Source organism: Pantherophis guttatus, chromosome 9 (genome assembly GCF_059756535.1).
Source record: "Pantherophis guttatus breed Tessera chromosome 9, ASM5975653v1, whole genome shotgun sequence".
NCBI lineage: Eukaryota > Metazoa > Chordata > Lepidosauria > Squamata > Colubridae > Pantherophis > Pantherophis guttatus.
In genome coordinates, this window is record NC_142071.1 from 18,600,865 (window position 1) to 18,663,205 (window position 62,341).

At 41.7% G+C, this 62,341-nt stretch overlaps 2 long non-coding RNA genes across 2 annotated transcripts; one reads left to right on the forward strand and one right to left on the reverse strand.

Moving 5' to 3' along the window:
• Positions 1-9,689: 9,689 nt before the first annotated feature.
• LOC148112496 (uncharacterized) lies at positions 9,690-13,679 on the reverse strand. The gene is made up of 2 exons (XR_015729399.1): positions 12,518-13,679; positions 9,690-10,829 (listed from the first exon to the last, which is right to left on the reverse strand). It is a non-coding gene; the product is annotated as an uncharacterized LOC148112496 (long non-coding RNA).
• A 26,965-nt stretch (positions 13,680-40,644) lies between these two features.
• Positions 40,645-41,498, forward strand: LOC117668245 (uncharacterized). Its single transcript, XR_004592222.3, has 2 exons — positions 40,645-40,876; positions 41,398-41,498. It is a non-coding gene; the product is annotated as an uncharacterized LOC117668245 (long non-coding RNA).
• Positions 41,499-62,341: the final 20,843 nt, after the last annotated feature.

Here is a 62,341-nt window from a genome sequence, read left to right on the forward strand (position 1 = left end):
ATGGCAAAGAACATTCATAGGAGACTTAAAGACTCAAAACATCACATGGAAAGACACTGAAGTCCTCACCCAAGACTGAAAATGCTGGAGATCCCTTGCTACCTGATAAGCTAGATAGCATGGGAGGATCTAATGCTAAATTATTTCTACTTCTGAGTAGACTCAACCCAAGAATATCTTGGTTTACATTGCGTAGCCTATTCATAGTCATTTTCTAGAACTTATAAAATACTTTCTGTAGGAACATTGCTTGACTTGAGAGAGTGCTACAATGGAATGGCAGACATTGCTTTTTTATAGAGACGTGGTGGCACAGTGGTTAGAATGCAGTATTGCAAGATAACTCTGTCCACTGCCAGAAGTTTAATCCTGACCAGTTCAAGGTTGACTCAGCCTTCCATCCTTCCAAGGTTGGTAAAATGAGGAGCCAGATTGTTGGGGGCAAGAGGCTGACTCTGTAAACTGCTTAGAGAGGGCTGTAAAGCACTACGAAGTGGTATATAAATCTAAAAGTGCTATTGTTATTGCTAACAAGGTGTAATCCTTCTAAGACATGATCCATGGAGAGGATTCTCCAGACCCTACATGTGGGTTCAAATTGAATATACAGAACCACACGCCTCCTCTCTCTTCTTAGCCAGAAACAAAATTCATCCCAGGTGAAATTGATCCAGAGATGCACAACCCACAAGAGAACTTGACAGAAGGAAAATCAAAGAGTTTGTGTTGCATGTCCATGCAGGGGGAGTGCTCTGGGAAATGAGAGGGAGAAGTGGAGGGCAAAAGGAGCACAGGCAAAATTCAAACTAATTATCCTCAAGGCTACCATCTATACGCTTTGGAAACAATGAAAGATCCTTAATCCAGCATGAAAAGCAAACACGACCTCGGCCATTGTCTCCCTGCTTCCCCTAATCAAGGCTAGAGGTCCTGCTCCTGTTTATAATACAAATATTCAATTAAAAAAAAAACACCAAAGACTCCAGTAATTGGTTCTCAAGAAAGGGGAAGGGAGGTGATGCCTCCTAGCCCTTTCCTCTCTCTTCCCACCCCTACGAGGAAGGATGAAAAGAGCTTTGTTGTTTTACTCTTGGCACTCCTGCCATTGCAAAAGTAACCTCCTGTTTCAATGCTGGGAAATCAGCCCGGCCAGAAGGAGCATTGAGATGCTCCATAAGGCATCATCTCTAGGCAGTTGCAACCTGCTTGTGGATCTGAAAAAGCTCACTAAGACTTGCAAAGCAAGAAGAATTCCATCCCTCAAAAATTTCGCAGGCTGAGCTCAACTCCATTTTCCTTTCAATTGAGATGAAACAAGGAAAGGAATAGAAACTCAGATGACACCTGTGTAAATGGAAAAGGGTGGTGGTGGGGGAAAAAGGAAAAAAATGTTACTACATAAATGTACAACCATGATGATATGTGTGTAGTTGATAAAATGGAAAAGAAATTGAAAAGAAAGTGTATATTAATAGAAAATTATTATTATATTAATAGAAAATTATATTGAGCCTGAGTGGCGCAGCAGACTAATGCTACTGTTAAAAGTAGTATTTAGCTTCCAGTTGCCTGCAATTACTGCGAGTTCAATTCTCACCAGGCTCAAGGTTGACTCAGCCTTCCATCCTTTCTAAGGTAGGTAAAATGAGGACCCAGTTTGTGGGGGCAATAAGCTGACTTTGTATAAAATATACAAAAGTATGAAGGCTATTGCTTAATGCATTGTAAGCCGCCCTGAGTCTCCGGAGAAGGGCGGCATATAAATAATAATAATAATAATAATAATAATAATAATAATAATAATAAAAAAAAAATTGGGGCTGCTCAGATACCAATAGGGAAAATATTGGATTGAAAATAAATACAACAATGGAGAGAGAATGGAAAGAGGAGTAGAGGGTAAGATAGGAGGGGAGAAGGAGAGAGAGGAACAGAAGAAAGGGAAAAGGAGAGGAAGAAAGGGAAGGAAAAAAGAGTAGGAGAGAAGATTAGAAAGGAGGGGAAGAAGGGAGGAGTGGGGGAAAGGAAGGGGAAGGAGAGAAGAGGAAGGAGAGGAGGAAAGAAGAAAGTAGAAAAGGATAGAAGAAGAGAGGGAAGGGAAAGAGAGAAGGAGGAGAAGAAGGATTGTTGTAAAATAAGGGAGAAGAAAGGGTAGAAGAGCAATCCCGAATGTAATTAAAAATATTTTTTTCTTTAGAAAATATATGTATTTGTATGATCAACTATGGATAAGAGAATGTACATTTACTATGTTTATAAGAAATAAAATAAAAAACTTTTTTCAAAAAAAAAAGAGATGAAACGAGGAAGAAATATATAGAGTTATGGCAGATGACCCAAAGCTGTTAAAACCTGGGGAGGGGGAACAGACATACTGCTCCCCCCCCTCCCCAGGCTAATGGTATCTTCTGAAACGTGGGAGCTCATCAACAAAGTAATCCATCCCCCCACAGTTATTTCTCAAGGGGAATTCATCATTACATTGTGAATCTAGCCCCCTGTCCGTCAATTAATCCCATATGAACTTGCCAATTAGGATTCAGAACTGTTGGTAGATCCCAATCTTTTTAGAAACATCCTGCCTGCCATCTTGGGGTCTGTCACTTTTCCACAAAGATGAAAAAGTAAGACAATCAAATGAATCAGGAACAGGCAGGTTTTTTAAACTGGAAATCCTGAGCTTTCTTAATAAATCAGTTAGTTGACCAAGGCTCTCTCGGTCTGTTGCTGATGTTTCTTGGCAGTTACTTGTTCATTAAACTCAGAAACGACAATTAAAAATCAGTCTGAGTGGACTCCCCTATCCCACTCCATAAACTTATTAATGTAGGCACTGACCTGGTTCAAAAAGAGTGACCTCAATATGAGAACTCAGGGCTAGACTTAGAAATGTGGTGAATGCCCGATTTGATAACTCAAAATATTAGTCATGCTAGAAAGACTAAACCAATTAGGCTCCACGTTAGACCTGAAGTCAAAGCCAGGAACTTTGGAAGGCTGAAATGGTTGCAGTGCTCAGTCAGTTGGTTATGTTTTGATGAATTGTTTTTAATCATCAACTCTGGCCACAACTGCCAATTGCAGTGGCTCCTCCTCCTCCTCCTCCTCCCTCCCAGATCTAGTTGTCTAGTTATAAAATATCATGGCATGGATTCAGTGTAAATGAATGGACTACCATTTCTGCTTCTTCAGCTCCCTTACTGTTCTGTCGACACTTCAAGTTAGTTTGTGTGCAGCTCGACATGCAGCTAAACCCATCTATCCTATCTAAACAGACCATGTGAGTAGATCTGGATGCTTTATTCAAAGAACAGGATATGGTGAAACTGGGGAAAATAGGGATACATACAATGAGAACCCAATACAAGATAGGCAGTATTGAGTTGCTGCTGAACATAACAATTAATAAATACAAATAAACTAAATCTCACCAGCGATGTTCTGTGTGTGGGATGTGGGTTTGTCGTTGGATGAACATGTGTCACAGATTAAGATGGATTCTTCTTTGTGCTTCTGTCTCCTCCAAATGCTAAAGGAAAATGGAGACTGGCTTCCCAGTGTGCACTTCCTTTGAGAGTGCAGACTGATGGGTAAAGGGGTTGGGTCAGCTTCAAAACAATATAATTGGTATTTGTCCCTCCGACCACTAGATGGGGCTAGAGAGCAACAACATTATATATAAAAAGTTATATGCTGGAGCATGACACTTACCATTTTGATTCCTGGACATATGGAAAATCCTATACAAAATTGGATCATATAGAGATCAATGGGATTACCATAATGCTATTGAAGGCAAGAGAGAGCATCTGAGAGGAAGAGCATTTATGCAAATAAGGATACATGTTCAGAAGAACCACTAAACAGCAATCAAAAACCCAGATTCTCCTTCAATTTCATTCAGACTTGGATATTTTTATGCCCAAAGAATGTTGACAAAAGCTTTATGTGTTAGGATTTTTCCCCCAGCCCTCCCATTCTCTCTGTTTCACAACCACCTCCACAAGCTTGTTCCCCGCTTCTCTTTTCATTCAGATAACTGAATTAGAAAGGTTTAGGAATTAACCTAAGGTGACCAGACGTCCCGCTTTTGGCGGGACAGTCCCGCTTTTGAGCAATTTGTCCCGCGTCCCGCGGCGTTTCAAAAAAGTCCCAATTTTTCATTCTGCCTCCTCAGTCCCGCTGCCTCTTGAGCCCCAGCTGATGGCTAGAAGAAAAAAAAACTGTTTAAACTCTTGCCCGGGGCTTCAAAGGGCCGCCCTACAGGCAATCAGTGTAAGCAGTTTTTTTTCCCCCTAGCTAAGCTGCAGAAACGAAACCGAAACCAGGATCTTTGGTGCAACGTGACAAAATGAGGCAGAGAGAGATTTATTTTTATTTTTATTTTTCCTCCCCAAAAAAGGTAGGTGAAAAACTGCAAACAATGGGAAATTTAGGAGGAGAGTTCAAGATTTTAAAACACAAAAGAAAAAAAAGCTGTATTTAACTAGGGAATTGTAATAATTGAATTGAGATACTATTAATTGTATATTGTGTTGAAAGCAGAAATGTTTAAGTTGTGGTTCAGAGGAATATATGGGGGAAATTATTTGGTTTATTATTATTGGTAAATATAATTAATTGATTTGTAAGAAATTGGATTGCATGGAAATAATTGGAATATTCATGTTCATATTGATTAATATACAAAAAAGATAGTTTTATAACTAATTGATTTATATTAAAATGTTGAATTTGTATTAAACAACTGTATTACATAATTACATAATTAAACAATGTGAGGATGGATATAAAAATAGATGACAATGGAAAGGGGTATAATATAGAATAGAAGGGAAAAATTGAATTTGATTAAGATTAGAGATGAGGATGAAGGGTAATATTGGTTTTTTTTAAAAAATAGATGAGGAATAAATATGGCAAAAAGGAAATATAGAAATTGTAAATTTAATTGAAGTGACTAAACACTGTTTAAATTTGTGAACCGGCCAAATACTCTGTTCAAAGAAAATAAATTGTATGTTTGTATGTGTGTTTCTAATTACTGCTATTTATTCATATTTGTTCTCTTTTATTCTTTAAAGTTTAACCATTCATTCTTTATCTTAATATCTTTATATTTGTTTGGGGTTGGCTTTCTTCCCTTTCATCTTTTTTATTGTACAGCAATCTTTCTCCTCAAACCTACCACCTCTCTCTTTTCTTTCCTTCTTACTTTCTCTTCCCCCCTATTCTTCTCCTCCCTACTTCCTCTTCCTTTCTCCTTCTCCTCTCTTCCTCCCCCTCTTACCCTCACTCCTACTCTAATTTCCCTTCCCTTCCTTCATCCCTCTCTGAAAAAGTTATTTTTGACTGGTCCTCGCACTTTTGACCAGTCATCGAACTTACGACTGTCTTCACATTTTATGTTTTTTGCCCTATCTTATCACCATGGTGAAGAGAAGCAGTTGTGAAATGAGTGACATGGTTGTTAAGGATGCTGCATGGGCATAAATGTGAGGATGGTCATAAGTGTGAGGACCAGTCAAAAGTGCGAGGACCTGTCAGAAATGATTTTTTCAGCCCTCTGGTTAGTCCTTTTGTGCATATGGATTACTCAGAGGGCTGAAAAAGTTATTTTTGACTGGTCCTCACACTTTTGACCAGTCCTCGAACTTACGACTGTCCTCACATTTTACGTTTTTGCCCTATCTTGTCACCATGGTGAAGAGAAGCAGTTGTGAAATGAGTGACATGGTTGTTAAGAATACTGCACGGGCATAAATGTGAGGATGGTCATAAGTGTGAGGACCAGTCAAAAGTGCGAGGACCTGTCAGAAATGACTTTTTTCAGCCCTCTGGTTAGTCCTTTTGTGCATATGGACTACTCAGAGGGCTGAAAAAGTTATTTTTGATTGATCCTCGCACTTTTGTCCAGTCCTCAAACTTACGACTGTCCTCACATTTTACATTTTTGCCCTATCTTGTCATCATGGTGAAGAGAAGCAGTTGTGAAATGAGTGACATGGTTGTTAAGAATGCTGCACGGGCATAAATGTGAGGATGGTCATAAGTGTGAGGACCAGTCAAAAGTGCGAGGACCTGTCAGAAATGATTTTTTCAGCCCTCTGGTTAGTCCTTTTGTGCATATGGACTACTCAGAGGGCTGAAAAAGTTATTTTTGACTGGTCCTCACACTTTTGACCAGTTCTCGAACTTACGACTGTCCTCACATTTTACGTTTTTGCCCTATCTTGTCACCATGGTGAAGAGAAGCAGTTGTGAAATGAGTGACATGGTTGTTAAGAATACTGCACGGGCATAAATGTGAGGATGATCATAAGTGTGAGGACCAGTCAAAAGTGTGAGGACCTGTCAGAAATGACTTTTCAGCCCTCTGAGTAGTCCCTATACACATAGCCATGGCCACCCGGTCACATGACCAGCTAGCCACGCCCACCCAGTCACATGGCCTCCAAGCCACGCCCACACAATAAGTCACGCCCACAATGGTGTCCTTCTTACCAATGTTAAAATCTGTTCACCTTACCCTATACACATAGCCATGGCCACCCGGTCACATGACCAGCTAGCCACGCCCACCCAGTCACATGACCAGCTAGCCACGCCCACAAAATAAGCCACGCCCACAATGTCCCTCTTTACCAATGTTAAAATCTGGTCACCTTAAATTAACCATGAAAGATGATAATGAAATTTTTTAAAAATAGTGTGTTGGACCTGAGACTGGAGAAACAAGTTCAGTTCCATTATACAATAGTGGCCTAAATTGTGGAAACCTTTTGGGAAAAGTGTATTTTCTAAAACTAGCTAATAACACCACCTTTTCTTTTTCTTTTTTTTGGGAGTAGTACCATAAAACTATATATCAATGGAAAGATAATTTAATCAAGAATATAATGCAATAACTTTTATGAAGGATTTTCTATTAGAATAGCAGTTACAGTATAAAGAAGAAAAGTAAAATACGTTGAAAAAAATGAGATATACAAAAATTATCACATCAGTTAATATAATATAATAGAATTCTTTATTGGCCAAGTGTGATTGGACACACAAGGAATTTGTCTTGGTGCATATGCTCTCAGTGGACATAAAAGAAAAGATATATACATAATACTTAGTTGGGTAAACTTTAGCATGAATTATGGCCTTACAATGTCTTCCCATAGAGTGAACCAGGTCTTTTAGTTCTGCAGCTGTTATAATGTGAAGCCAAGATTGAATTATTGCTTCTATTAACTAGGTTTTATTGCTAGGTCAATTGGGTTAAGGTCCGGGCCATTCCAGTAGTGGAATAGGATTATCTTGAAACTCAAAAAAAAAGTGGTATTATTAGCCATCAAACCTCAAAAATACACTTTTCCCAAAAGGTTTCCACAATTGTGGCCGCTATGGTAAACCATGAAAAGTCTCTGGATGATATTGGGAGACTCTCTCTCTCTCTCTCTCTCTCTCTCTCTCTCTCTCTCTCTCTCTCTCTCTCTCTCTCTCTCTCCCTATCCCTATCCCTATCCCTATCCCTATCCCTATCCCTATCCAGCTAACCAATCTCAAATTATTGTCACTATGACAATGAACAGAGGAGAGACCTGCATGTATGCTGTCTTGAACTCTCAGAGGAAAAGGGGAAAATACACATTGTAATAACATGCTAATGTACACAATGATTAAACCAAAACCAGCAATAATATAGTGACAATAGACACTTTTCATCCTATTCTTTTCTCACACATTCAGGTCTAGAATTTGTGGAAAACTCTACAACAGAAATATGAAGATGGAAACCAGAAAAGGAATTGCACAGGACTGGGAGAGGCTAGAGCGAAATTTCAAACTTTTCTGCTGCATCTTCTGAACCAAATCTCAGATGGGAACAATCAGATTTTAGTTAAACTTAGCCCTTCTGAATTGTAGGAACTGCAGCAGGCCTTGGGAAAGTGCAAATGACAGGGTACATAAATGGGATTCTGACTAGGGGTATGTGTATGTGTTTGAGAAAGAGACTATTTTCCCATTACATACACACAGCTGAAGCAACATCTGCATTTTGGTGTCTGTGGATTCCTTAAAGCAATGTTTCTCAACCTCAACAACTTTAAGATGCATGGACTCCAGCTCTCACAATTTCCCTTGTGGCTGGGGAATGCTGGGAATTGAAGTCCACACTTCTTTAAAGCTCCTGAGATTGAAAACCGCTGCCTTATACTCAGTGGTGGGCTGCAACCGGTTTAAGAACCGGTTTCTGTGAGTGTGCACTTTTCACAGGGGCTTCGCACGTGCATGCATGCTTTGCACATGTGAGCTTTGCACACGCGTGCAGCAATTTGAAGCTCAACTGCTTACCTTCTAAGGCAGCCCCGGTAAGTAGAACAGCGGGGGCACGGAAATCAGCTGTGCCGCTCGAATCAGAAAGAAGGAAATATAGAACACGGTAGGGCAGGGGCAGGTGGGCGGGCCCAACCACTGGCCGTAACTACTGGTTTGCCCAAACTGTTCCGAACCGGCTGAATCCCGCCCCTGCTTATACTAGTGCTCTTATCATACTGACCTCTATAAGTGTAAGAAAAATAAAATAAATAATAAACAATATTGTCATTGTTAAGGATATTAATGTTAATGTGACTTTTAAAGCAGAAGCAATTAGTTTCAGGTTTGCAAGGAGTGTTGACAAAGTTGGGCTGCTTCCTTGTATAGCAGAGAGATGTTATGTTCACAAGAGGTCTGGAGAACCTCTTCCCAATCATTTTTGAAGTCTTTGCAGCCTACATGTATGCATGAATAAAGTATTTGTATGCGCATGAGTGAATGTGGTGGCTGCATTGGTATGGCCGCCTCTGAAATATCATCGCAGAAGGACTGTGGGTATATTAAATACAGTTTTGTGGTATTGATGTATTCACTTTCCCTCATTTTAGCTGAGACAGGAAACAGAATGTAGTTGTTTGGTTAATGTACTAGTAAGCATCTGGAGCCAAATTTCTGATTTGGGTTAAACCAGTTGTATATCTGCTGAGATCGTCTTCTGGATGCAACACATATCTAAATTCGTAGGCAAGGTTTGAAACTGAGAAGCCAAACAAGACCTCCAGCCTTCCTTGTAAGAACTTCCAAAGATGCTTCCAAATTCAGACAGGGGAAACTTTGCCGCTTTATCTTTGCTTTTGCAGCAGCTGTCAGATTTAAAAAAAAAAAAAAACACATTTGGTCTGGAAGAAATGCCATCTTACCTTGATACTCCATTCCATAAGGATGTAAAATATTGCTTGACTACACAAAGCATTCAAAACATTCTTTGCACCACCTAGAAGTCAAAACGAAACACTTTTCAAATTGCTAAAGCAATTATATGTTTTGCAAGATTCACACAGCTGTTTTAGAAGCAGTTTCCATTTCTCTCAAACAGATTTTTGGTCTTCAATGTCAATTCAGTGGGTTGTTGTTGTTTTCCATCTGTCATCTCAATCTGCTTGAGAACTTCACCCATCATGAAAAAAATCTGGATATCCTGAAAGCTTGCGTACTTTGTGGCCTTTGAATTGTCCTGATACAAGAAATATTGCTTTAAGATAAATTTAAGGAACAAACCTATCTATTCTATCTATTCCTTTCTCACAACGTATTATTAGTTTAAGAGAACCCAAGGGCTTTAGTTTGAACTGAGTATCATCACTGGGTAGTCTTAAATCATCCTATTCCAAAATCATTTTATTTATTTATTTATTTATTTGTCAAGCATAAATAAGATAACAGGTAAAAATATAAACATAATTTGAATACATGAAAAGAGTAAGAGTAAAAAGGAATATTAGGACAGGGACAGTAGGCATGCTGGTGCACTTATGCAAGCCCCTTACAGACCTCTTAGGAAATGGGGTGAGGTCAACAGTAGACAGTTTAAAGTTAAAGTTTTGGGGGTTTGGGGAAGAAACTACAGAGTCAGGTAGTGCGTTCCAGGCATTGACCACTCTGTTGCTGAAGTCATATTTTCTGCAGTCGAGTTTGGAGTGGTTTACCTTGAGCTTGTATCTATTATTTGCTCATATATTGTTGTGGTTGAAGCTGAAGAAGTCATTGACAGGTAGGACATTGTGGCAGATAATTTTATGTACTACACTTAGGTCAGACCGGTCGGTGTAGTTCTAAGTTGTCTAAGCCCAAAATTTGAAGTCTGGTGGCATAAGGTATTTTATTGTGGGTAGAGGAATGGAGGACTCTTCTCGTAAAATATCTCTGGACTTTCTCAGTTGTATTAATGCCAGATATGTAGTGCGGATTACAGACAGATGAACTGTATTCGAGAATTGGTCTAGCAAATGTTTTGTATGCTCTAGTTAGTAGTACAATATTACCAGAGAAGAAGCTATGCAAGATTAGGTTAACAACTCTTAATGCCTTTTTGGCAATGTTGTTACAGTGGGCTTTGGCACTTAGATCTTTAGAAATGATCATTTACTGATCACCAGAAGTAATATATTACCCCAAACATCAGTATTTATAATGAGAAGGGCACCAGGCAGAAATGATGAAATGCATGTCATGCAAAACTCTACTCTATTCATACTTGCATCACACCATCATAGTTATGGCTAATTTCTTCACATCGACTTACAGGTACACACATTTCCCACAGAAGTCCATTGTGGCTTTTTGTTAACATCTCTAGCTCTGTCCCAGAATATCTCCAGCTTTGCTGCATTGGTTAGGAAAATAATTAGTCTTCCAGCATTAGGGAGAATATTATCCTGGACGCCGTTGCAGTAGTCATGCCAAGTTAGGCCTGGCAGGAAGCTCATGTATATTTACTGGGCCTCCTTCATAGTTGGAATCTGAAAACAAGCCAGAGTGTCTTTGGTTAGAGCTTCTTATTGCTGTCATGGTGCTACACATGAAGAGGAAAGGAACTTCCACTCAAGACTTTCTTGTTAATTGGAATGAATAAAGATATTCAGCCACGATGGCTGTATTTTAACAGGTTTCTCCTGTGATTAATTTCAACAGGAGTAAGAGGAAAGGCAGCATAAATGTTGGGTTTATGCATTGTTTCTGTCCTGTTTTTCCAGCATATTGGCTAGCTAGAATTAGTACCACCTTGTATTTGTCTGTCGATTAATAAATGACACAAACAAGGGGTCCTCAGTGCTCTCTGAGCTTGGTTGTTTTCCTGCAGACGTTTCCTCACCCAAACTAGGTAACATCAGGATGATTTTACCAAGTTTGGGTAAATTGGGTAATGAAACATCTGCAAGAAAGCAACCAAGCTCAGAGAGCACTGAGGACCCCTTATTTCAACCCTGAGCTATAAATATTCTCCTTTATTGGTAATGACCCAAGGCCCACACCCAATCTTATTCTTCAGTTTTCAAGGTTGTCACTTGCTGGTGTTAAACAGGTCTCTTTGCCATCTGGTTAAAAGAGATTGAGGAATAGTTTAAGCATTAATGAAAAGAACACAGCAGAAGACACAAATCTGCATGACTGTTTTAGAAATAAGGGCACTCCCTTAAGTAGAACAGCAATACCAATCTACTAATGGTCATCCTCAGCCTGTTGTCCAAGTATGAGCTGTTGATCAAATTGACTCTTGTCCTCTCCATATTTATTATTTAACATACACTTAGGCAGGCTTTCAAATAGGGAATCAGCTCATAATCAGCCTTACATAGGAACTAGCTTTTCTCACTACAGGTCCCTTTTCATCTCCTTTCACCTGTAAAGGACTAACATTCAAAAGAGCCTTGGTGGCGCAGCAGACTAAAAAGTGCTATTAAGTAGCACCAGCTGCCTGCAATTACTGCAAGTTCGAATCTCACCAGGCTCAAGGTTGACTCAGCCTTCCATCCTTTCGAGGTAGGTAAAATGAGGACCCGGATTGTGGGGGCAATAAGCTGACTTTGTATAAAAAAAGAACACCGCTTAGAGGGGGCTGAAAACCATACTAAGCAGATATATACAAAAGTATGAAGGCTATTGCTTAACGCATTGTAAGCCGCCCTGAGTCTCCGGAGAAGGGCGGCATATAAATCGAACCAATAAATAAAGAAATAAAGAAATAAACATTTGGTCCTTATTTATATTCTTCCTTCCTTCCTTCCTTTCACTCATTCATTCATTTCCATTCTTTCCTTTCGTCAAAAAATTTACAGGGGTATATTTGTCATTACAGACACACCCCAAAATCTTGTAATTAACAGTATATTTGATTCCTGGTCTCCACAGACTTAATCCAGAATAGAATAGAAAATAGAATAGAAAATAGAATGGAATGGAATGGAATGGAATGGAATGGAATGGAATGGAATGGAATGGAATGGAATGGAATGGAATGGAATGGAATGGAATAGAATAGAATAGAATAGAATAGAATAGAATAGAATAGAATAGAATAGAATAGAATCTGGAAGGGACTTTGGAGGTCTTCTAGTCCAGCCCCCTACTCAAGCAGGAGAACCTATACCATCTCAGACAAATGGCTGTCTAGTCTCTTCTTAAAAATATCCAGTGATGGAGCACTCACAATTTCTGGAGGCAAGCGCTTCCACTGGTAATTGTTTTCATTGTCAGGAAGTTTCTCCTTGGTTCCAGGTTGCTTCTCTCTTTGATTAGTTTCCATCCGTTGTTTCTTGTCCTGCCCTCCGGTGCTTTGCATAATAATTTGACCCTCTCTTCTTCAAATACTGCTATCATGTCACCCCTAATTCTTCTTTTCTTTAGACTAGCATGACTCAAAACCTGTAGCCATTCTTCATATGGTTTAGTCTCCAGGCCTTTGATCATCTTAGTTGCTCTTCTCTGAACTTTTTCCAAAGTCTCAACATCTTTTTTGTAGCATGGTGACCAAAATTGGGTGATTTCTTCTGATTTCATCCAACATCATCACTATCACTCCCAAACTCTGCACTTAAATATAGGAACACAATCAGCATTCATCTGATTGCTGAGATAGTCTGGGAGGAAACACAAATGATAGGAAAAAGGGTGACTTTTAGATAGCTGAAAGCAAATGGCAGCAAGCCACAATCAGGCTACCCAGCCAATCCCTTACACCTCTCCCGAATTGCAGGCACATTACTGCATATGTCAAATTGGGTGAATCACGGGGTTTTGAGAAACCAATGTGGTCTTGGTTGAAAATCAGTATTATGTTTTGGATTTGTTGATCCTCATAGCTTTTCAACCCCACCCCAGTTTTGGAATAGAATAGGATGAAATGCAAAGCAATCAAGCAAGTAAACAGATAAATAAATAATGTGAAACAGATGGAAAGGAGTCTGTTTGGTAGCAGCAGTCTTTTTCTTTGAGTTTCCACCTCAAAGGCAATCATAAGCCTTTGTCATACCCTCAGCTGAATTCCTTGAAGACTTACAAAATTCTTCATAAATCAGCTTCTGACAAACCTCGGGCCATCTGATCTCTCCCTGTTGCTAATCCTCATCTGTCAGGGAAGGTTTTAGATCTCAAAGAGCAAAGGCTGAGAGAATCATTATGTGACGAAAAAACATTGCATGTTCCAATGGGTGGTATATATTAAAAAAACTGAAGACATTCTTTTCTTCTCTTTCCCAGTTTGTTCTGGAGGAGGAGAACTATCGTTTTAGTGGAAATCGCAGATTTCTGCCAGTAACAATATCTTTAAAAACACTCCATGCTGTTCTGTTCCCATTTTGCTTCAGTTTGAGGCGGTAAAGACATATGGATGGCTAGATATAGGAAATCCATACCTCATCCGAACAAAACAAAACATTTCGCTGAAACAGGGAAGAGGAGAAGAATGCATATAAATGTGGGAGTGTTCATTTACAGACACCAATTTTAAAATAACAACTGCCACTTAAATAGGATAAGAAAGATGGAGAACAATTACTAAGTGCCACAATTTCAAAGTTTTCCATTTTTAGCAATCTCCATAGGCTTGTGTTGCAAACAGAGAAAAGGTCACTAACACAGGACTAGCCTACAATTATTTGTATCTAATTTATTGGACATTTATGAGCCAATTTTATTTTTTTTAAAGTTTGGAGCTGGAAGTATTGGCGTAACTATTGAGATGATATCAAATTTAACTGAATCAACAGGAATCCCGTTTCTCTTTTATTATCTTATGCCTTATTTTTTCTACTCCACCATGTTCAATCATCCCTTGCCACTGGATTAATTAAGATTGGAACAACAGCTTTAGGAATTCAATTCAAAAATATTTCCCTGAGCTTCATGTCAGACAATAGATTTGGGGACTCTTAGGGCAGCGTTTCTCAACCGTAGCAACTTAAAGAGGTGTGGACTTCAACTCCCAGATTTCCCCAGCTGGCTCAGAAATTCTGGGAGTTGATGTTCACACCTCTTCAAGTGGCCAAGGTTGAGAAATGCTGTCTTATGAGATAATTTTGTGTTTGTTGCCATATCACCAATTTGCACAATTTCACTGACTGGAAAAGTTTGTAGAACAAAAAGCAGCACAGATCCGGTAAACTGTCTTACTTTAAGCATCCGTTTCAACTTTCTTATGGAAAAAAACTCCCCTTGCCTCCCTTCCCAATCCCCAAATCAACGGCATCTTTCTTTTTGGTGTTCATGGTTATTCTAGTAATCTGCCAAGTCTTGAAGACTGAAGATGAAGCCAAGCTTGGTCCCTCAGATGCAGAAACCTCAGCCTGGGCCTTTGCCAGAATGAAAAAGAAAGCTCAGGAAGTGATGCACAAAATTAGCGATGCCTGCCAAGTCTCATTGGTAGAGTGCTCAGGTTGGCTTGCTTCCCTTTGGATCATCTTCTAGGTCAGACTAGGAAATGAGCCAATATGGTACAATCACCCTTCCTCTGACAGTCTTCATCACTGCTCTCCTCTTAAAATGATTGGATTGTTTTAATCCACCCTGCCTGCTCAGAGCACTGTTAACCCTGGTTCCTCTATCTTCAAAGAGAATGAAACAAGGCCACTGAGGCCTACAGGCCAGTCAGCAAGGAGTAATTGATTCCATTTTAGGACACAGCTATAGTCGTCAAATCACAAGCCATGTTTCCTCTCCAAGCTTTTCAGCTCATAAAACTGAAATGTAGAGAGTTTGCAACTCCAAAATCTGTCAAAGCCTTACATTGGTTGCCTTTCTTTTGAAGCTGTACTCATTCATATCTAGCTACAGGGATTTTTTTAAAAGTATATAATATGTGCATTTTAGAATAAAGGCCATTGTAGTTTAGGTGTGAAACCAATAGCAAGAAATACAGCAAGAAAAAAAAATATGTATGCAACCATACATTACAAATTTCAATACCAAGACTTTAATACCAATAGAATATTCCTGCATCACAGGAGGCATTGCCCAATAATCAACCAGCCTTTCTTGGCATCTTCTAAAAGTATGGCTGGTTGGAAATCAGACTGAGCATATCTGGAGGGCACCAAGGTAGACAAGACAGATGTCTCCTGGATCTGGGAACATTGAATAGGTAATATCTGGGACTTACGTGTTCCTCCAATAATCTTGTAGCATTCCAGCTCGGAATTCCTGAACCATTGAAAAAAGGTATGTTTACTTATACACAGAGGTGAAAGAATTTTGGAATTCTGTTAGAATGTGGCCATCAACAGAAATGGGAAGGACAGTGTTGGAAAATCCATACAGTCCTATCTCCTTTGAGAAAGGTGATGATTTACTTGATTTAATGTAATGTGCCTTCACTTATCAACATTTCATGACTTTTCTCCCTTTCTTTCATTTTTTTCTTTTCCAAAGTATGTTCTTTCTTGGTACATTAAAAGTTCATTCTGTCTCCAGAAATGAAGCGTTTCTGCCAAGACCTCCGGCTGAGAAAATAGGAACAAGATGCTTCTTGCTTGCAAGAGATTTTTCTGCTGAACTGTCTAGTAGTATCTTAGGATGGAGGACTCTGAAAGCTCAAATAGCATCATTGGCAGATTTTAAAGTTATCAGGGAAACACGTGGGATGAAAACAGCAGAAGGAACTTCCATAGCAATGAAAGCAAAAGAAAAGATGTTCCTTCATTGTATTGTAAGAAACCAACATAGACTGATAGCTGGATCTTAAGGGAACAGGTGAACTTCCATCATGTTACTTGTCTGTGGAGATTCTCAGCCATCCAGGTCATGGTTGTCCCAAAGGTGCTTTTTCAAGAGGCAACTGAACTTTCTTGTTTTTCTTTGAAGTTGTTTCACTTCTCATCCAAGAAGCTTCTTCAGCTCTTCAAAGAAAAACAAAAAAGTCCAGTTACCTCTTGAAAAAACACCTTTGGGACATCATGTTACTTGATGACAGCAGGCTGGCCTAAGAGATGCAACATAATCAATGTGGAGCTCACAGATTATAATCTCACAGCCAAAGCCTCTGTTTAGGCTACAAATAGTGGAGTTGCTGGAATTTTTTGATAAAACTTAGGTATGACTGAGGAGACATCAAAATTGCATGGTGAAGGGAGGGTTGCTTTGAAGGCAGATGTTCAAATCTTAATTCAGAAGAAATGGGAAATAGGAAAGATCTCTGCCACAGATTCTGGAAAGATATCACCAATCAAACTGAACAACACTGAGCCAGAGACAAATGGAAGCAACATAGAGGAACTGACAAGAGAGATCTTGTGCACATAAGCCTACAGTATCTAGTGTTATCAGATGAAATGTCAAATAGTGATTTGCATGTCTTGAATGGCAGTCACTGGTCAAGTGCTGTGGACATAACTGCACATCAGTTCATGGTTTCCAATAAAGTCAGTTAATTAGCAAGTGTTGTACTTAGTAATCCACTCTTGAGAAGTCATTGAGATAAAGAAAATATGTGGTAATTATATTAATATTACCACTATTGTCAATACTTTATTTTGGCCAACAAGTTTCAAGGTTGTGCATTATTGTGCATTAGCATTGCAATTTGCCTTTATATGTGGTAAACTGGAAATAAAAACCAATCCTATTTATAATTGGAAGGGGAGAGGGAGGGGAGCGGAGGAATCTGGGGAAGGAGAGGGAAGGGAAGAGGAGAATGCATGGAAGAGGGAAGAAGGGAAGGGAAGGAAAGGGAAGGGATGGAAGGAAAGGAAAGGAAAGGAAAGGAAAGGAAAGGAAAGGAAAGGAAAGGAAAGGAAAGGAAAGGAAAGGAAAGGAAAGGAAAGGAAAAGAAAAGAAAGAAGGAAAGGAAAGACATTTTATGGACATTTGGGGACATTGAAAACTTTGAGATCAAAACAGGTACACTATGGGTACACTAATCTGAAACAAAGGACTATTAGGAGCTGACTAGGCCCAGCAATTTTTCTCCACAAATCATTTCAGGAGAGTTAAGAGGTACAGGTTGTATATTTTTCTAAATGAAGAGGCCGGATGGTGTGGCTCACAAGGTGAGCTGTTACACATACGCAGCCAGAATGTCATAACTGTTTTGTGCATTTGTCTGTGAATCTCAAGTCAGTGACAACCAGGCTATGATACTGTGAGCCAGATGGGAAATGTGGAAAACCCATTGCTGGATTTTGTTGGTTGATCTATTTCCAAATTGTCAACATCCAGTTTCTCATCGCTCCTTCTCTCTCCATTCCCCAGTTCCAAGTGTAATTCGAGACAAGTTCCTGCCAGAGAGAACAGCTAGTGGTGTAGACTTTTCTTTCTAAGAAAGAAAAGAATTTTCTTGAAGAAGAAATGAAGAAATGAATTTTCTGCAGTGCTTCCTGCCCTCAGAACGTTAAATGAAGATATAGCCATTGACAGGGCTTGCTGTATTCAGGTAGACTGAACAGATTATGTGCATTTTAATGAAGAGGAGCAAGCTCCCAAGCCCATGAATTTTGATGAGAAAGACATACATTAGATAGATGTCTATGGAGATTCTCCATCATCCAGGTCATAGTTGTCTCAAAGGTGCTTTTTCAAAAGGCAAATGGACTGTTTTTTTTCCTTGAGAAAGATGTTTCGCTTCTCATAGGAGCTTTGCAGGCAAAAGTTTCTTTGGGTTCATCATTATATCATTAAAAGGGGATGAAAAGCTGTCAATTCTTTCATGTATATTATAAAGCCCATCACTCAATTGGTGATTGGAAATTTGGGTGCAGTCCATCAACAATGGAAGTCCACCAGGAGACTGAGGAAGACCAGACTGCACCAAATAGGTCAACGGTTTGATTAGTCCATTCCCTGTAATTCTAACACAAGGCCACCGACTGTCCCTTTCATACACCATTAGCATGTAAATCTGTTTTATTTGCATACTGGAACTACTGTTAGTACAAGAGCTCCAGTTTAAGGCCTTTTTTCTTGAGAATGTCATAAAATTATTCAACTCTCATAAATCAAACCTTTTAAAAGTGGCGAACTCAAAAGACATGCGCCCTGCACTTATGTTATTTCACCCTCAAAAATTCCAAGTCTGGCTGTATCTCACCATCAATTCCAGACAGATGACCTTTTGACCCAAAGGTAGCAAGCCAAGGAGATATCTCACTGTCTTCCATAGAGGGAGGGAGAAGTTTCCAGGGAAATGGGGAATGAATAATCCATGCAAACTGATGTCAGCCAGCAGCCATGAACCTACCGACCGGCTATAAATCAAGAGAGGGATAATAAGCACATCCATCAAATCTTTGTTTGTGGTTTCAAGACAGAGATAAGGTTGATGTGTGCAGCCAAGGCTTATGTTATCACAACAGTTGAAGAGTCACACACAGCCAGGCAATTAGGATTAACCCCATTTCCAGAGCTGCTGTAGTGCCCTACCATCTTCCTTGAAGGAAAATGTTCCAGTCGATTGACAAAGCCCACTGCTTCTCTGCAGAATCTTTTCTAATTTTGTGAACAATGCCTTCACAATCCTGTCTTTGGAGATTCTCAATCATCCAGGTCATGGTTATCCCAAAGGTGTTTTTTCCATAAGGCAACTGGACTTCCTTCGTTTTCTTCTTCGAAAACGTTTTGCTTCTCATTTGAGAAGTTTCTTCAACATTTTAGAAATTATCTTGGATGAAAAGCGAAACGTTTTTAAAGAAAAAGCTAAAAAAGTCCAGTTGCCTTTTCAAAAAGCACCTTCGGGACCTTCACAATCCTTCACCATCGCTAGGCATGGTGGACAACTCCTTATTGAAAATCTTAGAATAATGTTCCTTAAGGAACCATGCATTACGTATGTTTACACATTGTGAACCAAAATAGAATCATTTATCTTTTTTTAAAAAAATCTGACAATGTAGGATAAGTAGAGGAAGATGTATACAAAGCTTTGGATACACACATTCAGATCCTTGTCAGATCAAAATCCTACTTATTGCAGCATTATTGACTTCCATTGATGGTTCTGCAGTTTGGTGGTTAAGTAAGAATCCTTCTAGGGCTGAGGTGTCAAACTCAAGGCCTGGGGGCCAGATTCAGCCAGTGGGATGCTTAGATCTGTGGGGCTGCCCTGGAAACAGCAAAGGACTGGCCTGCAATGCCTCTGCTTGTGAAAATGGAGTTCGGGAGAGCTGTGGGTGGCCCTCCCAAGCTCCGTTTTCAAGGGCAGAGGGTTGCAGGAAGCCATTGCATCTGAAAATGGAGCTCGGGAGCCTGTTTTCTCTGGCAGAGCACTTGGGCCCCCACAGGCGCCTCTGACATGAGCGACATCGAACTGGTCACACCCATCCTGGCCACACCCACCCTAGCCCCCCCAAGGTCAAACAAAGTCCTGATGCGGCCCTCAATGAAATCGAGTTTGACACCCCTGTTCTAGGTATTCATATCAAAGAAAACCACATAAACCTCAGAAGAGATGGGGAAGCATAAAGATCACACTGCCGGAACATAATAAGCTGCAGCTAACCTAACGATACTGCTGAGTCCATGTAAAATAAACATAGCTGAGGACAGCTTTCAGATTCCCTGCAGGCAAAGAATGGGCATTTGATTGACTCTATACTCTCTCTTTTTCTGGTCTCCCAGGACCGTAAGCTTTGATCCCTTCCCCCCCCTCTTTCTTGGAACATTTTTGGAAAGACACTTTGAGGTACTTTGCAGCAAATAAACCCCCCTTTCTCTCCAAGTGCTTGCAAAGAACAATTGAAATAAGATTGCTGTCTTCAGTTATAAAAGGGCCAAAGCAGATTTTGAACTGCCAAGTATAGTTGCAATTGTCTGGCAGGAAATCACCCTCAGCATCAAGCCATGGCTGTGAATATTTTGCATTTGGGTCAATTGCCAGTCATTTCTCGTGGAGTTTAAATTACTGATTTTGTTTATATTAAATTTGAAAGATAATCCCTGAAATTATGGACCTCTTTTCTGTTAAGGTCTCTGACTCCATCAGATCAATAGGCTAGGTTTTCAAATCCCTTTATATCCTAAGCTGATCAATGATGATCTGGCAGTATAAACCACTAGAGCTGACACAATTCTGAACTTGAGACTTGGAAGATGCCAATCAAGATTTAGGCTGGTGTAAAAACCACTTGGCTCAAAATAAAAACCCCTGAAATTTTTTTGAGCCTTTAAAAATTGTTCTCCTTCTCCTCCCTTCTTGGTACAAACTTTAAAACAAACCAGTTTAGGGTTAATTAATTTCAGTTTATACTTCAGTTATGTAACCTGTATGTGAGGGTGGTGGGGGGGAGGATTTTCTCCATGGAACCCTGTGGCCGCTAGCCACAGAAGAGAAAGATAAGTGGAATAATTATTTCTTGGCAGTGTATTCTTGCTCTCCTCATGCCTATCTGCTTATTGTGAAACCCAGTTATACCCTTAATGGGACCGGTACCCAGTACCACCACCTAATTCTCCCGCAGTTTAGCCAGACTCAAAATCTCTCCAGATTTTCTCATGTCACTGCAACCTAGGTTATGGGTTGGGGAAGAGCCTGTAGTACAGTGGACTAAAGCACTGTTATTAACATCTGCTGCTTGCAATTATTGCAAGTTCAAATCTCACCAGGCTCAAGGTTGACTCAGCCTTCCATCCTTTCAAAGGTAGGTGAAATGAGGACCCAGATTGTGGTGGCAATAAGCTGACTTTGTATAAATATACAAAAGTATGAAGGCTATTGCTTAATGCAATGTAAGCCACCCTGAGTCTCCGGAGAAGGGCGGCATATAAATTAAACAGTTGAACAGTATTTGTTGGAAGCCAACCTCCCTCAAATTTCGGAAGAAGAAAAGGAAATGTTAAACGAAAAGATCACCATAGAGGAGTTAAGATCTGCCTTATCTAAAACAAAGAAGAATAAAACCCCAGGCCCTGATGGTCTCCCTGGGGAATTATATCAAAAATTTGATGATGCCCTGAAATTGGAACTGCTAGAAATTTTAAATGATGTTATTGCTGGTATAACAATCCCAGACTCCTGGAGGGAAGCCTATCTGACGATCATTCTGAAAGAAGGTGCCGACCCGAAACAGATTTCCAACTATAGACCCATCTCACTGCTCAACGCAGATTATAAATTATTTATGACTATAATTGCGGAGAGATTTAAGAAAATTCTAAACCGATGGATACACAAGGATCAAAATGGTTTTCTCCCTGGGAGACAGATTAGAGACAACTTGAGAACAGTCTTAAATACTATTGAATACTATGAACAACACCCTGGAAAACAGATGGCTTTAATGTTTGTTGATGCCCAAAAGGCATTCGACAATTTAAACTGGACCTTCATGATAAATCAAATAGATTTAATGGGATTTGGGACTAACTTTAGGAGGATGATAGAGAATATCTATCATAATCAGAGGGCAAACATACTAGTGAATGGAGACAGAACTCGGACATTTCAGATCCAAAGAGGAGTCAGGCAGGGATGTCCCTTATCCCCCTTACTTTACATTCTAGCACTAGAGGTCCTGCTTAGAAAGATTAGAGCAAATGAAGATATCAAAGGCCTAAAGATTAGGAAGGAAATATTTAAAACCCAGGCTTTTGTGGACGACGTCGCCTTTATAATTGAAGACCCATTAGACACCGGCTCAAAATTAATGCAGGAAGTCCAGAACTATGGAGAAGTCGCGGGCCTTAAACTTAATAAGAACAAAACTAAAATAATCGTGAAAAATATGACAAACCTACAAATGAAAGAATTAGAAGATCTATTAGGCCTCCAGGTAGTTAAGAAAATAAAATATTTGGGAATATGGATTACCGCAAGACTATCTTCATTAAAAGATGATAATTATATTCCCCTATTGCAGAAAATCAATCAAGACCTTGATAGGTGGAGGAGACTTAAATTGTCCCTGACTGGGAAAATTGCGGCGATCAAAATGAATATTTTACCAAAATTTCTATTCCTATTTCAAAATATACCGGTATCATTGGATAAAAAATTCTTCCTAGATTTGAACAAATATATCAGGAATTTCCTGTGGGAGGGTAAGAAATCAAGGATCTCTCTTAAGACACTTCAAGGGAAAAGAAATTTGGGAGGGTTTGGGCTCCCTGATTGGGAATTATACCAAAAGGCGGCAAAAATAATTTGGATAAAGGAGTGGATTAAATTACAAGAAGGGAGAACTCTGACACTAGAAGGACATGACCTCCATGAAGGATGGCACACTTACCTCTGGGATATAAAGGATAGGAGGAAAACGTATTTTCATAAACATAAAATAAGAGAGACATTGATTTGTACGTGGCTGGAAATTAGACAGAAGATATATACCAAGGTTCCTAGTTGGTTGTCGATTATAGAAGCTCTAGTGGCCCCAAATAGGAGAGGAAACTATAAACTGGGCACATATAAGGATATCTTGGACGAAGAAGGGAAGCTCAAACCTTTGGAAGCATTGAGGGACCAGGGGTTCAATCTGGATTAGTGGAACTATCTCCAAATTAAATCTAGATTTCAAGAAGATAGAGATAGAAGGGGTATTGAAATGAAATATGGATATTTTGACAAAATTATTTGGGGTCCAGAAAAGAAAATGCTATCCAAAATTTATAACTTTATATTAGATGAGGATAGAGCGGAGACAATAGCTAAAAAACAGTTAAGCATTTGGGAGAAAAACTTAGGATATGCCCTCAATTTCAATGACTGGGAGACAGCTTGGAACAGGAATCTCAAAATAACAAAATCAGCAACATTCAGGGAAAACCACTACAAAATGCTGCATAGGTGGTATCTAGCCCCGGACAGGCTGGCTAAAATATTCCCAAACTCTTCTGCTTTATGCTGGAAATGTGGAAAAACGGTCGGCACCTTTTATCATCTTTGGTGGACCTGTCCTGAGACCAAAAAGTTTTGGTTAAAGATCCGACTCTGGCTCTCTGAAATAATGGGACAGGAGATAGTCCTGGCCCTGGAATCTTTTCTCTTAGGTATGACGGAAGATGGTCTCAACAATAATAAAACCCATTTGGCAATCCAAATTATCACTGCGGCTAGAATAGCCTTTGCGAAACTTTGGAAATCTAAATCTACCCCCTCTGAGGAAACATTAATAAATAAAATCCTAGAGTGCGCAGAGATGGCTAAACTGACAAACGAGCTAAAAAATGAAGAAAATTCAAAGCACTATGAAGTATGGGGAATTTGGTATAACTGGTTAAAGAATAGGATAAAAGTATGATAATAGGCTATAGTTGCTTAAACATCAGAAATGGACTCAATTGTATAGAAATGTAGAGAATTATATAGTATTGTATAATATAATGTATAGTGATAGTTATGGATGGAATCCATCCAATATTTGACTTATGAAATGTGTATACACCGTACCCCGGATCAAGATTGAGATTGTATTTTGTCTTTTTAAATACTAGAAAACTCAATAAAATATATTAAAATAAATAAATAAATAAATAAATAAATAAATTAAAGCAAAAGGAAAAAAAGGTGTGTGTGTGTGTTATGTATGTATCTATTTTGTGCGGGAAATTCAAATGTACAGTGAATTCTGACTGGTTCATGGTTGCCTCTGAAAAGTATATAAAGAGACTGTTGCTTGTGTTTCTTTGCTGAAGTCTCACCCTGAATTAAAGAGCTGTTGTCACTAGCTTGCTTGTGCCTCTCGTTATTCCCGCGCTACAACATTGGTGATGAAGGTGGGATAGAGGCCACAAGAAGCAAACTAAAAGAGCTTAGACTTCCAGCCAGGGTGACGAGTGGACTACAGAGACATATTGCGATGTCTGCCTACATCCCGCCCAAACCTTTCGATCCGACCCGAGAGAAGTGGGGATCGTATCTGACCAGGTTCGAGTGCTCCCTGGAAGCAAGTGAAATGCAAGGGCTCTCAGCGAACCGAAAAAGAGCCCTGTTCTTAAGCCACTGCGGGCCAGACTTTTTGAGATGGCCGAGTCCCTCTGCGAGCCAACCCCAGTCCAGACGGTCCCCTGAGACGTCCTTCAAGCAAACCTGAGAGCCCACTATGCTCCAGTTCCTTCGAAATTTGTACAGCGCTACGAGCTCCGGCAACGTGTACAAAGGGAAGGAGAACCAGTCAGCGCATATGTGGCTGCACTTTGAAAAGCCGCAACACATTGCGACTACAGAGACCTAGACGACGCGCTACTCGAGCAATTGATTTGTGGCGTTAGAGACACTCGACTACAAAGGCGTCTTCTGGCCAAGCCAGATCTAACGCTAGCCGGTACGCTTGATGAAGCCAGAGCACACGAAGCGTCTACAAAAGCTTCTGAAGCACTACAGTGGCCACTGCCAAGCAAAGATGGCCCAAAAACAGCCCCCGTCCACAGAGAGGAGGCGCGAACCAGCACGGAGGAAGAGTCGGACGAGGACATCTTCCACACGGAGAAGAAAAAGAGCGAGCAGAGCCGCCGCCACGAGAACTGTTCCAGCTGTGGTGGGGATCACGAGAGACAATCGTGTAAATACAGAGACGCCATTTGCAGGCGTTGCGACAGGAAAGGCCACCTAGCATGAGTTTGCAGAGCTCAATTTCCACGTAGTCGCAAGCCATTTGACTACCACGACCAACCAGAACCGGCTCGTTCAAAACAGCCAATCAAAGATGACGGCGTGAGAAAACGGTGCAAATCTCAAAAGCGGGAAACCTACAGCACGAGAATCGGCCAAGCCAGCACAACCGACAATGAGAAAGTCTACACAAAAGTAGAAATCGAAGGCAGACCATGCAAAATGGAAATTGACACCGGGTCTACACTATCAATCATGTCCTGGACAACACTCAAAGCACTCCTGCCTAAGTTCCAGAAAGCCCAGCTGTCTCGACAGAAAGTTCGCCTCCTTGACTACCAGGGAAACTGAGTTCCTGTAGAAGGCGTGGGCACGTTCCGGGTCACCTATGGCGAGTTGCAGAAAGAGCTGCCCCTGACCATCGTAAGCAAACCGCTACCAAGTCTTCTGGGCATGGTGTGGTTCCGAGCCCTCGGCATGGGCTTCACGGGCATCCACAGCATCGGTGGGCCATCTCTCAAAGAAACCATTCTTCACAAATTTTGGGACATTTTTGAGGAGACGTTAGGCAAGTACGTGGGGACCCCTATCTCCTTTAATTTAGACCCCAATGTAGCGCCAATCAGGCTTAAGGCAAGACGGGTTCCATTTGCTTTAAGGCCCAAAATCGATGCAGAGCTTGACAAGCTCATTAAACAAGGGGTGTTAGTTCCCGTAGATCACGCTAAGTGGGAAACCCCAATAGTCACGCCAGTTAAATCAGACGGATCAATTAGAATTTGCGCTGACTATAAGTGTTCGATCAATAAGGCGTTGCAAGAGAAGTGGCTTTGGAGCTAGCTCGGATGTGTGAAGCTAAAGATCAGCATATAACTCGAGCAGCTTATAAGCAAATCAAAGAAAAACAACAACAGGAAAGGTCCAAGCCACAGCAAGACAAGAAGGGAGCTAAGGGGAATATACAAGCATGCGAAGCCATGGGAGGAGCTAAGCCGAAGATTATCAACTTTGGAGAAAGCCTTCAGCAAATGTTCTTATCGCTTCAAGAGGCTCCAGATGACAATTAAGTTTTTATCTTGGAATGTGAATAGATTAAATTCACCACAGAAAAGGAAGAAATTATTTAATTATTTGAGACAATTTAACAATGATATTATTTGCCTACAAGAAACTCATATTCGAATACAGGATCAAAAATACTTAATAAACTCTAGATTAGGAACACAATTTATAGCTTCGAATTTGGAAAAAAAGAATGGTGTAGTGATTTACATAAATAAAAGATTGTCAGCTAAAATTATAGAAGCAGATGACTGTGGGAGGTTTATAGCAATTGAACTTTATACAGAAAATGGTCCAATTTTGGTGATCGGAATTTATGCTCCTAATCAACAACAAGAAACTTTTTATAAAATATTGTATTCTAAAATATTGCAATGGGATTACAGATCTATTTTAATAATGAGAGATTGGAATGGAGTAATTGATCCCAAAATAGATAAAAAGAGTTTGGCAAAGTCAAGGATTAGACTACCACAGACTTTTTTTTGATATGAAAGAAGATTTGGAATTAAAAGATATTTGGAGAATACATAATCCAAAAGATTTGGACTTTACTTTCTTTCAGACAGGCACAGATCCTTCTCTAGGATTGATTTTATTTTATTATCATCTGATTTACTTGTAAAAACAAAAAAACACAAAGATTTTTCCAAGGACTCTAACTGACTATAGCCCGGTATGGATAGAAATTGAAATGGGAAAGATTGAGAGAAGATCATGGAGAGTAAATGAAAACTTGTTTAGATATGAAAAGAATGTAAATGAACTCAAAAAGCAAATGAAAGAATTTTTTGAAATGTATTTGAATAAGGGTACCCCTATTGAAATTGTGTGGGATGCGAGTAAGGCATATATGTGAGGGGTACTCATTTATATGAATTCTAAACATAAATTAAACCGACAAAAGAAAAGACTTGAAATGGAAGCAGAGATAAAGAAAAAAGAACAGTTACTTATAAAAAATCCAACAGATGAAAGAATACGAGGAGCCATAACACTTTTGAAAGATCAATTTCATATGCTTATGGCAGAACAAACAGCAATTAATTTACAATTTGCGAAACATAATACATTTTGCAATGCTAATAAACCGGGCAGATGGCTGGCTTACACATTGAGGAAGCGACAGAGCACACAGGTTATTGGCAGCATTGAGAGTGGAGGGAAGGAAATTTTTCAACAAAAACTAATTAAAGAAGCTTTTTTAGATTATTATATCAAATTATATGCTAAAGATGATATAAAGACTGGATTTATAGACAAATATTTAGAAGAAAGACGAGTTATGAAAATTTCTAGTGATCAAAAGGAAAGAATGAGTCAACCTATAACAGTGGAGGAGATTACTACTGCAATTAAACAATTGAAAACAGCTAAAGCGCCAGGGACGGATGGTTTAATTGCGGTTTATTATAAAACTTTACAAGCAGAAATGATTGAACATCTCAAAGATTTATTTTGTAGTATACAACAAGGGGGTAAAATACCTCCTTCATGGAAAGCAGCTTATATTTCATTGATACCGAAAGAACAAGCAGGTCCTAAAAAACCTGAGAATTTTAGACCAATATCTCTTCTGAATAATGACTACAAATTTTTTTGCAAAAGTATTGGCCAACAGGTTAATGCCAGTTATTCAAGAGGTGATTCATCATGACCAAGCAGGATTTATAGAAGGCAGATACATGAAGGATAATGTAAGGCAAATAATAGATTTATTGGAATATCTTGAGAAGAATAAACAGATCTCTGCAGTGCTGGTATTTTTGGATGCGGAGAAGGCCTTTGATAGAGTGGATTGGAACTTTCTACTAAAGACTTTAAGAAAAATGGACTTTGGGGATCAGTTTATACAGGCAGTTTCAGCAATTTATCAAGAACAAACGGCACAAATTATTATTAATGGAACTTTAACTACAAATTTTAGTATTGAAAAAGGAACAAGACAAGGTTGTCCACTATCCCCATTGTTGTTTATTTTAACATTAGAAGTCTTGTTAAATACAATACGGGACTCGAGTACTTTGAAGGGAATAGTGATAAGGCAAGAGGATTATAGAACAAGGGCATTTGCAGATGATCTGGTTGTTACCCTAACACAGCCGATGGAATCAATAATCCAGATGAAAGACATTATAGAAGAATATGGTATGGTATCAGGATTTAGATTGAACCAGAAAAAAATTAAGATGATAGTTAAAAATATGACACAAGATCGAAAACAGGAACTTGAAAGTAAGGCAGGCTTTGAAATAGTATCAAAGGTTAAATATCTAGGAGTTCAAGTTGCAGATTCAAATATAAAATTGTTCCAAAATAATTATGAGGTGTTGTGGCGAGAGGTACAAAAGGATATGGAAACTTGGAAAAAACTGCAGCTGTCTTTACTTGGAAGAATAGCAGCAGTTAAGATGAACGTTCTACCTAGATTTCTTTTTTTGTTTCAAATGATTCCGGTGCTTAAAAGTGATAAACAACTGACAGAATGGCAAAGAGAAGTGAATAAATTTATCTGGAATGAGAGAAAGCCGAGAGTCAAGCTGAAAATTATGCAAGATGTTCCAGAAAGGGGTGGCCTTAAACTTCCAAACTTACAATTGTATTATGAAGCAGCAGCCTTGACGCAAGCAAGTGCTTGGTTTGGAAGGATAAATACTGGAATATTGAATATAGAAAGTTATGATCTTGAATTTGGTTGGCATGCATATTTATTTTATGAGAACAAAGTGGATAAAGTATTCAAAAGCCACATACTTAGGAACTCTTTGATGAGAGTTTGGAAGAAGCACCGATTCAAATGGGATTACAAAATACCGTTATGGTTGGATCTTGGTCATATTATGTGGAATACAAATATAATGTCACTCGGGGGGTTGTTATACAAAGAAGTTCTTTTTATGGATGGGGGCAGATGGCAACTAAAGACATTAGAAATACTGTTGGAAGAAGGGATTAATTTAACTTGGCTACAGTATAATCAACTTCAACTGAGATGGAAAGAAGATCAAAAAAACTGATATAACTGGTATAAACAAAGAAGAATTGGTTAGACATATAAAAGAGAAAGGCCCAATGCATATTAAGAGGGTTTATAATGTTTTGTTAGAAAGAGATTCGGAAAATGAATTGGTTAAAGATTGCATGATAAAGTGGGCGCAAAATTTTGCAGAACCAGTGATGTTGGAAACATGGGGAAAAATACGGGTCCAGAATGTCAAATTTACACAGTCGCAGAATTTGAGGGAAAAATTTTATAAAATGTTCTATAGATGGCATTTAGATCCTAAGAAACTGTCGTGCATGTATCCTAATGTTCAACCAAAATGTTGGAGATGTGATTGTTTAGATGCTACATATTATCATATTTGGTGGACTTGCAAGAAAGTGAAGGCTTTTTGGATAAAAATTTGGTGGGTTATACAAAATGTTTTGAAGAAAAAAATTCAATTTTCTCCTCAATTGTTTTTACTGGGTATAGTTAAGGGCTTTTCAGTGGGTGAAACAAAATTGATATTGTATATGGTGACAGCAGCTAGGTTACTGTTTGGTCAATATTGGAAAAGGGATGTTATGCCTACAATTCAAGAATGGACTTTGAAGATGGCCAGTTTTGCAGAGATGGCGAAGATATCAACATATTTAAAAGATCGGTCTCAAGAGACTTATGTATGGGAGTGGAAGAAGTGGATAGATTATGTACAGAATAAATATCAAACTAGGAAATATCAGATAGCTTTTAGCTGAATGTATTATATAGGGATAGAATAACTGAATGTTATTTACGAAGAAATGAATAGTACACAGGGGGTGGAATAGTTAGGGGTTATAGTATTATAAAATGTGATTTTGATTTGGATTTCATCTTGAGGAAGTCATGGGGGGAGGGGAGGGTTAGGGAGGGTTTGTGGGGGGAAACCGGGGTGAAAATGTATTTGTAAAACTTTTTAAATAAAAAAAAAATAAGGCGTTGCAGCAGAGCGCCTATCCCGTTCCAATCGTCCACCATCTACTACACTCCCTGGGACCTGGCAAGCTATTCGCAAAACTAGACCTTGCGCAGGCGTACCAGCAGCTGCCAATAGATGACGCTACGGCAGAATCGCAGACCATAGTAACTCACAGAAGTGCCTTTAAATGCACTAGACTACAGTTTGGGGTTAGCATCGCCCCAGGGCTCTTCCAGAGTACCATGGAGCGCCTTCTACAAGGCCTCCCAGGAGTCGTCCCGTATTTTGACGTTTTAATTAGTGGCCAAGACGAGACACAGCTAGGAAATAGGGTTAGACAGGTTCTAACCAGATTCAGAGAAGCGGGACTCAAACTCAAACGAGCAAAATGCAAAATAGCGGTTCCATCAGTGGAATTCTTAGGCTACCGGATCGACGGCACGGGCATTCACCCCACATAAAGCAAAGTCAGGGCCATCCAGAATGCGCCCACCCCTAAATCAAAGCCCGAACTGCAGGCCTTCTTGGGGCTTCTTAATTTCTACACCATGTTTTTAAAACACAAAGCCACCATTGTGGAGCCACTGGACAGGCTCCTTGGAAAAAACGTTCCCTGGGTTTGGGGCAAGCGAGAAGCGGCTGCATTCAACGCAGTAAAGAAACTTTTGTCTGAGGACAGTTTCCTCATTCAATACAAATCAGAACTACCTCTAGTTTTAGTGTGTGACGCAGACCCTTTGGCGTAGGTGCAGTTTTAAGCCATAGACTGCCGAATGAGTTAGAGGCGCCCATAGCCTATTACTCTCGCATCTTATCGAGTGCTGAAAGGAACTACAGCCAGCTGGACAGGGAGGCGTTAGCGGGGGTCAAAAAATTTCACGAGTACTTGTTTGGCTGAACTTTTGAACTCATTACGGATCACCAGCCTCTTTTGGGACTTTTGGCTGGAGATAAACTGACCCCGGCTGCTCTTTCCCCCCGGATGACCAGATGGTCCATTTTCTTAGCTGCCTATTCCTACAGACTGCTCCACTGGCCGGGCAAGACTCTGGGACATGCTGACGCCCTCAGCCGATGCCCCTTGCCCGAACTGTTAGATAACCCAACTCCGGAAGCCCCAGTTTTACTCATTGACATTGTGTCCCCGGGCCCCATTTCTTCAAGCGAGGTGGCGAAGGCTTCTGCCAGGGACTCTGTTTTGCGCACTGTGATGGGCTGGGTACTGCGGGGTTGGCCTACCAAGGTGGACAGTGGGGATTTTCAATTGTACTTTAACAAGAAAAATGAGCTCTCTATGTTGGGGGGTTGCTTATTGTGGGGAGACAGGGTGGTCATTCCTTCGCGGTTGAGGCACAGGGTCTTAGCTATGCTGCATGAGGGACACCCTGGTATTGTTCACATGAAAGGCCTAGCTCGTAGTTATGTTTGGTGGCCACATCTCAACCAAGACGTCACTGAGTGGGTGGGGAAGTGCAGGCCCTGCCAGGAATCCCGCCCTGATCCTCCTATAGCTCCCGTTCGGGAATGAGAAAAACCAAAGGGACCGTGGGGGAGGATTCACATCGATTTCGCTGGCCCGTTCCACGGCCAGAACTTTCTAATCATTGTAGATGCATATTCTAAGTGGCTTGAGATTGCCTTAATGCCATCTACCACTTCTGAGGCCATAATCAAAGTACTCAGAAAACTGTTTGTAACACACGGGTTGCCGGACACCCTGGTATCTGACAATGGGCCCCAATTCACGGCGACTCAATTTGAGGGCTACCTGGCCGAGTTAGGCATAAGACATGCATTATCCGCTCCTTTTCATCCGGCTTCGAATGGCCTTGCAGAGAGATTTGTGAGATCGGCCAAGGAAGCTCTTTCCCAGCTCGATGCAGGGGTGTCGAGCCCTATCCTCCCGCTGGGCGCCGAACTGCTCGACAACTCACCTGGCTCCACTCGCCCGCGGGCGTGGGATAGCATGGGGCTGCGCCCGCCCCTCCAACACTCTTCCTAGTTTCGGCTGGGACACGCGCACATTTACACGTGGGGGGGGATGTACAGAGGCTTTCGGTGGGGGGGGTGGAAGCGTCGGGGCTAGGGTTTCACAGGGTCGGGTAGCTTTTGCTCGGGAAGTTTCTGACATGCAGCAGCTGGCTCCTATCACCGCCCCGCCCGTTTCCAGCCTGCTGATTCGCCACTGGCGGGGCGTTGTTCCGGGCTCCGCCTCACAGCTGGCGGGCGCGGGATGGATTTAAGCGCTACATGCCGTATGCATGGAGCGCCAATTTTACATCGTTACGACTGCAGCGTTTTCGGGATGGACAAGATTAAACCAGCATTACATTCCAACGTTGTTCTTGGTGGTTTGTCCTTGTTGCGCCTGAGGATTCTGAGAGGAAATTGGCGCTCCTCTTTTCATCTTTTCATCTTTTCTAAAGCGGCGGGATGGCGGAGGGTTTGGACCCTGAGGCACTTACACAGGACATCGTGGGGGATGAGCGAGAGGAGACCCCACCAACCCAGGACGTTTCTCTGGCTCCGGATCCGGTGGTTCGGCCAAAAGAGCAAGTAAAGACCCACGACGGGGAGGAGCGCGAGATACTTGAAACACAGTCTGGTGCCACCCCCTCTGCTTCTGGTGACTGGTGGCATAGCTCGGCGCTCGCTGGCCCTGGAAGCCTCAAAACGCAGACTCCTTTTTCTATGGATGAGAGGTTTCTAAAGTGGCGTGAGAGACGGTGGGTAGAGGATGAGGAAGGGGGTGAGTGGAGCTATTCCACAGGTCTGGGCCCCTCCACTTTGGATGTTTTGAGGGAAAGGTTTGGGGAGTCCAGTTTCCGTGATGCACAGTCCTGGCAGCCATGGGCTGTGGGGGTGGAACCTGGTTCTGGTTGGCAGAGTGGGACAGGAACATCAGGTGCAAGCACACGTTTCCGGCTAGCCAGCCCTAAACTGCGGGTGGAGCGAGCAGCCAGTCAACAGAGGAAAGCAGACCCCCCCTCATCGGACACACATACCTCGTCTTCAGGGGGGGGACGGGGGAGCACGAATGGATGCCCGAGGACGTTCTCTTCCTGCTCAGGGGATACTGGGGGGGCCACTCCGGTCCTGGGCAGCGGCTCATGTCGCATGGGTCCCGGGGGCCAGCGGGTCCACCCGGGCCGGTACCATCGTGGCCCCCAGGGACTTGGGGCTCGCAGCCAATGTGGGGTCCGCCTCCCTTGCAAGCGACTTTTGACGGGAGTCCTGATAGGGTAGCCATATTCTTGAACCAGGTCATCAGCTATATGGACCTTTACGGTCACTTCTACCCATCTCAATGGGCCATGGTAGTTGCTATCACCACCGTCCTGACTGGGGAGGCGGCGGATTGGGTAGCGGACCTTCACAGTGACCACACTCGAGATCTGACTGATGTTGGCCTGTTCCTTGAGGGTCTCAGGGCTCCTTTTGAAGACGACTCCAGGACACAACAGGCCGAGGGAGAGTTGGTGACTTTAAGACAAAAGGGCCGCCCTGCAAAGGATTACGTTAAGGAGTTTCGGACTGTTGCGGGACGGCTACGGGCATGGCCCGAATGTATGCTAGTGCATCAGTTCCATTTAGGCCTGGACAGAGATCTCAGACAAGCATGTGTGTATCCAGCTGTGTTATTACAGGCCAATAGCCAGGGACATTTGCAGCCGTGTGCGTACACCTCAAAGAAATTCACCCCAACAGAGAGGGGCTGGGCCATTTGGGAAAAAGAGGCCTTCGCTGTACGATGGGCGCTTTTAAGCTGGCGTCACATCCTGGAGGGGGCACGTACGCCTTTTGAGGTCTGGACAGACCACAAAAACCTGATGGCTCTGCAAACCCCGAGACGGCTGTCGCCTAAACAGGTCCATTGGGCACAATACTTCCATCGCTTTAACTTCGTGTTGAAATATGTACCCGCGGGGAAGAATTTCTTGGCTGATGCACTATGCAGATTCCCACAGTTCAATAGTAAACGAGACGATGTCATACAGCCCATCATACCAGGAGGTATACAGGGGGGAAGGGTGGCAACCGGTATAGACACACAACAGAACTGGGAGGAGCTGTTACAGGAGGCATTATCCAGAGATAAGTGGATACACGATAACAAACACATACTCACACACAGAGACGGGATAGAGTGGAAAGGGGATAAAATGTATATCCCCCCTGAACTGCGATCGGCGGTTCTACAAAGATGTCATGACGTGAAGGCTTCCGGCCATTTTGGGTTTTTAAAAACCCTTCACCTAACACGACGCCAGTTTTGGTGGCTGCATATGCGAAAAGATGTAGAAATGTATGTTGCTGGCTGTGTTGTTTGTGCAAAGTCCCGGCCTGGAAAACCCCTTGGCCTGTTACAGCCAGTTGCCACCCCTGATAAACCCTGGGACGAAATCGCAATGGACTTCGTGGTGGACCTTCCGGAGAGCAACGGCCACACAGTTATCTGGACAGTCATAGACTTGTTTTCCAAACAGGCCCATTTCATCCCATGTAGTGGCCTACCGTCGGCACGGAAGCTGGCAAGTTTTAGGCAGTCTCCTAAAACCGGTAACAACAGTACGGGATAAGCCAGTGTGCCCTGGACCAATAGCAGGTGACTGGCAGGCTAGGATAGATGAGTTCTTAGCTGTACAGCACGCCACCCCGTGCCCCACCTCGGGCCGCAGCCCAGCCGAACTTTTAATGGGCCGAAAGCTAAGGTGCATTCTCGATCGATTGCATCCCAATTACTCCCCCGATGGCTTCAAGGGGGAAGGGGGAGGACTAAGGCAATTCGAAGTGGGAACACCAGTATTTGCCAGAAGCTACACCAACGGGCCATTGTGGGTAGAGGGAACCATCGTAGGAATTACCAGTCCAAAATCATACACAATTGATATAGGGCATGGTAAAATTTGGAGGAGACATATAGATCAATTGTGTAAATGGTTACAACACGAAAATTCAATTACTGTGAGTCCTAACTACCAAAGTTTTCCTGATACAGCTACCTCAAGCCCGAGTAAGCCAGAATACTTATCTGGCAACCCAGGGGTCCAGCGCCGCCCTAGCGAGTTGACACTCCCAGCCGGGGATAGCCACACCTCCGGAAAAATCCAGGAGGTTCCATTGGCGGAGACGGGAGAGACGGGAGGTCCCTCTGACTGGCTTGACGCCTCGCCAACAACTGAAGTGCACAGGTCAACCAGAACTAAAACACACCCTGGTCACCTGCGTGATTTTGTATGTAAATATGTAAATAGATAGGATAAGTGCCTTCTGGGAGTGGAGGGGTGTTATGTATGTATCTATTTTGTGCAGGAAATTCAAACGTACAGTGAATTCTGACTGGTTCATGGTTGCCTCTGAAAAGTATATAAAGAGGACTGTTGCCTGTGTTTCTTTGCTGAAGTCTCACCCTGAATTAAAGAGCTGTTGTCACAAGCTTGCTTGTGCCTCTCGTTATTCCCGCGCTACAACAGGGGGGGAGGTGGGGAGGAGAAAGATAGAGATGGGAGGGATGAGGAGGGGAAAGGAAAGTCTGGTGGCTTTCTCAGAATTTGATGTCTTTTGGATGCTTGTGAATTCTTTCACATATCCCTCTCCTGCTGCTGGAAGCTTCAATCACAGCAACTTCTGACAGTTGAGAAGAGCTGCGGGGGAGCTCAACTCCTCCCTGGGGCCTGGCCCATTGTGGGAACAAACGTATCATGCCTGTTGGTTTCATTAAAGGGCATCTGTGAATGCATGAAACCATTTAACTCCTTGAGTGCCTCAGGGCTCCTAAAGCACCACTCCAAATTGAGCGGTAAATAGACACACCAGTCAGCTATGGAGCTGGGCAGGACCAGAGAGATTTAGAACACCAGCAAAACATTTCATGCTACAAGTAATCCTTGACTTACAACAGACTGTTCAAAGTTACAACAACACTGGAAAAAGTGATGTATGACCATTTTTCACATTTATGTCCATTGCTGCATTTCCAGGGTCATGTGATTTATGTTTGGATTGGGGTGGGTTCCACTTACCTTTACTACTGGTTTGCTCGTGCGTGGTGCTTCTGTGCTTCTGAGCATGCGCAGAGCGTCCGTGATGACGTCCGGGTGGGTGGGTGGAGCCTCCCACCGCCATTACTACCGGGTCACAAGATCCGGACCAAACTGGTAGCAATCCACCACTGGTTTGGATACTTGGCATCTGGTTCATGTTTATGGCAGTTGCAGTGTCCCGGGGTCATGCAATCCCCTTTTGAGACCTTCTGATGAGCAAAGTCAATCAGGAAGCCAGATTCACTTAACAACCGTATTACTAATTTAACAACCGCAGTGATTCACTTAACAAACGTGGCAAGAAAATTCATAAAATGGGGCAAAGCTCACTTAACAAATTTCTCACTTAGTGACATAAGTTCGGGGGGGGTCAATTGTGGTTATAAGTCGAGGACTACCTGTATTCGTATTTAACCTGAGAAACAGGGCAGTGTTCTGGAAGAATTGCAGGGGGAACCTAAAGCTCAAGATTGAATCCAGATTGGCTCCCCGAGCACAGCTACTGACTTCAATCTAGTTCATTTTCATCAAAGAATGTTTTGAGAGGAAGGGATGAAAAACATTCCTTCCAATAACAGAAGAATGCTTAGACAGAATTTCTTTCAACTCTCCTCTTTGTTCATAGAGATGCAAGCTACTACTGATTGTATAAAGGCTGCATAACTTCACACTGCTTGATGGCTGCAAGGGATGATAATTGTCTGTGTCAGATTACACCAATGGTTGAAATTTTCAACCCCATAAATACACTGTCTGTGTTTATATAACACATTATACCTTACCACAACCCCACAATGGCGTTCCTGATATCACGTGCTAAGACAATATCTCAATTTCCCATAAAACCCTGAACCACTAACTACCCAACTCCATTTTAGCCTGGTTTAGCGAGTTTCACAAATGCTCTGCAGCTTGTGAAGTCCATTAGAATGTAGTAGTCAAGTCCTTGATTATGTATGCATCTCTTCTCCATGTATCGACTCATGTCTAATGCTTTAGCATTCCTTAAAATGTAACTATGTAAATCCTCGACTTATGACCATAACTGAGCCTGAAATTAGGGCCGTACGTCCTGCCAGTCATTAAGTACAGTATATCACCAGATCATCCCACCTGACTTTATGACCTTTTTGCAGTCGTTGTTAAGCAAATTGTGGTATTAAGAGAATCCATTGTCCGCAAAGGACATTTTTTTGCTGAAAACTAGAAATCAGTGTCAACTTCCAGCAAAAAAGTCATGAATTACTGTCGTGTGGGATGTTGCATTTTACCTACCTCGAAAGGATGGAAGGCTGAGTTAACCTTGAGCCTGGTGAGATTTGAACTTGCAGTAATTGCAGGCAGCTGGTGCTACTTAATAGCACTTTAGCCTGCTGTGCCACCAAGGCTCTTTTTAATTAAGGGAAGTAACCCTACATCTTGGACCAGACCAGGGCATTTTACTGCCCCCAGGCCAGATCTGGCCCTTTGGCTGTCTATGTCCGGCCCTTGTGGATTGCTTTTATTTTGAAGATGACTGCTATATATTTTTTTCAATTTAAGTGTACGTATGTGAATGCACGTATGTTTTCCTACACACTTTCACAGCTCTATTGGTTCAGCCCTTCACAACAGTCCCAGTTGGGGCTTGGGAAAATTAATTGCCCATCCCTGTCCTAAAGAGCTGTGGTGGAGCAGTGGTTAGAATGCAGTATTGCTGGCTAATTCTGCCAACTGCCAGAAGTTCGATCCTGACTGGCTGAAAGTTGACTCAGCCTTCCATCCTCCCAAGGTCAGTAAAATGAAGACGCAGATTGTTTGGGGGGCAATATGCTCACTCTGTAAACCGCATAGAGAGTGCTTTGAAGTGGTCTATAAGGACTATGAAGTGGTATATAAGTCTAAGTGCTATTGCTAGTGCTATAAATAAGTTAGAAGCGAGTCAGGCACTAATTTGGAGGCAAGCAAGCAAGCAATAAATAAATAAATAAATAAATAAGGTTGGTTGGTTGGTTGGTTAGTTAGTTAGTTAGTTAGTTAGTTAGTTAGTTAGTTAGTTAGTTAGTTAGTAGCGTCAGGCTCTAATTCAGAAACAGGCTAGAAGAAATTGCTCAGTTGTCCACCTCCTGCTTTATTTTCTCCTCTTCTTTTTTTTCTTCTTCTCTGTAACTGAGATGGTTTGTTTTCCTGGCCTTCTCACAAGAGCTCCTGTGTTTCTCCTCCATCCCTTTCCCCTTTAAATCCAATTGTGATGCTCCAAGCTGTGGTGGGTCTTTATGCAGCTCATAAAACTCTCGGATAAAAGCTGAGATGGACAGCAAGGGTCAGAGTTCATACAATATACCCCGCCCTGTTTCATTTACAACTGGAAGTCACCTCATTAAATACAACACTTCTCTTCCCCACTTCCACCCCTTGGCTGAGAGTCTCCCTGCTCTTATTCAGGGAAGGGCCATGAAATTTCAGGTATAAGGCTGTTTCTTGGCTGACTTCACTCCCTTCCTATGGGCTGTATGGTCTTCGTTTTGCATGTTTTCAACCAGGCAATGCACTGCCCATGCTCACAAATATATTCTTGACTCTTCCAAATCTCTGCCCTATTTGACTTTATTATTTTTAAAGAGTATTTTAATGAAAATAAATAAATGGGAAGCTGATCGGTTGTGAAATCTCCAAATATGACTTTGGACTTTAAGTATGGTAGGTGCTTTAGAAAATAGAAACGGCAATGGGCTAGAACTCAGTGCTTTGTAAAAATGTAAAAATATTATAAGGATGGGGTGACTTGATGGATACTCTTAATGCTGAGAGTGAGGAGCGGAGGTTGTAACATAAAAATCTCACTTCCAAGTTTTAACAATGGGCTGGTAGTTTCTGCTTTGACATGCAAAAACAAAGTCTAATAGAGTCTGATCTTTTGAAACTCATCAAGGAGAGAAGCAATTTAGAACTAAGAAGAAATTTCCTGACAGTGAGGACAATTAACCAGTGGAACAACTTGCCTCATAAAGTTGTGAATGCTCAACACTGGAAGTTTTTAAGAAGAGATTGGACAACCATTTGTCTGAAATGGTATAGGGTTTCCTGGCTGAGCAGGGGGTTGGACTAGAAGACCTCCAAAGTCCCTTCCAACTCTGGTACTCTATTCTATAGTGTCCCAATGGTTTGCAGGCAGAGTGCTCAGGTGTCTGCACAGTAGGGAAGATTTCTCCTTCAGAAGACCCACTGCCTTCTTAAGCTCATCCTATTTCCCCAGCCAGCAGGAATTACGTCACTCTTCTCAGAATCAGAGATGGCATCACAATCAATGCAATGGTGTCTGAACCAAGCAAATTCTCTTTCGTTAAGAGAATCCTCCCACGGGATTCCTTCATAGCACAGTCTAGGATTGCCTTTTCCAATCCAATGCTCAACACATGTGCCTAAAGGGAGAAGAAAGGCCAACATATTTGATAGGCAATCAAATCTGGTTTGATTCTCTTTGATTCTCAAAGCCCAGATAATATTATATTTGTACCAGATAATCAGTTATGCTATCTTTTGATGACTGGAGTCACTTATGAATAAGCAAACTCTGTAATATCTGGATGCTCTTTGGCAACTAAAGATAGGTTTTTGAAGGAAGAAGATCAAGACCACTGAATCATGAGGAGCATTAAGATGCATTCAGAGGAAAAGATAGATTTCTTTTGAATATCAGCTGCTGGAGAACATGAGAAGAAGGAGGTGTTGTAATTAAGCAGTAGCAATAGCACTTAGATTTATATACCACTTAATAGTGGTTTACAGCCCTCTCTAAGTAGTTTACAGAGTCAGCCTATTGCCCCCAACAATCTGGGTCCTCATTTTACTGATCTTGGAAGGATGGAAGGCTGAGTCCACCTTGAGCTGGTCAGAATTGAACTCATGGCAGCGAGCAGAGTTAGCCTGCAATACTGTATTCTAACCACTGCACCAGTGGTGGATTGCTACCGGTTCACCCCAGATCGGGCAAGCGGTAGCGACAGCAGCAGGAGGCTCCGCCCACCTGCCCAGACACTTCTGCACATGTGGAGAAGCATCACATATGCGCGCGAGCTCCAACGCCCACGAGCGAACCGGTAGCGATGGGTTTTGAAACCTGCCCCTGCACTGCACCATCACAGTCCTAAATTTAGTGTTAGGGTTCCAAGTAATAATCCAATAGCAAGCAAAACTCCAAGGCAGGTGAATTCCTCAAAGAGTAGCTTTATTGGAAATACCACATTGCCACAGAAAACCGACTTTGAACGTTCCCATGGTTTTCATCTAATTAAAAGAAAGTTTTCCCACAACCTCAATCAATCAGTCACATGATCCAATCAAGACACTGTGTATTTGTCTGGTAACCTCACTCCTCTTTCCACGGTCCAGGTGTGAGAATGTTCTTGCTTCCCAGAAGAAAGTATTTTATTTTGACACACAACCCTATCCCTCAGCTCCAGTGTGGCAACACTGAAGTTCCAAGATGGCTCTGGTCAGCTCAGCTTCGGGGTTGATACTTAGCTTCTTGGCCTTCTTTAGACAGAGTGGCCATTGGACAAGGTTAAGATAGCAGATCATACTTCCACCTCCTTGCCATTATATTCTTCTGCTGCTGAAGCCAATCTATGAAGTAGGTACTGTATAGTATTTGAATAAGTTGAACAAGGGTCTCAAAACTGATGTCAATCCTCTTAGAGATCTGGGACATCAATTGTGATGTTTAGTTTACATCCACTGGCCATATTTGCATAACCCAGCCAACTCTCCCAGTCACCTAACTCATCTTCACCCACTGGCAGAACAGGACATGGGATGGCTGGGACTTTTGTGTTCCAGCCATCTGTTACATCTTCCCAGCCAGTGCAATGGGGACCAGGATGCTGTTGCTTTTTTTCCCGTGCCTCATTTTTTCTCCTTCTACTCTTCACCTTTCTTCTCTTTCTCCTCATTCTTTTGGTTGATGGAACCTTCCATGCCTTCCTCTTGGCCACCTAGGTCAGAAGGTGAGGAATTCTTGATGCTGCTATTTCATAGTCTAGCTACTGCTATTTGGTTTTGATTATGCTCCTTCCATAAATTGATGTCCTATAGGAATTGGTGGTGGGCTTTGCATATTAAAAGAACTAAATTGTTATTAGAGAGAGTCTTGATGTCATTGATTTATGGGTAGGAAGCAAAAGATGAAGGTTAATTATGAGACAAAAAAGCAGGTAAGGGAGGATGGCGATGTTAACCCACCTGACAAAATCCAGGTCCTCTGATCTACCACATTAACTTTCTAAGAGGTGGACTACATTGCTCCATTATGCACTGGCAGTGAGGTCATTAAGGAGAAAGAATGGTTGTTGAGCAGACAAATGCTTCTGCAAGCCATCAAGTTGGAGAAAGCTGAACTGTTTAGGATACTCCTAGTGTGTCGGTTCTGAATAATGACAGAATGCCCCTTGAATGTAGCATATCTAAGTAAAAGATGTATCTAAGCATAGAGTTTTCCTGGAAATAATTAAGTTTATCTATATTGCAGGCAGCATGTAGACCAGGATCGGACAAAGGTGTAAGCAGGATCTGACTCCAATGTTCATCCAGATCTTCTTTCATGTCTATTAAAGCTGCAAGTATCCAGAGGATTGGAGTACTGTACTCTGATGTTTGGGGTGAACCATTCTCCTCTGGAATTCTGCTTCCTTCTTTCCTGCTTTTCTGGCATCTTCAGCCAATGTCTTCCTGCCTTTCCAACACAACCCATTTGGTGCTTCCTGCCCCACTCTCCAACTAAACACAATAGTGTCAACCAAAAGTGTGGATCTGTGATGAAATTCTCTTAAAAGCCAAATGGTGGTGTCTGTCTGAGAATTGTGTGTCTTGTAACTTTAGATTCCTTATTTAAAGAGAAATATGGGATTTGGTTTTATTAATGAGCTAATTTTTTTTTATTTTTTTTAAAAATTTGATTTATATGCCGCCTTTCTCCGGAGACTCAGGGCGGCTTACAGTGCGTTAAGCAATAGCCTTCATACTTTTGTATATTTATACAAAGTCAGCTTATTGCCCCCACAAACTGGGTCCTCATTTCACCTACCTTAGAAAGGATGGAAGGCTGAGTCAACCTTGAGCCTTGGAGAGATTCGAACCAGCAGTAAATTGCAGGCAGCTGTGTTAATAACAGGGTGCGTAACCACTGTACTATCAAGGCTCCTAAATAAGGTTATTGGGGCTAATGGCATTCCTCAGAGTATTGCCTGCATAATATATTTAAGAAACAGATGTGTTGCTTTAAGTTTTTTTTATTGTTAGTATTCCATTGTGCATTATTACTGGTACTCCTTGACTTTTAACCACAATTGGGACCAGAATTTCTGGTGATTGTTAAGTGATTCATACCCAATTTTACCAATGAATCGAATGAATCACTGCAGTTGTTAAATGAATTACACAGAAAATTCAGTTGCTCCCATTGAGTTTGTTTTTCAGAAGCCAGCTAGAAGGTTGCAAATGTCAACTACAGGACCCCAGGATTACAATTTATGCAATCATCATAAATGCTGGTAGTCCTCAACTTATGACCAAAATTGAGCCCGAAATTTCCATTGCTAAGCAAGACCATTGTTAAGTGAGTTTTGCCCCAACTTACCACCTTTCTTGCCACATTTGTTAAGTGAATCACTGCAGTCATTAAATCAGTAACATGGTTGTTAAGGGAATTTGGCTTCCCTTTTGACTTTGCTTGTCAGAAGGTTGCAAAAGGGGATTGCCTGACCTTGGGACACTGTAACAGTCATAAATATGAGTCAGTTGCAAAACATCCGATTTCTGACCATGTGACCCTGGGGAGGCTGCAATGGTGGTTAGTGTGAAAAACAGTCCTAAGTCACTTTTCTCAGTGCCGTTCTAACTGTGAATGGTTGCTAAATGAACTGTTGTAAGTTCAGGACTCCCTGTACACCCTAATTGCCAAGCATCCAGATTTTGATTGTGCCATGTTCATAAAGTCAAGGAGGGGGCCATAAGTCCCCCTTTTTTTTAGTGGTGTTGCATCTTTGAACTGTTGATAAACAAACAGTTCTAAGTCAAGAACGAGCTGTAAGTAGAATTCGCATATGGATTTTCCATCCCATTTCCTTCTTAGAAAGAAAACCTCACTATTCCAACTACCTGGAGATGTACCGTCCACTGATATGTGAGAAGACCGTGCCCAGAAGCAGAATTCTGGGGACTCTTCAATCTTAACTCTATATAGTAGCAATCCCCTGGTGTGTTTGACTCAACATTGCCTCTTCTACCGTAGTTATTGTTCTCCAAGATCTGGCCACAGTGGTGGGATATATCTGAGGCAGCAAGGCTGTCCTGACTCAGCACCTCCTTTGTTTAAAAGAGAAAACTTCCTGAAGTTTTAACAGTCTCTTTTTTTTCCTTCCAAAATCCTCTTGACCCCAGTCACATGAGAGAGGTCATGGGCGTGAAAGGTTAATACCTTTTCACATGCAGGGGTCAAGAAGTTGCTACTGTTGTATAATTTGCCCCTCTCTTTTCCCAAAGCCCTGTTCCTCCTTGTTCATCCACAAAGGGAAAAAAAAAATCTAAACAAATCTGGTTCATAGCAGAAGACTTCAGCTGGACGGGGGGTATAGAGGTACTTGATTGTGGCATCATCTTTTTGACCTTTGCCTTTGTGATGGTCTTCTCCAGGCTGGTGCCCTCCAGATGTGTTCATCCATGGTACACACACTTATCAGCAGGAGTAGACAGCTGCATTCGTTCCTCCAAAATTAGCATAGGCTAGCTGTCCTTCCGTGCCCCCATTAATGTTGCATTGAAATCCTGCTCTTTTGCAGTAGGGAATACCCTCATTATTTCCTTTTTAAAAATAATTTATTATAAGATAAATTCATAGAAGGAACAAAACTTAAAAAAAAACAAGGAAAAGAAAGAGAGAAGTGAAAAGAGGGAGCAAAAAGGAATGACTTCTGACTTCGGTGCAGCAATGACAATCTACTTCAGTGCAGTAGATTGCAAAAACAATGCAACCTCAACTTTTTGCTTTTACATTTCATGACATTTCAGGCCATTTTGATGATAACAGAATCATTCTAATCATCATAATCTAAAATCAAAGTTTCATTTTTTTTCAGTTGCAAGCAAAAAGTCCAGAAGCGGTTTCCATGTAGAAATGAAATTAGACATTATTTTTCCTTTTAACAACTCTATAATCACTTGCATCAGGGTGAAGTCAGGGCAACTGAAAGGAGCTGAGCGTTTACTGGCCAAATGCCCTTCCTGATACCTATGCAGTGTTCACAGCAGACTATAACTCATTGTGCCCAGAGAAAGAAATATCTGCTGCTACCTAGGATTGAACTCATAGCCTCCTAATTGTGAGATAAGAGTTCTACCTCTACCACCACCAGACTGCTCAGAAACAAAATTACATAAATATTTTTCTTTAATTAAAACTATCAATTTCACATCTCCGCTAACTACATCACCTGTACCACCCACATTTTCATGGTAGGAATTAATGTGTCTTCCCATCTTTGTGCATATAAGATTCTTGATGGTGTCAACATAAATAACAGGGCTGAATGCCATCATTATTTCTGAGCTGCAAATGTGTTCTCTTGGATACTGCTTATCAATCAATTCGGTTGATCATTCGTGGTTATCCTTTTGCTCTTGTTTTATTGTGCTACAGGTAGTCCTTGACATAGGTCCACAATTGAGCCCAAAATTTCTGTTGCTAAATGAGTCATTTGTCAAGTAGGTTTTTTCCCCATTTTATGACCTCTCTTGCCACAGTTCGTAAGTGAGTTAGTACAGTTGCTAAATTAGCAACACGGTTGTTAAGTGAATCTGGTTTCCCCATTGGATTTGCTTGTCAGAAGTTCACAAAAGTTTATGAAGCTGACCCCGGGAGACTACAGCCATCATAAACATGAACCAGTTACCAAGCCTCTGAATTTTGATCACCTGGCCATGGGCAGGAGACAACAGTTGCGTGAAAAATGATCACAAGTCGCTTTTTTTCAATGCCAAATTGTCTCTAAGCGAACTGTTGTAAGTGGAGGACTACCTATTACAGTTAGCCACATTTGACTGAAGCCATTCGGAAGTTCCATTAAATAAATACTGACTGGGGTAGATTGTAGGGGAGTCACCAAAATATAATTTTATCATATTTTATTTATCTATATATTAAATTATTTTAATTTATTCCAATTTCATTTAAACTATATTTTATTCCAATTTCATTTTAAATTGTATTTTACCCAATTCCATTTTAAATTCCTTTTATCAGATTTTAGTTATAATTTATGTCTGGAACTCTGCACTTTGATATAGCCCAAGGGCTAATCAATAAACTAAGTAAGTAAGTAAGTAAGTAATATAAATAGATGGAAAACAGAAGGGAAAATTATACAGATTATGGACGCCTTCCTTTCCTATTTATCATATTAAAACTAGACACATTTTAATTTCTCTTTTTTGTGTGTATGTGTGTGTTTTACAAAAATTGGGATGCAAATATGGAGCTGGAAGGCTGGGTAGCCATCTACAACCTTGCGTGCTAAAGCAAATGCCTGCCAGGAAAAGCTATTAAAATGATGAGGCCGTTGCTGCTACAGTACTCAAATCTATTACCCTGCCAACAAAAAAAGATCTACGCATACACCCATGTATGCCTATATGCGCTCGCGTGTATTGAAGCTTCTTTACCGAATAACCTATCTTCTAAGCACCCAATTGCAAGCTTTGAAGGAAAAAAAAAGAGAGAAAGAAGGATGCGAGTTTAGTTTTAATCAAAACTAAACCAGTTCCACATAAAACGAATGGATTCTGCATGAAATGGCTTCCTCAGGTTGGAATCGCCACCCCCCTCCTCTATTTTGACACCTTCCCATAAGGTTTGAAACAAGCCAGACGCTCCTGCAGCCGGGCCTCTTTTGAAAGCAGGCGATTACACTGTTCCAATTTAGGCAGACATACCCCATCTATTACAGTTCAAGAGGGAAAGGCAGAGGGGAAGGCTTGGTATCGTTCCCATCCCCCTGGGGAGCGTCAAGCCGGTGTCTAATCCCTGCAGTATGAAATGCTGGGTGGGGGGGTGGGTCATACAATGGCCAGCAAAATCGTCTGGCTGCGCTGTACCAATTCCATAAGGAGGCCGCAAAGAGAACCACCTTCAGGGGTCGCCCCGCTGAAAAGAGGAGGTTGCGGCCAAGAATGTCTTTTCTCATGCAGATGCGCGGCTCGCTTGTTTCTCGCTCGCTCTTTTGCAGACGCTGGCAAAAGCCTGCCGCTGCTTTCTTGCCAGCCTCAGATGGTACCTAACTCTGAGTCCCACTAGTTTGATAGGGCAGGGGAAACAAATCTCTCTCTCTCCCTCCCTCCCTCTCTCTCTCTCTCTCTGTCTGTCTTGCTCTCACTCTCTTTCTCATAGGCTATCTCGCTCTCTCTCTTTCTCTTTTTTCTCTGTCTTCCTCTCTTCCTCGTTTTTCTCCCTCTTTCTCCCTCTTTTTCTTTCTTTTCTCTCTCTCTTTCTCTCTCTCATGCGCTCTCTCCTCTTTTCTCTCTCTCTTTCTCTCTCTCTTTCTCTTTCTCTCTTTCTCTCACTTTCTCTTTCTCTCTGTCTTGCTCTCTCTCTCTCTCATAGGCTATCTCTCTTTCTCTTTCTCTTTTTTTCTCTCTTCCTCTCTTCCTCTTTTTTCTCTCCCTCTTTCTCTCTCTCTCTTTTTCTTTCTTTTTTCTCTCTTTCTTTGTCTCTCTCATAAGCTCTCTCTTCTCTTTTCTCTCTTCTTTCTCTTTCTCTTTCTCTCTTTCTCTTTCTCTCTCTCACTCTTTCTCTCTTGCTCTCTCTCTCTTTCATTATAAATTAATTAAATTTACTAAGTCATTATTGACTTTTCATTTCAAAATAGCCATCAGCCAAACTAGCAAAAAAGGGGAAATCCTTGTAGTGCCAATGTTTTATTACAATTGCCATATACCAACTTACCAACAGTTTACCAACAGAATGGCTCCCGGATAAAATTCAGAGATATCTTTCAAAGGCCTGTTTTTCTTGCTGATTAACAAGTTGCCAATCAGGGTGTATGAGCCCTGAGTAGGGAAGAATATCCTGGCTGCCTGTCCTTAAGCCAAAGAACATTTCCTAGTCAACATAATCAATTGGCCTGTAGAAAGAGACTCTTCACCATTAATAGGGATCTGGTTTTCACTAGCTTGACAGCAGGACTGCCTTTATGATCACACACACAAAGGGGGGGGGAGAAGAGAGAGAATGAGGGAGAGTGGGAGTGGGGGAGAAAAGAGAGGGGGAGAATGGGAGAGGGAGGGAGAAGAAGAGAGAAAGGGAGGGAGAGAGGGGGAGAGAGAGGGGAGAGGGAAAGAGAGGAAGAAGGAGAAAAGAGAGGGGGAGAAGGGAGGAGAGAGGGGGGAGGGAGGGGGAGAGAGGGAGGGAGAAAGAGAGAGGGCGAGGGACAGGGGGAGAGGGGGAGAGGGGGAGAGGGAGAGGGAGGGAGAAAGAGAGAGGGAGAGAGGGGGAGAGAGAAAAGGAGGGAGAGGGGGGGAGAGAGAGACTTGATATGGGATTGAACTGGTGAAAACAAGGAACCAGCCAAAGAACCTAGCAAAAAAATTTTCAATTGCGTCACTGCTCATTGTTTCCCCAATACTACAAACAGCATCTCCTGGTGTGATTCTGAAATTCTGGGACAAAGAATGAATTGCACAATTCTATGCACAATGGGATGCCAAGATCAACTGTCACTCAGCCAAAGGTTGTCATTTTCATCATAGCCTGCCAACTCCCCTCTACCCCTCTTTTTTTGGCAGGAACTTCAGAAAAGTCAGCCAGAATAATATTGTGCACCACTAAGGATGGGAACCTGTAAAAATGAAGAAGCCCCTCTGGCCAGTTCTGGAGGCCCAGAAACTGATGTTCATGGTTGCAAGAGAAACTTTTGGCAACCAACTGCACTAATTCATATTGCCTGAGCCATTGAGACAAAATAATCAGCAATTTGAGAGGCAACTGGTGTTTCCCATAAACAAATGTTTTCATTTAGCAATAACAAAAACAATTTACAAAACGAAGGGATGAGGGGAAGATTCCACAGAATGTCCGGGTGGTTTTGTTTTGTTTTGTTTACAAACAATTACACCAAAGTGACACCAATGGCTTTCACAGAAGAATGAGCAACGGGAAAAAGTTGGCCTCCATTAGTTCTATTCATTTAACTGGACACAAAATGGCTCACAGCGGAATAACCTGAGTTGGTTTGATTTTCACGTTAGGGCCAGTTGAACTTGGCAGATGTTAGATTCTGGGGTTTAGTTAGGGCAGGACTTTGTTGCCGATATCCAAAACATTCTCATCATGCAAAGCAGGAGGGTCCACAACAGAGGTGGATTTCAGCAGGTTCTGACCAGTTCTGGAGAATCGGTAGCGGAAATTTTGAGTAATTCGGAGAACTGGTAAATACCACCTCTGACTGGCCCCGCCCCCATTTATTCTCTGCCTCTCGAGTCCCAACTGATCAGGAGGAAATGGGGATTTTGCAGTAATCTTCCCCTGGAGTGGGGAGGGAATGGAGATTTTACAGTATCCTTTCCCTGCCATGCCCACCAAGCCCCAACCATAGAACTGGTAGTAAAAAATTTTGAAACCCACCACTGGTCCACAATCCCTGACCAAGAAGAGACTGCATAACAAATGCAATACAATTTAGCTTGACTAATTCCTGTCTTTTTCACTTCCCCTCTTCCAGACAATGCTAATCCCCTGACTCCATGTTCCAATCTCATCTCCTTATCAAACCTCATTCCCAGGGGTATGGTGAGCATGGTAAGGGGAACTTCGATCAGAGGCCTGTTTGATGCAGAGTGATTGATATTGTCTCACTCATCCTTAAGCGCAGAAAGCCCTGCATTGACAGTTCTTTTCATGCACTGAAGATTTTCCGTGACCTCATTAGTTGGCCAAGATGAGCCAAGGTCCCAGAAGACAGCGTGATTCACTTTGATCCCAACTGCGATTGTTGGCTGAAGGAACTCAATCTGAAAACATAGAAGGGATGCTTGGATATGGTTAATCTGCAAGATAGTGCATAGATCAGAGTCGGCAACCCGTTATCCTTGCATTTTGGTAGAATGGCCAAATCAGTGTCATCTTTTCTTTTTGTTCTCTCTCCACCCTATAATATGGGGGCTGCTGGGTCGCACTGGCAAACCAAGAGGAAGGAAGGAAGGAACAAAGGACCTAGTGTGTCATTCTGGCCATGTTGCATTCCCCTACCTTCTCTTTCAAAGCCCAGTCTTATTTTTTTGCGTCTTTCTCTGCATGATAGGATGGCAGCTAAATTGCCCAGGGATGAGTGATTTAAAGCTGGGAAGACGTTTTCCTGATCGCAAGTGCTGACATATCACTGCCAGAGAAAGCTCAGACCTCTCCACTTCAGCCTTGTGTAGCTGGAGAAATTGTTTCAATTCCACCCCTTGTAATTAACTGACATTGAACAGGTCAGATATATTTTTGACCTTCCTTGAAATGCTTTGGAAAATTACAGGATCTTTAATGCTCTTCGACATAGACTTGAGTTTATAACAGATAACATATGAGGGCACAATGCAGACTTTGTATATTGTATACCATAAAGGGTGCCATTGTGTACCGCATTAAATCACACCCTGTAGGAACATGCATTCCTTTCATTTTACAGCCTGTTTTACAAAGAAGATTTCTGCCACTGCATGGGGCAAAGGGTTTTGGGGGGTGGATTTTGGGAGAGGAAACCACTGGGGCTCGTTATATAGTTTATACTTAAAAAAGTAGACAGGTATAACATAAAAAGGTGGTTCAGGCAAGGCCAAAGATCTGATTTCATCAACATTTAAAAGAATTAACCTTATTTCTCCCCATGAATGTAAACCTTTCCCCTTTCTGTCCATCAAAAGTGACAATTCCCTGGCAACTTCTAAAGAGGCCCCTAATGGTTGCACCCAAGACTTTCCAAATTGTGCTTCTTTAAGCCTCAAACATTCTCACTGAATTGGTCACTGGCAGACTATGCTGCAGGTTTCTGCAGGTAAGAGCCTAGAGCAGCCCAAATGGGTGGCCTGAGCATGCAATCTCCCATTCCCCATTTGTTTGGAGTTGTCAATTACACAGCAGTCCACCTGCAAGCTCCAGCAACATCCTCGGAATGTGACCTCTGCACCCTTTCCTGCCTCTTGCGAAGGATCAGGCTTCATGCCACCCCATATCATAGCCCATGGCAGGAATCTAAGAGGTGATTGGTTCACCCAGGAAAGCAGATTGTGTCTTGGCTGCAGCTAAACAAGCCCACCAGCAAGGAAGCTTATTAACAGCTGCAGACAGACAGCTGGTCTTGTAAGGTAAACTCATCCCTTCCTGTTGCCCTAGAATGCCGGTTTCATGGCAACCCTTTGACTTGACTTGCTTTTAATGACTCTTGTATGTAAAAGAGCATGGAGCAAAGCAATACCTCTCTCTCTGGAATCACTCTTTCCTACAAGAAAGACAATGTGCCCAATAGAGGCCCCGTTGACATTCTTGGAGAATGTCAAGTGTGGCTGTCCACAACTGAGCCTTTGTTCAAATTGGCCCACCTGTTCAGGTTAAGAAAATAATTTGAGGGTGGTAGAAGGCATTCTAGGAGGGACGTGGTGGCTCAGTGGCTAAGACGCTGAGCTTGTTGATCGAAAGATCGCCAGTTCAGCGGTTCGAATTCCTAGTGCCGCATAACGGGCTGAGCTCCCGTGACTTGTCCCAGCTCTTGCCAACCTAGCAATTCGAAAGCACTTAAAAAATGCAAGTAGAAAAATAGGGACCATCTTTGGTGGGAAGGTAACAGTGTTCCATGCACCTCTGGCGTTGAGTCATGCTGGCCACATGACCATGGAGACGTCTTTGGACAGCGCTGGCTCTTTGGCTTTGAAACAGAGATGAGCACTGCCCCCTAGAGTCGGGAATGACTAGCACATATGTGTGAGGGGAACCTTTACCTTTACCTTAGAAGACATTCTAGGAAGAAGACGAGCATCAGAGCATCGATTCAGCCACTTCTGGTTCAATGGAGCTCTCCCATGCCCTGAGGTGGTGGCAGCTGTGGTGATAAGTGGCACAGGCAATAATGCTAAGGTGCTTCCAAACCACTGCAAATGAACTCACTGCCCTCTGCACAAATACCAGAGATGTTATCTCAGGCAGATGCAGCCTCAGGGCTGAATGCGTATGCAGAACAATGGTGAGGAATGGAGACCAAGTGGCATCAAATGCATATGGCATCTTCATGCAAACAAAACACATCAGGTAATTGCCTTTGTGTCATCTTGACGATGCATTGTCCCTGTCACAAGTAAATGCCTGATTCTCCAATAGAGGAACTGTATATACTCGGGGTATTAGGGGTTAATTTATTCTTCTTCTCTTAATGTATTCATATGTAACCACTCCCATTCTTTACTCCGCCTTGTGAATATAAAAGGAGTTGTATGCACCTCCTCCTTGCTTCTATCTGTGATTACTCAGTGAATATAGAATGCCTACTGTAAATAAACAGTGTTATATTTGAATACTTTATTCTTAAATCATTTATTGAGTCTGATCCTTTAAATTACGCAACAATCTGGTAGCAGAGGATGGTTGAACTGACTCAATAAAAATAAACATGCCTAAGAAGGAAAACTTCAAGAACGAAAAAGAAAGACCCAATACCAGGGCACACGATAAAGAAATGGAAACAGATCAAGAGATGGTCGATGAATCAACAAATATAATGATTAAAGAATCTGAAGATCGCATTACAGACAACAAAGAAATAGAAGGCAACGATCTCAGATCGGAGGTACTGAGGATACTAAAAAAACAAAAGGATGACTACGATCTCATCGCGGACCTCCGAAACATCTTGAAAGAAAGCGGAGCAGCGAGAGAGAATGACATCGAGACAGCTGAATTCAAGGATCCAAAAACGGTGAGCGAACCATCAACAAAAGAAAAAATGACAAGAAGAAAGACCAGAAGTCCCGCTCAAAATTTTGAATGGCAGCCATCTTGTTTTCAACCGACCACTGAGACGAGCGAAGCAGAGCCAATCATGATACACCATTCAAAATCTCTGGCGCGAAAAACACTACACAATACAAAAAATAGTAAAGAAAATCTTTATTCTTCAGAAGAATCAGATACGGACGCAGAAGAAACATCTATTAAGCTGAAAGTCGAAACAGCCATGAGAAAACTATTTAAAACATTTGGCCCAAATTTAAAGACCACAAAAAAATCAACAGAAGCTGATGATCCAAAAACAAAAAAAAGACAAGCAAGCAAGCAGACGCCTCAGAACCTGTCCAACCCAATCCGTACAGAAAGGATGATGACACCTGAACCCAGAGGACCCTGCAAGTTCTCTCCCACGCCGCAGACGGTCCCAAAGGTAAAGAACTTCGAACGGAACGACTCTAACGAGGGAAGGCGAACACCAGCTATCGGCAGAACGCCCAAGATCGAGACAGAAACTGAGTCGTCGGAGGAAGAACACTGCGAGGGAGCTGCGGCGATGAGAACCTCTCCTGGCGGCTCCGGCAGAGAAATGATCAACGCGCATGCGCAGATGAGCACAGAGGACTACGGAGGACATTATGAAGAGGAAGAACCACTCAGGCTCGTTACCAGAATACCCATACCATTCTGCGACTTTCAACACTTACGGGACCACGGACTACCCCCGGTTGTAAGTAGTGGGAATAACGATATTGGGAACTTACCTAGCGATTTCCCAAAACTTAGAATTGATGGCATTAATTTACAACAATGGTATCAGCACCTTCAGGTTGCTTTTCTAAAAGAGAACTTATTATTCTTTATAACTAACCCCCCCCCCAAGAGACCTTGGACTCTAAAATTGGACTGCATGCATCACAGAGCATTCTACTTATTAATATCCAGTATATCTCCTGCTATGTACCATAGTATTAAGCATAATTTGACTGTCTCAGAAATTATTCAATGCATGTTTAAATTGTTTCATAGTGAAAGTGTAGCGACTACTACAAGAATGTCTAAAGATTTCTTCTCAGCTAGGATAAAGCCAGGGGTTACTATAAGTGAACATTTAATATCTTTAAACAAAATCAGAGCAGAGCTGCATTTAAGGGGAGAGGTAATTTCAGATCAAACAATGAAGAGTGTTATCATTAATTCATTAGACCCATCATGGGATAACTATATATCACATTTAGACACAATTAATTTAGGATATTTGTCCATAGAGAATTTATCAAATAAGCTAATAGCTGAAGATAATTCAAGAAGGAGTCGCTATAACAATTACATAGAACATAGACAAAATAAGAGAGTAGCATTCCAAGAAAAATATCGAGAATCAATTGAATGTCACAACTATGGATCCAAAGAACATTGTAGAAGAGATTGTCCTAAATTCCTTAGAGATAGGCAAAAACATGATTGTAGAAGTAGATACCATAACAGACAATCATCCATTGATAGACTTAGATATAGAAGCTCACCTAATTATAGAGAACATAGAGGGGGCAGAGATAATTCGAGAGATAGAAAGTCTGGATCATTAAATGGAATAGATAAACATAATGTAGCTAACATACAAAAGTCAAAGGATAATGCCTGGCTCATTGATTCTGGGGCAACTGATCACTCAACACATGATAAGAATATATTATCCTCCTTCATAGAAGATAAATTTGTAATTAAGCTAGCCAATCAAAAAGAAGTCCAAGTCCAAGGTAAGGGAAATGTAAATTTACCCAGTCTAGGGAAAATAGAGGGGGTTTTATTAGTACCCGAAGTACCTCATAACATCCTTAGTGTAATAAAACTGAGCAGAGATTCTGACATAAATATAGTGTTCTCTAAAGGAAAAGCAAATCTAGAGAAAAACAAAACAAATATGGGTAATGTAGTTATCAAAAAAAGGCCTACCATATTTAATCACAGAAGAAAAATGGTTACACAACACTGATTTAAACATGGAAGATAACAATAACTTAGAAAATGAAAACAATAGCAATAGTGATAATGAGGAACATGAAACAATTCATAGCCACAAAGACACATCTAATAACAAAAAACCCACAATTGGAAAACCAATTCACGATGAATGTGCGCATGTTTTACATAGGAAACTAGGGCATGCTAGTTTTCCTGTAGTACAAAAAATGATTGAACATGCTGAAGGTGTTAAAATAAAAAATTGTAAGAACTATTTGGAATGCTCAGTATGTAAGTCCACAAAACTCAAAACTAGTCCCAAACCAAGAAAGGCAACAAGATCAACCAATCAAATTTTTGATTTGGTACATATGGATTTGGTTGGTCCATTAACACCATCAATCACATATAGGAAACAATACTTTCTGACTATTGTAGATGACTATAGTCGCTACGGATTTGTCTACACTTTAAAACACAAAGATGAAACCTTTCAGAAATTTAAAGAGTTTTACAAACGTGTAGAAACACAACATAATATTAAAATAAAACAAATCATGACAGATAGGGGATCTGAATTCATGTCAAAAGAATTCTCCCAATGGCTAAAAAACAAAGGGATGCTACATTTCACGTCTAGCCCTTTCTCTGCATTTCAAAATGGAGTAGTAGAGAGAAAGAACTCGACATTACAAACCATGATTAGATGCACATTAGAGGATGCTGGCCTAGGAAAACAATTCTGGTCAGAAGCATTACAATATTCCAATTATACACAAAATAGAACTTGGTCCAGCATTATAAACAAGACACCATATGAATTAATGTACAATAGAAAACCCAAAATAGCACACATGCACATATTTGGAGTCACAGCGGATGTACACATACCAAAACAATTGAGGCGTAAAGGAGAGAACGTGTCCAGAAGACTTAGATTCATGGGATACGAAACAGGCACAAAAGGATACAGATTTATTGATAATAGCAACAAATTTATAGTTTCTAGAACAGCTGTATTTCACGAACAGGCCAATTGGTCTAAAATACATCTTAATGAAATATTTCCAATCACAAATCCAGACACTGAGCACCAAGATAAAATAGATAGAGAAGAATGCAATCACGACACACATAGAAACAAAAATAAAACATGGACAAACAGTCAACACAGAATAAAGACAGATTCATTAACAAAAAAAAGAGGCAAGATACTTACATGATAACGATAGTAAACCAGAAAAAACAGTCAGATGTAACAGAAATCAAGTACCAAGCAAATACAAAGATTACATAATGTACATGGATAGTGAAACATCAACGCCAAACACATATGAGGAAGTATTAAAACTTCCCACTGAAGAAAGAAGAAAATGGGAATTAGCCATGACCAAGGAAATGGACAGTTTACGTGAATTAAATGTATTCACACCTACACCTGCACCTAAGGATAAAACTATTATAGGCACCAGGTGGATATACAAAATTAAAAATCTGGAAGAAGGCAACACTTTATACAAAGCTAGATTAGTTGCACAAGGTTATGCTCAAAAATATCCTGAGGATTACACAGACACTTCCTCTCCCACAGTAAGAACTGAGAGTGTCAAAACTGCTTTAGTCATAGCATCTGCACTTAACCTTGATGTATTCCAATATGACATACAGACTGCATATCTACACGCAAAATTTGATAAGGAGATATATGTAAGAGCACCTCATAGTCAATACACAAACAAAAATGAAACGTGGTTATTAAATAAAAGTTTATACGGATTAAAACAATCTGGCAAACGCTGGTATGAATGTTTAGTCAAAGTACTCAAAACTATGAATTTCAATGCCACTACTGCTGACAACTGTTTCTTTGTCAAAAAGGAGGGTGACTCTTTAGAATTTGTGTTAATTTATGTGGATGATATTTTGTATATAGGTAAACATAAAGAAAAAAGAGATACATTTGTAACAAAACTAAATGAACATTTTTCTTTAAAATCATTAGGGAAGGTAAATAAATATCTTGGAGTTCAAATCAGTAAAACCAAAAAGGGATTCAAACTTTCTCAAAAAGATAAGATTATAGAACTCCTAAACAAGTGTAATTTAAAAGATGCTAAACCTTGTGACACTCCTATGCAGACTGACTTCTTGAGGAACATAGATGAATCATCCCCTGAATTCAAGGATAATACACTCTACAGATCAGTTATTGGTTCCCTTTTATATATTTCTAATTGGACTAGACCCGATATTGCTTTGCCCCTCAATCTGTTATCCAGGTACGTTAGCAAACCCTTAATGTATCATTGGGAAGCCGTTAAAAGAATATTAAGGTATTTAAAGCACAGCTTAGACTTCTGTTTATTACTGGAACCTAATAATGTCAAAGAGCCCATCCTCACCTGTTACGCTGATGCGGATTGGGCAGGTGATACCATATGTAGAAAAAGCACATCAGGTTATATATTTTTTCTTAATGACTGTCCAGTTTACTGGTATACTGGGAAACAGGATTTAGTGGCAACATCAACAACTGAGGCAGAATATGTTTGTTTGTCTAAAGCCTCCAACAATCTTGTATGGTTTAATGATTTATTGTCAAATACTTGGAAGAAACCTTCTTTACCATTTATCATACACGAAGATAACAAAGCTGCTATTGAGATATCTAGGTCTGATGCTATTGGTCAAAGATCCAGACATATAGATATAAAATTCAAGCACGTGAGACAATTATCTCAAGATGGATTCATTAAAGCAGTTCACTGCGAAACATCAAAACAAATTGCTGACATATTGACTAAGCCTTTACCATCTAAGCAACACAAATATTTAACTTCCAAATTGCAAGTTTTGTATTGTTCTGAATCTGAATGTAATTATTGTTGTATATCGAATCGGCATTTAGAGGGGGATTTGTCACAAGTAAATGCCTGATTCTCCAATAGAGGAACTGTATATACTCGGGGTATTAGGGGTTAATTTATTCTTCTTCTCTTAATGTATTCATATGTAACCACTCCCATTCTTTACTCCGCCTTGTGAATATAAAAGGAGTTGTATGCACCTCCTCCTTGCTTCTATCTGTGATTACTCAGTGAATATAGAATGCCTACTGTAAATAAACAGTGTTATATTTGAATACTTTATTCTTAAATCATTTATTGAGTCTGATCCTTTAAATTACGCAACAGTCCCCAAGGGTGATGCCAGGCATCTTGGAAAGTGAAATAAAATGGCTGCCGGAGGATGCAAATCAATGCAATTTCTAAGAGAAGGATTGAAGAGTTGTAGCAAGTTCAGAATATATGCTCCGATCTAAGGTAATGTTGACCCTGAGTTCTATTCCATGGGCTCCAGATGCTTTGGTGGTTAACAGAATTCAGTGTTATGGCAAGTGTGCTTTTCTGGGTTGTCATTTAACAGGAAACAATTGGAAGGGACCTTGGAGGTCTTCTAGTCTAACCCCCTGTTCAAGCAGAAAACCCTATACCATTTCAGACAAATGGTTGTCCAATCTCTTCTTAAAAATCTCCAGTATTGAAACACCCACAACTTCTGGAGGAAATCGTTCCACTGGTTAATTGTTCTCTCTGTCAGGAAATTTTTCCTTAGTTTTAGGATAGTTTGGAGCATTTCCCCAAGCATGCCTTGGGACAAAGAGAGAGAGAGATTGCAAGCACTTGTTTTCACAGAAATAGTTAAGCTCAGAGAGATAGAGGGGGAAAAAACAAGCCCTGAAGACTTTCTGGAAAATTCTGTATCTGCAGACAAGAAACAGACCAGGCTGGTAATGTTGCTGTGACTTGGCATCCATTCAAGACAGCAAATTCAGAAGGGCCTCTGGTGCGCTGTGTTCCTGGGAAGAGAGAAATTCAGCCAGGTCTGTTGCAAATCAGGACAACCACCTTTGCCAATATTTTCAGTGGGGTTTTTTTTGGAGGGAGGTCTCCTTCACCTTTCCCGCCCTTTGCCGTACTAGCACAGATAAGTAATCTGATAAAAGTATTAAATAATGTGACATAATTGCACCAAGTTCCCCAGCCCAATGCAAAGCAGGATAGTCCATTCGTTGAACAAGAACAAGGGTGTCAAACTCAAGGCCCGGGGGCCAGATCCGGCCCGCAGGGTGCTTAAATCTGGCCCATGCGGCCACTCTGGAAACAGTGAAGGACTGGCCCACAGTGCTTCTGCCAGCAAATATGGAACTCTGGAGGGCTGTGGGTAGCCCTCCTGAGCTCTGTTTTCATTGGCAGACAGTTGTAGAAGGCCATCGTAGCTGAAAATGGAGCTTGAGAGCCCATTTTCGATGACAGAGCTTTCGGGCCACCACAGGCGTCCCCGACACGAGTGACGTTGAGCTGGCCCCACCCACCCTGCCCCTCCAAGGTCAAACCCAACCCTGATGCGGCCCTCAATGAAATCTAGTTTGACCCCCCTGACATAGAAGGTTAATTTATCTGGAAATTTTATCTGGTCTGGAAATTTGAACAGTCAGATTCAAATTAATGACAGTTCCATACTAATTTTATTTTTACTTAAAGTACGCAAACACCAGTATATTCACCTACCTTCCTTCCTTCCTTCCTTCCTTCCTTCCTTCCTTCCTTCCTTCCTTCCTTCCTTCCTTCCTTCCTTCCTGTCCCTTCCCTCCCTCCCTTCCTTCTTTCCTTCCCTTCTCTGTCCTCTCCTCTCCTCTCCTCTCCTCTCCTCTCTTCATTGTAAATTGTGCCATTCTGAGCGGATCCTCTCTATGTTCCTTTCTTCCTCGTTTATTATTTTAAAATAATAATCTATTTGACACATAGGACATAGCCCTGATGAGGCCAGTGAGCCCCACCCTTTAAGTCCCAAAATGACAATAGCTATTAGTGTGTAGATTCAGAAGTGATGTTCATCTGGAGGAGAGAAGATTGTGTAATTGCTAGAAACTCTCAAAGAAATAAATCAGGAGCTGCCTGCTTGATGTCTCATCTTTGTTTCAAGACCCATCTCTGCATATTTGGACTTTCTCAAAGAGAGAAGAAAAGTTTATTCCTTGTCCCCATTATTTAAAAAAGAATATGAACCCACCTCTCCATAGCAAATAAAGCAGTTGGAGGAATTTCTTTGGCAGCTATTCACAGCTGAGGTTAGCTCGTGTTTCTGAGAATTTATTGTGTTTCCCTTGGAGATGAAATACTGTTTTTCATTTATAATACTTGCTGCCCCTGAATCATTTCAAAAATAAGATCTCAAATGTCTTCCATATTCATCGGAAGACAGGACAATAAACTTCAGCCATCTATATGAACCTTGATCCAGATAGGTCCACATTGTATTGATGTCCCTTTAATTTTTATAAGAATGCAGCCACCCCTTCTTTGCTGTATGATTGTTTAAATAACCAACCTGTTTAACTCCTACACCATTAACTAAGTTGTCTATTTGCTGCTCCCAGTGACTTCTCCCAGTAGATTTCTGGATTCCCTCTGAGTGAAGAGTTTTAGGGATGAATCCGTCATTAGACCAAAAGTCTCAATTTGGGAGTTTTTATGGTTTGTCTGGATGAACACTCTTTTGCACTGCTCAGCATCTGAATTCTGACAAAATGTGGTTTTAATTCTCCCCCACTCTCTCCATACTTTCAATGTGGAATGTGTGCTGGATGGCAATAATCAATTTTTTTCCTCCTGTCAAATAAGAATATTCTTCAAGTTATGAAGTGAATTTTCTGGCCCTGGTCCCTCAGGGTTTTTCTCCTTAGGATTCATCTCAGAAGATTATCCTGCCTTCGAGTTTTCTGGTCACAGTTTTCTTCCACCAGGAAGCATGTGATACTCTATTAACTCCAGAAATGATTCATGAAATTTTGCTTGTATAAAAACATTTAACAGCAGCCTTTTTCCCTCAACAGATGTTCCAGATGTTCTATGACAGTGACTGTCAGAGTTCTGGAAGTCATAGGGCTCACCACATCTGGCAAATGGCAGGTTCGGAAGGCTGGAACTGACTCACTGAAGTCAATAGGTATAACATTACTTAGTATTATATGCTTCATTTCAATGTATCTGTCTGAGCATGTGTGAGTCTGGAACCAAAGTTATAAAAGAAAATGTGGTTTCTCTTAAAACAAGCAGCTGCCAGATCATTTTCTCTTTTGCCAAGGAACAGAACTCCAGTTGGTCATCTCGAATGGGACAAGTTTCGTTTTCTTTTATGTATTCATTTATTCTCTTTGTATCATTAGCATTTAAAAGTTTTGGCTGAAGAGAAGCTACCCTAACTGAGGACCACCATTCTTTTCTATTTTGAATCCCAACCACTTCAGCTCATCAAAGGGTAATATGCCATGTTTTTTTAAAGTCCATAGCTGTGTCGAAAGTCTCAAAGCAAAATAAAAACAAGGGAGGAAAACAAGCACTGAAGTCATTCTTGTTTCCATTTCGTAAAACCATCTCATTCTCAGGCTTAGATTTTTCTGCTGGTTGTTAAATCATTCATCTGTCACAAAATGCCTTTGTTTGCCAAAGGAAAATGAGAAGGAAAAAATACTCGTAGTAGGAAAAAACAGAGAAAGTGCACCACCCAAAAATAGCAGTATTGCAAGAAATCACTCTGGAGAAAGTTTGCTGCTACACCAGGTCTCTCTCCAAACTCGGCAATTTAAGACTTGTGGGCTTCAACTCCCAGAGCAAATAGGACCAAAACTGTTAAAACAATTCAGTCCAGGTTTTTTAAACATAACATTGATAACAGTTAGCAGTTCAAACAGTGGTGAGTATGTAATGCTTGTTTCTGACCTTTATGTACAGGTATGAAGCAGTGCTGATCTGAAGACTGTCCTTTTCAGTCTATAATTCAGAGGTTGAGTTCACACAACAAACGAGGACAAGCTAAAATGGGGCTAGGTCAGTGATGAAATCTAAAAATTGTTGCTACCAGTTCTGTAGGCGTGGTTTGGTGGCCTTAGTGGTCATGTGACCGGGTGGGCATGGCCAACTTGCCGTCACGTACGTAACTCACTGTTAGAGCCAGGAGCTGCACATTCTGAAGCACATTCTCCCCTTCTGAAGCCCCCAATGCTTTGAGTTTCCCTCTGCCGTCTGGCTTGACTGCCCAAGCAAATCTTGAAGCCTTCTCTTGCCCCTCTCTCCATCCTGGAGGGCCGCGCATCCCCCCACCAATCCTCCATACAAATCGCCTGCCTCGTTTCAGCAAAGGCAGAGCTCCTCCTTCTGTAGGGCAACCCAAAGAGGGGAGGGGGATGCTGCAGAAAGGGCCGCCTTCCATCCGTGCCTCCCATGCCTGCTCTGCAGAGCTTGGGGTTCTGAAGCAACCCACTGGATTCACATCCACCCAGCCACCTGCCTGCTCTCTTTGACCACTGGTGCTACTCTAGGAACTCGGCCCGTGGAGTCTGGTGCTCCAGAGGAAGGAGGCTCAGTTGTGCCGCAGCTTGCCAGTGGTGAAAAAGCAGAGCGAGAGGGGCGGAAGTGCCCCATGTGGGGAGAGGTCGAGGCCCGGCCGTGCCACCGCAGAGCCCGCAGTGCTTTCCCTTCAGCCTGGGCAGCGGCGCTTACCTGGGTGGGCCAGTGCAAGTAGCCCTTCATCTTGGCACCCCCTTGCCTGCTGCTGCCATTCTCGCTACCCTCCCTCCCAGCCTGGCTGCAGATATCCAACCTCCTGAAGCAACCCCGCTGCTGTTTGCTTTCATTTTGTGGTGGGAGAAGGAAGAAAGCGAACAGCGGCAGCACGGTCGTGCTCCAAGAGGACAGGCAGGACCCGAGGCAGAGAGGAAGGCAAGCAGGTGGTAGGCAGCCAAAGACCCCGCGGAAGCCAAGCGTGCCAGGTCCAAAAGGTGCGCAAGCCTCGCCATGTCCCTCCAAAGAGTTGAGTGCATTGGGTCTCCCCCCTGCCACCAGCATCAGCCTTACCTTCTAGATCCTCCGCCAGTGTATTTAGCATGCCCAATGGAGCCAGCATGTTGGTAAGGCTGACAGCAGGCGGCCCTTGGTGGAGATGCAGCCACTGCTCCAGGGCTGAGAGGGGCGGTGGTGCTGTGGTGGTGCTCCAGGAGGGCAGGCAGATGTCCTGGCCCCAGGGCTGCTACACATGTCATGTGGCAAAGCAGCAGCAGTGTCTCCACCAAGGGCTGCCCGCCCAGCCACTGGCCGGGCTGGGCTGGACGCCGACCTCAGAAGGCAAGCAGATGTGGGGGAGCACCAGGAAGGCAGCGTGGAAGGCAGACAGCATGGCAGGGCTGTGGGGAAGGGAGTAGGCTGCTAGCTCCCTTCCCCACAGCCCTGCCATGATTGCCTGCCTTCCACGTAGCCTTCCACTTGCCTGCCTTCGCAAGCTGGCCACCGGGACTCTGGGAAGGCAGTGTGGAAGGCAGGCAAGCATGGCAGGAGTGCAGGCCGCTGACCGGTTTGGGGGTGTGGCCAGCCAGTGATTGCTACCAGTTCAGCAAACCAGCCCCAATATCCACTACCGGTTCCCC